Raw genomic sequence first — 72,089 nt, forward strand, 5'->3', positions numbered from 1 at the left:
TTGCTCACTATACACTCCCCATCTAAACACATATTCTGTTCCACAAAAACTAAAACGTTGTAAAAGAAAACTAAATCAAACAGAAATGCAACAGGACGTCACTGCAAATCCTCCAAAGAGAGTAAAAGAAACTAATACTTCATCAAGTACCACAAACAAAAAAGAATCAATTAGAGAAAGTAAACCAGGTACTTCTTTAAAGAAGGAAGACAAACTCCAAAAAAAGCAGTTAGATACAGAACTACCTGGACCATTTAAATTCTCAAATATAGTTGGTGTAAGTTGCTATGCAAATGTAGCAATGAATATTCTATTTCAATTACCACCAATTGTTGACAACATTTACTCACACAGTACAGACCCATTGTGTTTGCAAATGTTAGTACTTCACAGAAATGCAGCAAACAATCCTGACAACACATATAGTGTTTTTGGAATAAGATTGACAATTGGACTACTGTGTTGGAATGGTGATATTCACTATAAACTCACAGGAAGATCCACAAGAATTTCTAATGTACTTACTACAAGTACTGGAAAACAAAAACATACCTATAAATGAAATCTTTCAGATTTCATACATGTGGAAACATACATGCACTCTCTGCAACAATGTGACACAAGAAGAAATCCCCAATGAACGCTTCATATATATATCAATACCAAATTGTGAATCCCTTCCATTTCAGCAACTTGTACAAAATGCAAACCATGGTAGATTATGCTCTACCTGCAATTCAGATAATCGCTCCACGTTAGTAATACAAACACATAGTAAATACCTAATACTAATGCTTCTACGTTACAATGCAGATGGTACCAAAATCAACTGCAAGCTGACTGGATTCACACATGGTCAAATGTCGCTTGGTAAGAAAACCTTCACAACAATAGGTATAATCTACCACGTAGGAGCCACAACCAATTCAGGGCACTACACTGCATATATAAAAAAGAAATGTGGATGGTTTGAATGTAATGATAGTACCATTACTCTAAAGCAGAGATTACCAGCAAATCTTACAAACGCTTATTTGATGTTCTTAAAGCAAAATTTGATAAATAAACTGTATTTGAACCTTTAAGTAAATTTGTGTTACAACAATATAAACTGTTAGAATACTCCAAAAGCTATCTAAGTGCTCAAATATTCTACAACAACTAATCAGATAAATGAATACCACTAAATTAGACCAAAGAATACACAGTTAGAATATGCCAATTGGTATCTAACTGTCCCAAAATTATAAATTTGTGTTAAAATAATATAAACTGTTAGAATACTCCAAAAGCTATCTAACAGCTCAAAGATTCTACAACAACTAATCAGATAAATGAATACCACTAAATTAGGCCAAAAAATACACAGTTAGAATACGCCAATTGGTATCTAACTGCTCCAAAATTTTATAATATCAAAACAAATGAAGAATATGTTACTGCTCAAAAATACAACAAAGCAAAGTATAAAGCATTAGCCAGAAAAAACAAGTGAACACTGAAAACAAACAAACAAATAAACTGTAGCATAACAGAAAAAGGTTTTTTTTTTAATCCAACATGGATTTTTTTTTCTCCCACAGACCCAATGATTTTAGCAACAAATAGAGAAACTGAGCAAATTGCACAGTACTCTGATTTGTACTCTACTAAATATGAGGGTCGAAAAAAAATAAAAGTATATTGCTTATACAATGTAATAAGTCATTACAAAATACTAATACTAACATGCTATTTTCTTTTATCACAGAAATGAAGAAGAAAAACATGGACTCCCATTACTAGACCAAACAGTAAGTATACAATAATAAGGACAACCATAGCAGCATATCACATCCATAGTATCTAATACCTTTGTTCCTTATACATTTGTTTTTCACCCAAAGTTATAAGCAAATATGAATGTGATATGCTGCGGTGGTTGTTGCCAGGGCATACAATCTTGGGTGTATGGCCAAATGGCCATGCACCCAAGACTCTATGCCCTGGCAACAACCACCGCAGCATATCACATCCATAGAGTCAAACATTTCAACTATGATCTATGGGAAACTTTTAATGTCCGCGAACAATGTGAGTGTTCTTAGAACACTTTGAACTTGCCAGCGAACAATACGGACACCGTTTTCAGGACACCCCCTACGAACATTTCAGAACAACGCGATAGTTCTTAGAACACTTTCAACTTAACAACGAACAATATGGACAGCGTCCTAAGAACACCCCCTACGAACATTCCATGACACCGGGAGTGTTCTTAGAAGCATCTTCAGAACACCACCATCTTGTTTATTTGCGAACATTTCAGGACACCGCGAGTGTTCTTAGGACACATTCAACTTGACAGAGAACAATACGGACAGCGTCCTCAGGACACCCCCTACGAACACTCCCCGGACACCGGAAGTGTTCTTAGAAGCGTCTTCAGAACAGCACCATCTTGTTTATTTGCGAACATTTCATGACACCGCGAGGGTTCTTAGGACACATCAACTTGACAAAGAACAATACGGACAGCGTCCTCAGGACACCCCCTACGAGCACTCCCCGGACACCGCGAGTGTTCTTAGAAGCGTCTTCAGAACACCTCCATTTTGTTTATTTGCGAACATTTCAGGACACCGCAAGTGTTCTTAGGACACATTCAACTTGACAGAGAACAATACAGACAGCGTCCTCAGGACACCCCCTACGAACACTCCCCGGACACCGCGAGCGTTCTTAGAAGCGTCTTCAGAACACCACCATCTTGTTTATTTGCGAACATTTCAGTACACCGTGAGTGTTCTTAGGACACATTCAACTTGACAGAGAACAATACGGACAGCGTCCTCAGGACACCCCCTACGAACACTCCCCGGATACTGCGAGTGTTCTTAGAAGCGTCTTCAGAACACCCCCATTTTGTTTATTTGCGAACATTTCAGGACACCGCGAGTGTTCTTAGGACACATTCAACTTGACAGAGAACAATACGGACAGCGTCCTCAGGACACCCCCTACGAACACTTCCCGGACACCGGGAATGTTCTTAGAAGCGTCTTCAGAACACCCCCATTTTGTTTATTTGCGAACATTTCAGGACACCGCGCGTGTTCTTAGAACACATTCAACTTGACAGAGAACAATACGGACAGCATCCTCAGGACACCCCCTACGAACACTCCCCGGACACCGCAAGTGTTCTTAGAACAGTTTCACTTTGCTTGCGAACAAAACGGACACATATTGACTACTTAGAACACCCCCTAGTCAGTTTATTTAGATCATTTCAGAACACCTGTGATGGCCGCAAACAAATTGAACACAAAAAGAACGTCTAACACATAAAAAACACACCTTTCATACTATCTCATACACTCCCACCCTCCCCAAACACTCCTACACACCAACACACTCTACAAAATACACATTTTGAACAAAGTTTCACTGCGCTGTCCGGGGACGTCCGTGAATCCAAGATGGCGGGCGCTACCGAAAAATCTGACGCGCTTCACGCTCCACGCCGTCCAATCAGCGAACACTTTGCATGTCCGCGAACATTACGCAAGACGATTGGCCAATCAGGACACTTTCCGCGGAGCGAACAGGGAAGTGTGTCCGCAAACCCAACACAGATATCACTAATTTATTTTTACCTACTTTTTGGTCATTTTAAAAAAAACTACTGGACGAATTTTCACCAAATTTGCAAAAGCACGCTTTCGGGACCAAGCCGCTGCTCCTGGTCCAAATTTGGTGGAAATCCGTCCAGCGGTTTGGACTGTAGGCGCGAGCAAAATTTTTTTCCCCATTCACTCTATGGAGTGTGAGTATAATGTATACAAATATGAGCACATAGAGGGAAGGTAGAGTAATAAAAATAAAACTATAAGAAAGTGCTGATAACCATAATGATTATCTTCATGCACAGAAAGGATTGCTCTCTTTCAAGCCTGTATCTTCCGCTATGTATATGTTTCATATGATGTGACTGGACCCTAAGTCTACAAATATAGTACCTTTTCAATTTTTACTTCCTGACTGTTACTGAAGAAAACTATGTGGCTTCGATATGTCAGTAAAGGATAAAAAGGGAGAGTCAGCCATGTGATGTCATCAGTGATGTCCTGGGTGTTAGTGTTAGCAGTGCACGGTGGCCGAGTTATGGTTGCTTATGTTACCATAACTGCTGAATTTCGGGGGTTTTTCGGGTTTACTTTGAGCCATAACGTCCCTTTAACAAAGTTTTTTCACTGAATTTCATAGGTTTTTAGTAGCGCAACTTAACCATAACGTCCCTTTAACAAAGTTTTTTCACTGAATTTCATAGGTTTTTACTGCACAACTTAACCATAATATCCCTGACTTCATATTCATGTAACATAGAACATACTAACCCCCTCGTAGTGATTTTCATATCCGCGGACTACCACCATGTCCGCGGACACATCGAAAATCTGAGCGTGGTGAATGTAAATTTAAATAGTGTGCCCCATTTCCCCTTTGAAGTTGGCTCTGAAAAGAGCCGTTTTCTTTTTTTTTTTTTACAGATGCTTTACAGACACCTGTTATTTTGTATTTTTGTTCTTGTTTCTTTTCTTACTTTACTCCTAAAATCTTCACATAACCTTCTCCAAAGCAACCCTTACATTCCAAAATAGAAAGGCATTTCCCGTAAAAGATAAAGAAATGCCATCTTCTTTAAAATTAACAGCATTACTGGCATCAATATTCTCATTGTTACAGAAGAACATACCAGCTCTAAGCATGAAGGCACACATGCCTCGGTTGATGACACACCTAGCAATATTTTGCTGAGGACAAAAACTGAACTATTGTCCCATATTGCCCTAGGTAGTAATCCAGAAAAAAATACTTTTGCATTTGGAAGGATCTTCATTACTGCTTGAACCAAGCGTTCCAACTCAGCCAACAAAGTAGGGGCACTGACGTTGCCCAAATGGAAAGCACCATAGTGCAAAACTACCACATGTGGACTGTTCATCGTGGCCATATCCTCACAAACTTGTACAATTCCCTGTACATTGCAATCAGGCACACTGCTCCACACCGCTTCCACTCCTTTCACATCAAAGTTCTTTACAACATGCCTGAATTCAGCATACTGCTGTAAACCATGCACAAACATATCTCCGAGCACCAACACCCTGACTTTCTCCACTTCTGCCATCTTCACCACGCACAGTCTCTTTCAACACAAATCCACAACCTCGACATCTGATTGGCTTATCCGTACAGTCTTCTTTCCATGTTGGATTTCCTGGAAAAACCCGGATGCAGCACGCCCTGTCCACAAACAGCCGCGGTGTCCGCGGATGGCGTCCACTTTACTCTCTGTGCCATTCCCTCATTGCATACAGCTAAGCAATCACACAATACCAATAACGTCCTCAGAACAACCCCATTTTGTGAATTTTCGAACATTTCAGGACAATTATTATTTCATTATTCAACATATTAACATTACACATATTATACTTTCATCTTGTACTCTGCACACAATGCTATGTTTCTCCATTAGTAGCTCAGTATACTAGATAGAATCCCATAATACAATGCTATTTATATCAATGCATCGTTCAAAGCACTAATAACGGTATGATATTTATTGCAATATCCTTGACACTTTTTTCACAACATTATAATAAAAATCATCCCTAGTACACAAATTCCATGAAAAGTACATACACACGTGATGTCACCAGTGATTTCATCAATGACATTTGCGATGTCATCTTTAATGTCCTGGGTGTTAGTCTTAGCAGTGCACGGTGGTGGCGCCAGTTATTTTTCAAAGCTTACCATCACTTGCGATTTTCAGGGGTCTTTCGGCTGTACTTAGAACCATAACGTCCTTTAAACAAACTTTTTTTAACATCACGCAAACAATATACAAACATGGCGTGCAAAAACCAACTTCTACAGATGGCTTTACACAGAATGTTTCAAAGTAAGAATTTATGCTCGTTCACAGTGAAGGTCAGCTGCTTCCACAACTTCTACAGATGGCTTTCCACAGAACGTTGCAAAGTAAAAATGTATGCTCGTTCACAGTGAAGGTCAGCTGCTTCCATTTTTTTCTCGGGCCCCGGAGAGGCTCACGAAGCGGACTATAAGGTTGTATTGTGTTTTGACCTTGACAGACAGAGATTTTGATGAAAGACTTCTCTTGAAGGGGTGTTGCTAAAACGTAAGAGAAGATAAAGATGAAATTTCTGAAACGAAACCACTTTTATATATTATATCACTATGCGAAAGATTGTTGGCACACGCGGAGTCGTATTTTGGGACTGCACTACTCGTAGACAATGGAAATTGCAAATGTACTGTAAGTAACCCTTTAGATTATTTTATACCAAATATAATTACAATAGCGTAGCATTAAAGACCGCTCAAGTTGAACTTGTTTGTTGAAAATGGCATAATGTTTTCTACCGCTCACTATCACCGCCGAATTGATCCCCTGTCGTTTAGAGGGCTCTAAAAAAGGCAGACGACACAGGGTGGGTTAATAGAAATAATTTAACCGGTCTATAGGCGGTGAACCGCTCTACTCGCTGTGCCACTTCACTGTAGCCTGTCAAGTGGCACAGCGAGTACAGCGCTCGCTTTGACATCCGTGCACAGCTTGCTAACGCAAGTTTGAATCCCAGCAAGGCCAAACTCAGCCTTTCATCCTTCCGTTGTCGATAAATGAGCACCACACACCGTGGTTAATAATAAGCACCGCTTAGATACCTCACGGTTCTTAGCGCTATATGAATGGGAAAATATTATTATTTTATTATTAACATACTCTGTTGCACTATCTTCGATAGCAAATATTTTCACGCCCTAATAAATAAAATCATGATTTTTAATGAAGATCGGCTGGTGATACTAATTTATGTTTTTTAAAACAGGTATGTGGCTCCATTTTGCCTATGTCACGATTTACAGACTCCAGCGGATGGCGTCTTCAACTGCCAGGTGCAGGTCCAAATATGCAACTTCATGACCCTCACCATTTTATGGGACAATCGCCAAGGTCCAATATGCCCTTACGCAGTACTAGCGGCTACAAACAACATACCAACCAATAGGGTGGTCTAATGGCTCGTTGTTGGAGCAACCTTCCGATTATCAGAGCAACCATTTACTGCTTTTATCATAAACCAACAGCCTACCTACCGCAAAGGAACAACGCGTGGCTCCAAATAAACTTTTGCTGATCGACAGCAGAGACAATAGCAAATCGCTGAATATTCACTAATGTGAAATAAATGTACTTTACCAAATGTACAATCCTGCTGTTTACTTTTAAACCACAGTTTCATATTCCGAATTGTGGCGCACTGAGTTGTAAGCTGATCTAACACTCTCTGTACCGCAAAGGAACATCGCGTGTCTCAACATGAACTTTTGCGGATCGACAACAAAGACAAATGCAAATTGCTGAATATTCTCTAAACATTTGATGTCAAATAAATGTACTTTACAACATTTACAATCTTGCTGTTTGCTTTTAAATCACAGTTTCATATTCCGAATTGTGGCGCACTGTGTTGTGACATAATGTGTGTTGTCTTCCGGGTTCTGTGTAAAGTTGCGTAGTACTGGTGACGACTGGGCGCGTTTGATTACGCACCCTGTAACGTCACGGAGAGAGGCGGGGGATATGAATGCTTTGATAATATCAGGCTTAGGGGCGGGAGATATGATTTAGTGTCGCAAAAGCAAGTCAGCCAGGTCAATAGCGCCAGTCATAGGATTATCACATAATGTCGGCGCACACCAGCCGGATTTATCATTTCTTTAGTGGACAAAAAGTCAGTTGACGCCCATAGGAAATTGTACTATTAGCGAACAAAAGGAGTGCTCTTAAAACACTTTCACCCTGATAACGAACAATACAAACAACGTTCTCAGAACACCCTCATTTTGTGTAATTGCAACCATTTCGGGACACTGCGAGTGTTCTTAGAACACATTCAACTAGACAGATTACAATACGGACAGCTTCGAGAGGACACCCCCAGTTTGTGTATTTACAAACAATTAAGTACACCGCGAGTGATCATAGCTCATTTTTACCTTCCTTGCGAACAAAAATGACACATACTCCGTCCTCTAAACACCTCACCATTTAGTTTATTTACAAAATGTCAGAACAGCCGTGTTCTCCGTGGACAAATCGAATGCAACAAAAACGTCTAGCACATAAAAAAACAAAATATTGAACCTATCTCATACCGCCCCACCCTCCCCAAACACTCTTACACACCAAAACACGGCACTAAATACAATTTTTTATCCACGTTTCACTGCACTGTATGCTGTCGACTGCGAATACAAGATGGCGGGCGCCACAGAAAATCTGACGCGCTCCACGCCTCTCGCTGTCCAATCAGCGAACACGTCGCATGTCTGCGGACATGATGCAAGGCCCTGGGCCAATCGGGGTGCTGTCCGCGGAGCGAACAGGGAAGTCCGTCCGTGAAGCGAACACAGATATCACTAATTTTTTACACCAAATTTACAAAAGCACGCTTTTGGGGCCAGGCCGCCTCTCCTGCCGCAAATTTGGTGTAAATCCGTCCAGCGGTTCGGGCTGTAGCCGTGCGCAAAGTTTTTTCCCATTCAGTCTATGGGGAAAAAAAAGTTTTGGGACCCCCCCTATAACTGTTCCCCCCCTGGACGAATCCTCACCAAACTTTGCAAAAGAATTCAGAGTGACCCAATTACTTTTTTTGCAAAGTTTGGTGAGGATCCGTCCAGGGAGAGCGAAGTTATAAGCCACCCAAAAAGTGCTCTTCCTATGGAAACAGCAACTTAACCATAACTATATGGCCACTACCGTGGCCATGTAATATATATGTTAAGTATACATAAAGTAATGATTATTAATTTGCATATACAGCAAAGTGTCCACCATTAGTATCACTGTTTCAGTCATTTCCTCACATGGGAAATTTTCTTCAAGCCATTCCAAAGTACTGGACATTTCTGTGTAAAAAAAAAAGATATTACTTTTACTGTACCTAATACAGAAAGTTTAGAAATATATAAGAAAAATGAAGTTTACTTACGAGTTGCTGGTAAGTTTTGTTGTTACTGTTGTGTAGGTCTGCTGTTGCTTCTTGCTGTGCTGTTTCTGTGAAGTAATTCTGTTGGAGGCATATCTTTTTTGTTTTGGTATATTCCATTTTAGTACATATGCTATTTAAATGGACGGTTGATGTGTTACATATATAGGTTCCACTTCTTATTTATTATTACATATAATGTGTTTATGTGCTGCTTTTTGAACTTGTTCAGTGTTTATATGGCATGATAGAACAATTTAAGATACCCCCTGAGTTTTTCGGTAGTGTTGCTGTTGTCTGCGTCCATCCGCAGACAAACGGACAGTCCGCAGACATCAAATCACTACCAGGGGGTTCAGTATATTCTATGTTACATGTATATAAAGTTAGGGAATCCTAGTAAACATCTATCAAATTCACACTATGAATATGTATAGTCAGTAAAAAATCTTTGATAAAGGGACGTTATGGTTAAGTTGTGCTACTAAAAACCTATGAAATTCATTAAAGAAACGTTGTTAAAGGGACATTATGGTTAAGTTGCGCTACTAAAAACCTATGAAATTCAGCAAAAAAAACTTTGTTAAAGGGATGTTGTGGTTCCAAGTAAAACCGAAAAACCTGTGAAATTCGCTAGTTATGGTAAGCTAAGCAATCATAACTCGCTCCACCACTCTGCATTGCTAAGACTAACACCCAGGACATCAAAGATGACAACACAAATGTCATTGATGACATCACTGATGACATCACATGTCTGGCTCCTTCTTTTTTCCTTTAGTGATATATCTTAGCCAGTAATACTTAGGAACAAAAAAATCAAAAAGTACTATATTTATAGACTTATACTTCAAATATGTTCTTCCAGTAATTCATTTGGGTTTCACTCACAGCATATGAAACATATACATAGGGAGAATACACGCTTGAAAGATAGCAATGCTTTCTGTGTATGAAGACAATCAGTAAGGTTATCAACACTTTCTTATTGTTCTGCTGTTTTTTCTATTACTGTACTTTCTCTGGATATGCTCATATGTATATATGGTATGCATCTCAAGGACCTGGAGGTGAAGCACTGGGCGTATACGTTCCAGGACCCTCATCTGGTCGTTGGTAAGGAGGAACCCGCACCCCTCTGCATCCGCTGCCTCCAAGAGGCGCCGGGCCTTCCTGAGGGTCCTGGACCTGAAGTCCTCCCAGCGCTTCCGGACGTGTCGTATGTCATGGGCTGCCACCCCCTCCACGTTGATGGCAGCCACAAAGTTCTTCCAGATCCTCTTCCGTCCATCATTGTCGGCGCATGGTCTTCATAATGCACCAAGACTTGCTCCACCAGGATACCAACTTCTGCGGTGCTGAAGCTGGTAGCCCTCTGCTTCTCTGGCTGGGGGTTGCCAGTGGTCCCCATGGAGTATGCCCCGACATGGCAACACCCGAGGGAGGTATGGGTGGGCAACTGTGACCTGGTGCTGCGCTGTGGAGCAATGGAACTTCAGTCGGGAGTCTTCTGTTCCAGCAGGGGTGATCACAGCAACTGGACCCCTGCAGATGGCTGACGTACAGGCACCAAATGGGAGGGCACATGGCCAGCAGGCCAGGCAGGCAGGGAGCAGCAGATGGCAGGTGGGAGTCTGATTGCAGGTGTCCTTATTCGCACGTGCTTTTGGCACTCCACCAAGAGTGATAAACAACAGCCACACCCAAGACTCACGGCGAGTGCTGGTAATAGGGACTTCCACTACCTCATCCTCTTCATCCTCCTCATCCTCCTCCTCTACATCCTCACGCCTGTTCCCCTCTGCAGGCCCTTGGGGAGGTGGTGGTGGTGGAGGGGTGGGGGTGGTGCTGAGGCAGAAGTAGCACCAGCTGGAACAGCAGCAACCATGGATGCCATCAGGTTTGATGTCGCAGTCGCAGCAAGAGCAGCAAAGGCAGCTTAAGCAGGTCAATTTTCAATAGTAGAAAGACATAATCAAGTTGAGCTCTGGGGTGTGGCCTTTTATAGGGGTGCAGTTGCTCACTCTGTGGACAGAAGCACTGTCCGTGGACAGATCGAACACCCAAAAAAGGCTAAAAAAGTTCCAAAAAGTATGTTGAATGCCAGGGACATTGTCTGGGACATGTGCAATGGTGAATGTTTTTACTGTAAAATACTTTGGATTGTCCAAAAAAGTACTTTTAAAATGTCCGGCAACCCGGACAGTGTCCGCAAATCAGGACACACACTCAGCGGGGGCGCGGTCACATGATGACATTGCAAACATGTCACGAATGGGACGGGTGTCTGCAGGACACCAAATGTGCAGGAACAGTTGTGCCTATGTGCGCGGGTGTTCTACGGACAGTGTTCGGGTACTCAAACTAATTAAAAGTGTGACACACGTGAGATGGACAGTTACGGACAGGCACAATGTTTGTAGGACCTATGGGTGTGATGTGCATGTGCGTAGCTGTTCTACGGACAGTACGGACAGGTATAGTGTCCTAGGGACACCTCAATTTTGGTTAATTGTGGACATTCGGGACACCAAGTGTGTGCTAAGAACAGTTCCATCTTGCTTGTGGACATTACGGATAGGTATAGTTTCCTTAGGACACCTCCATTTTGTTTAATTGTGGACATTCCAGACACAGAGTGTGTTCTAAAAACAGTTACATCTTGCTTGCGGACAGTACGGACAGGTATAGTGACCTTAGGACACCCCCATTTTGGTTAATTGCGGACATATCGGACACCCGCGCTGTCCGCGGACACCCCAACTGCTTTTAAAAAAATAATAAGACACAAAGGACTAAATTAAAACATACATAATATTTTTTTATTATATAGAGATATAAAATGTATGAAAGATAGGGGGAAGCAGAAACTGACGCAAACACAAGGCAATTAGGGGTTTGGAGAGGATGGATCGGAGGGGATGAAGGGATGGAAGTCTTATCAAAACATTTTTCTAGGTACTGAAGGTTTGTGGATGGTGGACTGGGACATGGAGAGGGGGAACAGGTGCATGTGGGACAGTGATATTAAATTTCTTCTTTTATGTGGTCCTCCACAAATTGTTTTGAAAGATTGAAATTTTCCATAAGCATATCCTTTTTTTGTTCCATGTGCTGCAGAGTATTTTCGAATGTCTCTTTTGTTATTTTATTTTCAATGTTTGTATGGTGTTTTAAAGAAAATATATATATGTTAAGTACACATAAAGTAATGATTATTGATTTGCATATATAGTGACGTGTCTACCATTAGTATCACTGCCTTCAGTCATTTCCTCACATGGGAAATTTTCTTAAAGCCATTCCAAAGTATTGGACATTTCTGTGTAAAAAAAAAGATATTACTTTTACTGTACCTAATACAGAAAGTTTAGAAATATATAAGAAAAATGAAGTTTACTTACTAGTTGCTGGTAAGTTTTGTTGTTACTGTTGTGTAGGTCTGCTGTTGCTTCTTGCTGTGCTGTTTCTGTGAGGTAATTATATTGGAGTCATATCTTTTTTGTTTTGGTATATTCCATTTGAGTACATATGCTATTTAAATGGATGATTGATGTGTTAGATATATAGCTTCCACTTCTAATTTATTATTACATATGATGTGTTTATGTACTGCTTTTTGAACTTGTTCAGTGTTTATATGGCATGATAGAACAATTTAAGATACCCCCTGAGTTTTTCGGTAGTGTTGATGTTGTCCGCGTCCGTCCGCTGACAAACGGACATTCCGCGGACACCAAATCACTAGCAGGGGGTTCAGTATATTCTATGTTACATGTATATAAAGTAAGGGAATCCTAGTAAACATCTATCAAATTCACACTATGAATATGTATAGTCAGTAAAAAATCTTTGATAAAGGAACGTTATGGTTAAGTTGCGCTACTAAAAACCTATGAAATTCATTAAAAAAAACTTTGCTAAAGGGACTTTATGGTTTCAAGTAAAACCGAAAAACCTGTGAAATTTGCTAGTTATGGTAAGCTATGCAACCATAACTCGCTCCACCGCTGTGCATTGCTAAGACTAACACCCAGGACATCAAAGATGACAACACAAATGTCATTGATGACATCACTGATGATATCACATGTCTGTGCTCCTTCTTTTTTCCTTTAGTGATATATCTTAGCCAGTAATACTTAGGAACAAAAAAATCAAAAAGTACTATATTTATAGACTTATACTTCAAATATGTTCTTCCAGTAATTCATTTGGGTTTCACTCACAGCATATGAAACATACATAGGGAGAATACACGCTTGAAAGATAGCAATGCTTTCTGTGTATGAAGACAATCAGTAAGGTTATCAACACTTTCTTATTGTTCTGCTGTTTTTTTATTACTGTACTTTCTCTGGATATGCTCATATTTATATATGGTATTCCTCTGAAGGACCTGAATGTGAAGCGCTGGGCGTATACGTTCCAGGACCCTCATCTGGTCGTTGGTAAGGTGGACCGGCACCCCTCTGCATCCGCTGCCTAGAAGAGGTGCCGGGCCTTCCAGAGGGTCCTGGACCTGAAGTCCTCCCAGCGCTTCCGGACGTGTCGTATGTCACGGGCTGCCACCCCCTCCACATTGATGGCAGCCACAAAGTTCTTCCAGATCCTCTTCCGTCCATCATTGTCGGCGTGTGGTCTTCATAATGCACCAAGACTTGCTCCACCAGGATACCAACTTCTGCGGCACAGAAGCTGGTAGCCCTCTGCATCTCTGGCTGGGGGTTGCCAGTGGTCTCAGATGGTGTTTGCCCCGACATAGCAACCCCTGAGGCAGGTTTGGGTGGCCAACTGGGTCCTGGTGCTGGGCTGTAGAGCAATGGAACTTCAGTCGGGAGTCTTCTGTTCCAGCAGGGGTAGTCACAGCAACTGGACCCCCTGCAGATGGCTGACGTACAGGCACCAAATGGCAGGGCACGTGGCCAGCAGGCCAGGCAGACAGGCAGCAGCAGATGGCAGGTGGGAGTCTGCTCGGGGCTCTGGGGGGCAGGAGCGTGGTCTTCTGTGTGTTGTCACGTGGCCAGCTTGATACTGAGTGATTTGGCACATGAAAAAACAGCATGTCAGCGTGTAATTCGAGGAAAGGCCCTTAGCGCGTAAGCGCGTCTGTGACGTAACGTGCGCGCTGCATTTCCCTGGCATGGGTTGAAGGTCCCACGTGGGTTTCGATCGCTCTGTACGTGCTTTTCGTGGAAAGAAGTGCGTGTGTTTTCCAGACGTTGGGGTTCACACGCGATTACTTCACAGTGGCTACAGTGTGACTACAGTGTGTACTTCTTCTTTTGGCCTGGGTGTTGGCTATGTGTTCTTCTTCTACACGCAAGGCAGACGGTGAGATGCACATGCTATTTTTCTTACTGCGGGTGTCCGTGTTAGTCGCCTACCCCTATTTTTCAAGCATACTAGCCTGCATGTTGATCACATATGCATTGTTTGTGTTCCTGGCTGCCACAGCGTACTGCGTGTGTTTTTTTACACGCATGTGGGCTACAGGGGTCGCGTATCGCTTTTTCTTGCTTTTTTGGGACCTGAGCATTGCGTTACACATCATTTCTCCTAGGGGACCACAGAATGGGACATTCATCGTAGCTGTATATATGTGTTTGCATGCACTTTTGTAATGCGCAGGAACGCTACCGCCTGGCTTTGTGTGGAGGCCTGTGCATGTCTTTGGCCATGCATGGATTTCCCCTATTCAATTCCATGAATACATGTAGTTCGCGTGCGTGTAGGCGTTCCGTGTATTTCCCTGCAGTACTTCTGCAGTTACGCATTCTTTTTCATGCGTTGTTCCCCGTTCCGCGTGTTCCGCCCCTGTTCCCTCCCCTTTTTGGTGTGTGCGCTGACTTTGTGCACGTCGCACACAGCGTTCTGGATGTTGCAATGATGTGTGCGCCCATGTGCACCACGCGCAGATTTGGCGCACATCCCAGGGAAAACACACGCAGGGCCTCCCAGGAATCGCACACGTGCATGTGCGCTTGCTTTTTCATGCTTGCTCCAGCTTGTGCCACGATTTTCGGCACACATTTGTTCCATGAATCGGCCCCCGTATCTTTATAAAACTGAACCGTTGCTTCATGTGCAAAATCTACATTAAAGTAATAATTTCATGTCTTTCCACATATAATAAACAGTAAAATTAAACACAGTGTTTCTGCCTTCATAAATCACAGACCAAAATTGTTTTGTGTGAATAAAATTAATGTCATGGACCCCCATTGAGTATCCTTTCTCGTGAAAGGATTTAGGCCAATATATTCAGTCTGCAGATGTTATTCCCCACATATTCTACAACCTTGTTCCTGCATTTTGGTGTTTCCCCACATACCCCTGTTCGCCAGCATGGGGAGAAGATTAAGGCTTAGTAGAAGGCTAAACCTCATTACCTTCGTGTTTTGCAGGTTAATGATATAGGAGCATGCAGTGTCAGGTTGGAACGCATGCACAGAATATAATTTGCAGCTGAACTCACTGGCAAGGTAGGTAGTTCACATATCCCTATCCCGGATCATTGCCTTTTGTTTTTATTTGAGAGAATTTTGTGGCTAGGTTGTCATTTGACATAAGTGCCCAACCTATATCCTGCAAGAAGTGGTCAATCTCACTGTGCCATATCTTCAAGGCAGGAAAGGTGCACAAATTGCCATTTTAATCACAGAAATAAGAATTCATGGAATCAGAATTACCTGCGTTAACCTTATTTTAAGATAAAAATTGCATGCTGCAATCATTTTCCTGGTAGTCAAGGAGATCAAGCCTAACTCAATGCATATTGCTTCCACTGGTACCAAGTGAGGCAGACCCAGTGCACTCCTCCAAAAGTTCCCTTCCAATTGCTTCAAGCAATCAATCCATTTAGCAGAGAAAATTTCAAGACCAGAATCATACAGGTGTTAGATAAATTCAGTAGGCCCTCTACAGATTACCCACCAGATTCGGAAATAAAATACATGGTTGCCTTAAACTTTGTGGCAGTCTTACTGACTATATTTTTAGATATAGGGCCTCTTTACGGGTCCGTCGGTAACTCCACCGGACCCGAAGAAATTACTGGCACCTGACTTCCCAGTGCCACCGGCTATACAAGTCTGGCAGCCGGGAAGTCAGGCACCATTCATTTTGTTAATTCCCATTCCCATAGAGTCGGATAGGATGGGAGTGGGGACACAGAAGCACCGTTAACGGTGCCGGTGCTTCCGTGACGGCTTTGCCTACCATGACTTCTGTTCCCAGCAGGGTTAGACCTGTCGGGCACAGTGGCTCCAGCAGGTAAACCCGTAGTTTGCCGATCTGGCAGCAAGGGTGCCAGTGAGCTTACCGTCACTCATATTTCCGGACCGGCAAACTCAGCATGAGGCCCATAGGCTCCTTATTTAGGTTATTTGTGATGAGCATACCAAGATATAGGCAGCTTTCCACTTCTTCTAGAGCGTTATTATCAATTGTCCATCTAAATGTATTTATGGTTTTATGGTTCAATTTAATCGTCACGCCTTTAGACTTGGACAAATTAATAACCAAACCATGCTGTTCAGAATAAGTTTGATTTCTGCTTGATAGATACCACACATGGCTATTCTAAACCAGTCATCATTCTATAAATATTTGAAACATGGCCACGTGATATCAATGTGCACCTTTTTTACTTTTACAGTTGCCATTCAAAAGGCCTTGTTTTCATCCTTAGTGTATGAACTTATGTATAGTATGTATAGGATTCTTATAACACAAACTTAGATAATGAGCAAGATGTAGTGTGTGAAATCAGACGTGTTTCACTCTTACTCTAAGCCGAACTTCAATCAATTTGTTTTTATTGTATTTAAAGCACTTGATAAAGTGTGACCCTTGCCCTAAAGTGCTAATGGTTCACCGAAGCAAATATATTGTACCTAAAATTAGCTTTAAGTGCAAAATAAATGCCTAGACAAAGACATGATACAAGTAATGGATTTGGTTAAATGTTCTAAGTATTCTTTTAACCTTGAGAACTGTAGTTCTTAAGGAAAATATAATAATATAAAAAGGGGAGCCCAAAGAACTCCCCGCAGCATTGCACGAAGTGTGCTATGTGCTGCAAAATTAAATTACAGATGCTTAAAAAGTATGGAGGAAAGCAAGACTCTGTAAAAAAAAAAAACTAAATCAAAGCGGAATGAACAAGGGTTCCAAGAGTCAGAGCAAAAAGAATGAATAAGGGGGAAAAAGGCTCCCCTCATTCAGTAGACTAGGAAAAAGGCCCAAGAGATCACAGATAGAGGGGATTTTGCATACAAATGAAAAATCAACCTAACACATTCAAGCACACATTCAAAACAAGCATGCATTCGAGACACACTTTTCTAAGGTATTTTATGCAGACAAAAGGCACTGGCAGGTGAGGTGGGAGTAATACCAAGTAGCTCAGGCACACCCAGGATGGCTTAGAAAACATGGGGCGCACCAGCACCATTGATCTACATGGCTGCTAGACAACCTGTAGCAAGCACGTCACTCACACCGTTGCACTTGCCAAATCAGGGCTCATGTTCACAGCAGCTGATTTGGAGATGACAAGGGGGGGTGAGCCTGCCACTGATGATGGACCCGGAGGTTGACTGCTCCTCCTCCCCAGCATGGCTCTGGCACTGGAAACAAGAGCATATTTCTGAGCTCAATTATCTAGTGGGCAAATGCATGAAATTCTCACTATAGAAGACATACAAGTTCTTTTGAAACCTGACTCAGCAAACACATTCCGAATCAACAAAGGTGTCTATAAACAATAAAATGATACAGCTCATAGGAAAATATGAAATACAAAATAAAAACGACTAATTTTCGTGACAGATTCTGGTGACATTGTGATAACGGGGTTCTTTATTGTTTGTCCTGTAACGGAAGCAGTGATTGACTGCTGACAGTATGGGCTTGATATCTTGGTGGACTTAAATTGGCAGGTAAGAGGGTATCACATGAGAAGATTTTTCTGGGACATACAAAAGAAATTCCGTTTTTAAGGTGTTCAGTTTAAGACTGGCTTAGAGTATCCATTTCGCTGCTATGAATGGATCATTCTCGATGCGGGGGAGATCGGAGGTCAATGATACTTGGAGGTATATTTGCGCATCTTTGGCATGCTGATGATTGGAGATTCCTGCCGCATCCACCGTAGCCCCATGTACAGATTGAAAAGTACAAAAGAGAGGATGGAAGCCTGCAACACTCCACACTGTAGAGTTATTTGGGAGGATCTGGTGGTATCCATTCGGTCAGATTGAGATCAGTAGTTAGTACAAGTCAAAATTCAAGAAGATGCACAAAGGAAGCGTGTATCTGAAAATAAGTTTTTTGAAAATATGTGTATTTATTTACAATTCAGTTGGATATGTCTTATGTGGCAGTGTCCCAAAGAAGTTACTCTGAGTAACAACCTTAAAACTCAAGATGGTTTTTCATTTCACAAAGAAGTTATGATGAGTAACTCTGCTGCAGTTTGAGTATAAGTCATGTAGCATGTTAACCAGTGTTGTCAGGAAAATATATTTCATATGTTCTTTAATACAAAAAGTAGTTATTACGGAAATATTTGTTAAAAAATCCTAACATTAACATCATCAGGGCTCCTGTGATGATCCGGGAATATTCTTGTAAGGAATCCTTTAGCTTGTGGACTGGAGCGCCGAGAACGTGGGGACATTATCCATAAAATCCATGGGTCCTGATGAATGATTTTCCTTTGAGTGGCAGAGACGACGTGGGCTGCATTCTACTGCTGGCATATTGCTAAGCGTATCCCCTCAAATGTGGGCTGGATCGCTGCATGACCATGCTCCTGAATGACCCTGCCAAGCGTGTCAGCTTCTCGCGACCTCTGGGGCCCTGCATGTAGAGACAGCTGTTGCTGGGTCTTAGCCTCCCACCCCACCCGGGAGGCACAGGGACAGCAGAGCAGATCCAGACCTGGCAGCTCTGATACATGGGAGGAGAAAGGCTGCAACCAGAGGGATTGGCCCTGTGGTTCTGCCGTGATCTGAGCTGCGCTGTAAATGGTGTAGCACCAGAAAACCTACTTGTGAAGTCGTAGAGAGTGCTGGTGGCGTGTGCTGCACAGAAACCACTGTGGTTAGAGATACAGAGAATATCCTCTCCCCTGGACTGTGCAACCCCTTCCCATATCTGGTACAGTGTCCCATCTCCTGAGAAATGGAGCTGCTCTCCAATGCATATACGATCCCAGCTGTCCCTCATTGCACACATACTGCCACGGTTGAGGCAGCATTAACTGAGGAGAACTTGTAGCTTTGCCATATGCAGCACAGTCTACATGCAAAGAGAGGCATATGGCGCTTGCCTTGACAGTGAGGAAATTATAGTGCAATGCAGTAACTTGTCTTACTCCCTGGACTATTTGAACTCTTCCCTGGCTCAAGATCCCAGGTATTTGAAGATGTGGTGAGCTGTGCACTGTTCTTTAGGGCTGACTGTGCGTTCTAGCTCAGCAAGGAGATTCCCATTGACAGAAATGACAGGCGCCTTCGCAAATGGAAGCATTTGCGAAGGCACCTGTATTGACACCCAATCTGAATGGAGCAAAAGATGCCCCACCGGCATTACAGCAACTAAACCTCACCCTGGATGCTTTTAAGGACAGTATGGACAGGTTGGGACAGAAGATCAAATCCCTGACCCACAAAGTTGACACTTCCTGCAGACAATTGGAAAAACTCTTCGGATGGGTCATGGAGGTGGAAAACCGCATGGGGGCAGCTGAGGATCACATCACCAAACTACAAACAGATGGCATGCTACTACAAATGGCACTTAACAAGGTAACGGCCAAGAATGAGGACCTCAAGGGGTGCTCCTGCCGAAATAATATTAGAATAATTGGGGTGCCTAAATCCATGGCCATCAACAAGATGGAATCTTTCCCCAAACAGCTGCTCCTTGAACTGCTCAGCAGACCTGACATATCACCAATGTTTCTAGTGGAGCGCACCCACAGGTTGCTCGGGCCAAGGCCCCCCCGGAACACCTGAACACCCCATCAACACCTGCATTTTCAATTACAGAGACACCATCCTAAGGCTTGCTTGAGACCATGGGGAATTGAAGTTCGGATTCTCTGTCATATGCATCTTTCTGGATTTCAGCCCACAGGTGCAGGACTCCAGGCAGCTGTTTTTAATATGTCAAGGCCACGATGCGCAAGCATGACATTAAGTGTGCCATGCTGTACCCCAACAGAAGAATACATGAGGGTAAAACATCCCTTTTCACAGACCTGAAAGCAGCATCACACTTTGTTGCTGATCTTGTTGGCAGGGGCAGGAGGAGGCCCGAGAGTACACCGCCATCAATGAGTTAGGAGGGCTTTGTAGCCCAACCTGAAATGCTCATCCTTACTGCCACTAGATGAAATATATCGGCACCTGGAACACTATGTACATTCCAAGGAACTCCTTCAGATGTGATAGTGCCTGTGAACATTTGTAAGGGGTCATTTGCCAAGTGTCACCCCTTCTCTGGTCCTCCGGGCTTGAAGACTCTGCGGAGCTCTGTAGCTAGTGGTTAAATGGGCTAATCCACAATTTGGTTGGTGGTGGTCTGTGGCTGACCCCATGATTGATGTGGCACCCCGCTCCATGGACTTAGCGAACCTACATTGTCTTCCTCTGTTCCATCTAAAGGGAGTGACTGTGCTAGTCCAACAGCACCCCGGCAACTGCTTTACTTCTGGTTATTTACGTATAGGTTGTTGGGGATGAAGGACTGGGGATGGCATCAGCCAGTACATTATAGTTCATTTCTGCCGTGGGAGGATAGTGGGTTGGCTGTTGGGGAGAGTTTTCAGCTGTTCACATTCTATACCCCAGACAAAGTATGGTTATGAGGTGGGAATTACAAGTCTGGTTCCCCATCCATCACACTAAGGTCCTAATATCCGTACACAGAAGCCAACTCTATTCATGCTATTTCTTCAATATTACATGTACTGCAATTTTTGTATATCTACTATGTATGTAACCTAAGCCTAAGTATTCTTGCAACTGCTGCGCCCAGCTACCCCTGGGTTTGGAGCGCATTATCAAATAATAAACTAAACTATAAACTAAACATACCAATCCTACCTATATTACTTGAGAGAAAAAGGGGGTTTAACCTGGATACCTCACATTTGTTTTTGGAAGAAGAAATAGATTTTCCACGCAGTTTCCTCGCGTTTTGTGCTTGGTGAAAACAAGTTTTTGTTTTATTTTCTCATGTTGTTTTGACTTTTTTATAAAATAAAAATCTTCTTATAAATACAGTGTGGGCTCGTATGTCCCAATTGAGGTCAGCCGACACATGTTTCGACCCGTAACAAAAACTTGTTTTCACCAAGCACAAAACGCAAGTAAACTGCGTGGAAAATCTATTTCTTCTTCCAAAAACAAATAAGAGGTATCCAGGTTAAACCCTCTTTTTTCTCTCTACTAAACAAATGAGGTGTGGGCTTCACCTCAACACAAACCTGTGACGTTGCCCTCCCTATTTTCTAGATACAAGCATATTAAAATAGAGCTCAGCAAGGTTGGTTCCACTTCAAGGGCCCCTCTACTGTTTTACCTATATTACTTATCACACCATCAGACATCAATCACTATAGGGGCCCCCTACGATAGGATTGCTCTAATGTAACATGAGAGGTCTTCAGAATCATAAAAATGTAGGCAAGTGGTGCATTGCAACAACAGACACCGGATAAACAAACGGATGCTTCAGGAGACACACCTATGGGCAGGCATGTGGGTTCCTGCAGCACAGGGGTAGGGGACACATCGCCATGGGGCGTCTTTTTCTTTGCATACCCAGGGGATCGTTATATACATTCTTCCCTCTGATAAGCTGCAAAAGGAAATAGCAGATGCACAAGACCATTTCTTTCTCTTAGCCGGGGAGATTGTGGGATGCAAAATAATTCTCATTAATATATATGCCCTGAATCTTGATACCCCTGAGTTTTTCAAGACATGTGCAAGCCACCTTGAGACGCTTGAGGGTTATGAGATTGTCTGTGCTGGAGACTTTAACCTGCCAATAACCCTAGATTTAGACAGGGCGTGCACTGCTCAGCAGGCTCTTCCCAAGTCAGTTACACAGTGGGGGAAAAATGAGAGGAGCTTCAGTTTTTCGGATGTGTAGAGATTGGCGCACCCTGTTGACAGGGAATTCACATTCCATTCCAAGTGTATGGGTCATCTTCCCGCATTGGCTATTTGTAGGCGACACCTGCCTTTCTGCACGGTCACTTTCGTTGTGATATACTGCCCAGAATTCTTTCTGACCACTCTCTGGTGCTGTTAACATTCCCATGGACTTCACGTGGCACACTAAGGTATCATTTGCCCTTTAAAGTGAAGACTATCCAAGACCCTATAAACTACATGAAATAGCACAGGAAAGAAGTCAATACTTTGAATGTAATATATCATCCGTTGATTTTCAACCAGTCTGGGAAGCGTTCAAGGTGTTTATAAGGGGCAGATACATGACCAAAGAGTTTGGAATTCTGAGTGCCATGTGGGCATCTCTCTCCTGTCTTGAGCAAGAAATAAAAGGTATGCAGGTAATACTAGATTAAAAAAGTGGATAAGGCATTGCATAAGACTGACCAAACAGGAATTTGCAGACACGGCTGCTCGGAAATCCCACCTACTAGATGACCCATATAGTGCCAGGTAATATGGAGAGCGGGTTATTCTGGGGAGATCGCTGGCTAGAGCCATATGCCAGGAGAAGGGACACAGGGATATTGTGGAGGTACAAGAGGACAATTTTAGATCAAATCGGGCACAGCAAGGGGATTAACGACACATTTTCAAGTTTCTATAACCAGCTGTACTCAGCGCAAAGTACAGCGTCCCCATAAGCCATTGCTGACTTTTTTTGATTGAGTGGCACTGGGATGGATTGATGAGACCATCGGTTCGTATCTTAAACTCCCAATCACTGCGGAGGAAATGCATGCTTGCCTAAAAGTGCTCTCCTCTGGCAATGCTCGGGGTGGCGATGGGTTGGCTGGTGAATTTCATTAAGAGTTTGCTACAGAGGTTATGCCTTACTTAATCCACCTATACTCATGCTCACTCGAGAGGGGGCTACTTTTGGTACGGATTCTGTTGAATTGTTCCTCCTATCACACGTTGTCCTTAATAAACTGCCTGACACCTCGGGTGTGGTGCTTTTAGTGTTCAGGTTAGGAAGACAGGAGGAATGATGATTGAGGTGACTGCATGACCGGATTCCAGGCGGTAGCTTTGGCAGTATCTCCAAAGGAATACTGGGCCTATAGATTTTCTGGTGCAACAGATGCAGAGTGCCATATATTGCACTCACCAGATGACTGCTAGCCCTTGTTAAAAACTGCTTCAAGGAGCATTGAACATGTAGAACAGGATAAGCTGCTAAAGAAAAGAAAACGTCGCATTTATTTCCCATAGCATAAATGTCCATATCCTCTGAGGGTTTAATACAGAGCCAAATGTAGTCCTATTGAAAGGGATTAGTCATGACTGACAGCAATTACAAACAATATGCTGACCGCCATGCCATGCATTTTTCATTGTACCTTCCAAACTAATTGCTAAACTCATTTTGTTTTGACAGTTTTAAACAGATCAGAGATAGAACTTAAGAAAAAAAAATGATGAAAAGTGTGTTTTCATTGATCTGTTTGAGCATCTTCGTCCTCCGCTATAGGCAGCGGAGGAATTGAAACCGACATCTAGATCCCCAGTTAATTCTTTACTTAAGACGTGTGAAGTGATGAAGGCAAGAGACCCAACTTACCAATCTAACCTTTTCCAACCTGCTCTGTATTACACTTCACTGCTTCTCAACAGCACAGCGATCAAAGCAAAAGCAGCAACACAGAATCACGTCTTTAAATCCCAGCCCTTGCCCGTGTATTCCCGGTGTGGAAAAATGATGTGTCGAATTGGGAGACATGAGTGATGGAGACTGGGCAGAATTTGAAATGTAATTCTGCTGATGACATTATTGATTTTGCTAGATACATTCTAAGGCAAAGGCATTTCACAGAAAGAGGAACAAAGGTCTGTGAGCATCTCAAAGAAGCCTCCTGACACAGCTGCACTTTTTTAAAACATTTTAAATGTTAATAGTGACAGATCATAGCAGAATGTGAGCCAATTTGCTGAATGCAGTTGATACAAGAAACAGGTAGACCAAGGCGGGTATGCATGGCCTTAAATTCCATCACATTGGACCGATGCAAATGCTCTTTGTCAGGAAGCATATACAGTTATAGCGAAGTGGCATGTTTAATTACGAATCATGCAAAGGATTTAAAAAAATACATTCTTCATTTGCAGAGATCTCGCATAATGTATATTCTTTAAAAGACATAAGCCTTGCTCGGTTGGTAGCTTTTTAATCCAAAATTATTCCAAGGGTACTGATTAATTTGTATAAATCACTTTTGAAATCTGTTTATTTTTTTTTACAAAGATATCCTTATTATGATAATGCCGAACATGAAGCTCGCTGAGGAGTAAAAGGCGCTGCTGTTTTCCGCTGTAAGCAAAGTGAGTCATACCTGGAAGAAGCTCCTGGTTCCACTCTGATTTGCATCAGTCTGCCGGCAGGAGCCATCAGCAGTTGAAGCGAGCGAGGACCTGCTTCCCATTGTAATTCAACCCAGCTGATTGACTAGACATGTGACAAGCGTCAAGTGACGCATCCAAGCCACGCCCACAGGAAGAGGACCATAAAACCAGTACCTCGCAACCCTCGCGGCATGATGCCTGCTGAGGAGTAAAGGGCGCTGCTGTTTTCCACTGTAAGCAAAGTGAGTCATACCTGGAAGAAGCTCTTGGTCCTGGTCTGATTCGCATCAGTCTTCCGGCAGGAGCTGTCAGCAGTTGAAGCGAGCGAGGACCCGCCTCCCATTGTAATTCAACCCAGCTGATTGACTAGAGACGTGACACGCGTCAAGTGACCCATCCAAGCCACGCCCACAGGAAGAGGTCCATAAAACCAGTACCTCTCCGCCCTCGTGGCGTGAAGCCCGCTGAGGAGTAAAGGGCGCTGCTGTTTTCCGCTGTAAGCAAAGTGAGTCATACCTGTAAAAAGCTCCTGGTCCTGCTCTGATTCGCATCAGTCTGCAGGCAGGAGCCGTCAGCAGTTGAAGTGAGCAAGGACCCGCTTCCCATTGTAATTCAACCCAGCTGATTGACTAGACACGTGACACGTGTCAATTGACCCATCCAAGCCATGCCCACAGGAAGAGGACCATAAAACCAGTACCACGCTGCCCTTGCGGCGTGAAGCCCACTGAGGAGTAAAGGGCACTGATGTTTTCCGCTGTTTACGGCTGGACACGGCAAGGACCTTACACCTCACCCCTCCAACAACCATCAAGGATCTACAGTTGCTGCAACCCCTCCAGAGATGTCGAACTAGACCAGGAGATCTGGACTTGTCTCCAGACCCTTTGCCCGAGGAAGAGACCTTGAGCCACCTACGCAGTGGCTAATTAATGAAAGAGAAGACGGGCCCCCCAGCTCCAACAGAACTGGGCTTAGCCCGCTCTCAACAGGGAACTCCAACTCCTGCTGAAAGTATGGTGCCTCGTCCATCGGCCAACTTTGCCCGGAAATCGCAAGGAAAAGAAACATTAAACCTATACTTAACTGATGGACATGTCTTGCTGCCGCCCACGACGGACTCGCAGGGCCGAACAAGGGAGGCACCAGCCTCAGCTCCGCCCAGTCTGGGCACCAGAACGGGACCTAGGCAAATTTTGCGCTTGGACCACATAGCTCCCCCAAACCCGCTCGAGGATTTCAAACCGCAGGAAGATAAGGTAGGGGGAACATGCAGAACAACTGCAAACCCTGGAAATGGCAACACCCACAACCCCTCGCTCGAGTCTGCCCACAACGCCCACGAAGCTGAAACATTAATGTTCCCAGTAGCAAAGCCAAACAGCCCACTGCAGTCTGGGCATCCCGCCTTAAAAAATTCCATCTGGAAAACTGACACCCCGACCTTAGCGACAGATGAACAAAACCTCAATTTTTCATGGCACCTTACCAGGGAACAAACCCGAAGTAAAGAACAGGACCCCCCCCCTTAAGTTCTGAGCCTGAGGGACCCAAAACACCCTCAACTCCATCAACCAAGTCAAAGAAAACTGTGATTGAGTTGCATCCAGTCATGGCAATGGCGGACTTAACTTCGCCCTTACAAGACCCGAACAATTTGATAACATTAATTGTACACCTAATACTCATCCGAAAAGAACAAGATACTTCAATGACAAACCCTATTCTACAGGTAGAAGCCCCGGCGCACAAAATCAAACCTCACTCCTGTAGTGAACATAGCCAAATCAACTACCACCTGCTTAAAAAAACGAACAGAGGCCCAAAGACTGGGAGGGATTTCAAAAGGTAGAGAAAAGCAAAATCTTTACCGCCCAAGATCCTGTGCCAACACATGAAACTGAGCAAAGCTACAGAGGACCTGGGACACCCCCCCCCCCTCATAGCGCAAATAAATAACAAAGAGGCCCTCTAGCCCTCGTGATGGGCAAAACTTGATCAAGACACTAGGAAAAATATTAGGACCTCTTGACAACTTCTTTTACAAAGCAGAGGACAACGTCTTTATACAAGCTATCGGACGCAGACATTCTTGAAGGTGCAAAGGTCCCCCCAATGAAGCTACCCATCCATCTTAACTGAGAGCAGGATTAAAATCACAAAACCCTACCTCAACTCGATAACACAAAACGGATAAACTCTTCGACCCCAGTTAGATGGCATTTTGGGCAACCCCAGAGACCGGTTTACATCATCAAGGCCGATATGATTCACAACCCTCTCCCACCCAAACCAGACGATTTGTCCAGTCAACAGGGGAGAGACTCCAATTCACCAATACAAAAAAGCTAAAATAAGGAGGAAAGGAAGAAAGCACAATAAACTAACTCTAAGGATTCCATAACCTACAGCCCCACATACCAAATTCAAAACACAAACTTAGCAAAACAAGGCATGAATAACTACACCAACAACACTCTATCAAAAGCAAGAGAGAATGATATAGTCAAATTAGACCGTCACGATAGGATCATAACGGACTCTCAGGAAAGACCTGACGACAAGCCAAAAGACACCACTACATCATCTCTACATCTTTCGACCACACCTCTGAAAAACAAAAGAGTGAGTGGAATCCAGCACCCAGTCTCTAAAGAATCCTAAAAAAACCTGATCTACTGGGGGTTATGTCTATGGTCACGATAGCACTGGCTCCCTTTGGTAAATTATATGAATCGATTAACGACACTCTCAAGGATCATATCACAAAGGTAGCCTACATGGAAAACCAAACTATCCTACTTGGAAGGCTATTTAATGTCACTCGAAGCCTATAAACACAACACAAGAGACTGTGGGACACAAACTTTTGAGGAAAACAGAAAAACGGCCGCGGCTGCATCTCAGACAGACAATCCACTCAACATCAACAACACGAGATCCCAGGAGGAAGAAATAGCAATCCCTGCTAGCCCCACCGTGGTTGTAGACTTAACCCAAGAAAACATAACTAAACGGAAAAGCCCAAGAAAATCTGTCCAAAAACTGAGAAATCAGCACAGACAACAAAGTCTGCACAACCGACTGCGGTGCGGAACCAGTCCAAAGGGCCACAAGACGTAACATCTAATAAAGACAACAGCCGGAAAGGAGGCGAAAAAGCCATGGGCGCCAGACTACCACATCTCCCATCACCGCACCCAACTCCGGTTTTGAAACTATTCAAAGAGGTAATTCAGAGCAAGTCTAATGAGGGGCAGAAAGCTCTCCCACCGACTAAACAACAGACAATTCAATGGCAGAAAAAAACAAACAGCACCGTGCGATACCCCAATACACAAATACAAGGAGGCCCAAGATCCATTCAAAAGTTAACAAAAATAAATGAAGTACCGGAAGAAAGTTCTACGCGACCGCACCCACAAGGAGAAAAGGACTTTTCCCCCAATTGACAAAGAAGGGTCGGTCTCTGACCTATTGGACATCAGTCAATATTCCATGGAATCGGCTGAAAATGATGAACAACACAAAAATGAGGAAAAGAAAGAGGCTGAGACAACTCAAAAAGCCCACATCGGAAAACCCATTGAAAAAACCTGAATTTGAATCTCCTCCTTTTGACTATCGAGGACAAGCTTAAAAGAACAAAGGGATTCAAAAAACCTGAAGGACTCGAGGGAAAATACAGAGGGCAAACCACAAGAGACCCATGTGGCATAACAAAACCTACCACACTTCCACACTGGAAATTAAAGACTGGAAAACACTGAAACAAAATGCAAACGGGATCTTGCACACAAAGAACTACAAATCATCTAACTTTAGAAAACGTTCACTCAACTGCTGCAGCTAAAGAGAAGAGTTTAAACAATAACTGGAACAGACATTGAACAAGCCACAGTAGAGATACCAAAAGTTCGCAAATGACCAGTACCTCAGGACAACAAACTCTCGCTCCTTCAAACTAGAAACAGTCCTAGCAGAAAGGGACAACGTCATACTCAATATGAAAACAATAATGAAGCTTTTAACCCATATCCAGACACTGAAGCCTATCAGTTCGGACAATCTCGATATAATTGAATTTGTGGACAACAACCACATGGACAGTGTCTACCTCCATATTTCCTCACTGAGGGTGAGATGAATGATGTCTGCAGCAACAGACAAATTAGGAACAATGGGCTATGACCTTAGCCCGATGTCGAACCCTAAATTCAACCTGGAATGTGAGACAGAGTGCAAGTCCCGGAGCCAAGCAAGTCAACACAACTCTAGAAGTGGAAGAGAACAACACCACACCCACAAAATAAGGGTAAACATGCATAACCAATGTGAGCAAGCATGTACAACACTCCGACACTCACTCAATAAGGAGCAAAACAACAGAGACAATGATAATAACCACCGCTCGGCACAATGTTATGACAGAGACATTGAAACTAACCACTTCAGATCCTCAAAAGAATACCCATCTCTCAGAGGAAAGGAACATGAAATCAAAAACACCAGCACCCCAAGGGAACACTCACCACTGAGAAGAAAGGAGTACAATCAACCTTCTAGAATGGAACAGACACGACAACAGAGATCCGCCAAGAACAATTACAATAGAGACATTGAAACTAATGACTCTAGAACCTCAAAAGAATACCCATCTCTCAGAAGAAAGGAACATGAAACCAAAATCAGCAGACCTCCAAGGGACCACTCGTCCCTGAGAAGAAAGGAGTACAATCAACTTACTAGAATGGAACAGACATGACAACAGAGATCCCCTGAGAAAAATATAGAATCTAAACACAGTATACTGATAAGGATGACGAACGGCTCCCCTGAGGGCCCCTCCCAAACTGGAACATTACCATCACTCAAGATCAACAGAAACTAAGAACTACAGAAACTAGTGAGATCAACTTGAGCAGTTAAAAAAAAACAAGCTCAAATCATGGGCTTGGATCCCGGAAGCTTTATCAAACACGGATTGATCCTAGCCACGAAAAATCAGATCAGGAAATGACCAAATCGGTTTAACGAAGCCTACAGATCCATCACTGCCTAGTACGGTCAACCTGGGATCCTGGAACACTCGAGGGTTCGTACACCTGACGCAACAAGATGATGTAAACCTTGGAGCATTTCATCTACTATGCCTTCAAGAGACATGACTTTTAGATCCACCTATCTTAGACGGTTTTGAAGTCACTACCTCGCCTGCAATAAAATATCCTAAAGGCAGACCATCTGCAGGCCTACTCATGGCCATACGCTCAAGCAGTGGCTTTCAGCTGGACTCAGTCCTGAGGAAAGACACTTTCATCTTAGCCCTGACGATCTCAGGAAACCAGACAAAAAGCACGGGAAGAAGGGAGGAAGAAGCTTTCCTGCTGCAAATTAACAGCTACTGGACCCCCAAAGCACAGCCAGATAAGATCTTTTTGAGAGAAATAGAACAAACCATCAATGAAGCCACTGCAAAGCATAACACATCTCAAATCCTGATCTGTGGCGACCTGATTGCAAGCTGCCAAAACTTAAGAAGTGGAACGAGACAGGAGACTCTGTGCGAAGAAACAACTGGCTCTCACAGCACAAAAAATCCATCCAAGGCAGACAGAAGAGGCACACTATGGACCACCTGATGGGCTCAAGAGACCTACACAACCTTCACATCACAAGAACTAAAGAGAATTTAAACATTCCGACATGGGAACAGGAAGGTATGAAAGAGAATATTGATCACATCTACGCCTCCAGAAACCTCCTTGCAACAACCACTAATTTCGAGGTCAGGCGCACTACAAACAGTGACCACAACATCCTTGCCCTAGACTTGGCTGTACCAACAAAAAAAACAAGTCAACACATGGAGCACCAGATTGAACTTGAGACACAGGGTGCAAGGCTAAAATTTACCAGCATGGCAATAACACAAATAACTGCCCAATACCATAAAATAGAATGTGACACAACAACCAAACCAGACTTAGCAAAAATAGACTATTTCCTGCAACTTCAACCATTTCAACAAACAGGGCGGAAGGGAAATCACAATATCTACATAACAGGAACTAGACACTGGTGGAAAGACGCAAAATCATGAGACAAAAAGAAAAGAATTGCAAAAATACGACCAACTGAAGAAAACAAGACTATTGCAAAAGAGGCAACCAAATCTTACAACTCCTGGATGAGACACAATAGACAAGCTTTATACCAGGAAGATTCTGAGACCATGCTTAGAACACTATGTGGAAAGAAAACAAAGGACTTCTGGTCTTTAATTGACCTAGCAGGAAAAGCCAGCCAAGACGCTCTCCTAAACAACATAGGAGAACAGAGATGGATAGAACACTTCTCGGAACTATTCAAACAACCTGCAAGCGAAACCATACCTCACACCTCTCTACTCAACACAAAATGGAACCTGGATTACGAGCCAACGACTATAGAAGAAAAAATCAGGAACCTAAAACCCTCCCGAGCTCCTGGCCCAGACGGGATAACCAACCAAGACCTAAAAAAGAACACTCAACTATGGGCCCCATTGATATCGGACATTTTTGATACCTGTGTCAGAACTCAGTCGATTCCACCCTCCTGGAAAACAGCACATGTAGTACCCATTTACAAGAAGAATGAAAAAGACAACCCGGAGAACTACCATCCTATAGCACTACTAGACGTGCTGGGAAAACTGTTTGGATATCTCCTCTTGACAGAATTCCACTCATGGGCAAGATCTTCTGGACGCATGGACCCATTCCAGTCGGGATTTTTGAAAAACGCAGGAACTCAGGTCAACATCTTTGTGATAAGCATCATGAAGTCAAGAATTTTGAATGGCGGACCAAGACTATATTTAGCATTTGTGGATCTAAGCCAAGCATTTGATTGAGTGAACAGGGACAAACTATGGGACAAGTTATCTAGGTGGACTTGCCCAGACTCAATCTTAAACCCAATCAAGAGTCTTTACACTAACACATCTATGCGAGTGTGCCTGAACGGCGTGGGCCAACTATCGAAGGAAATAACAACCTCGCGAGGCATCAAACCGGGCTTCCCGCTGGCACCTGCACTATATAAAGCCTATACGGGAGACATCGGAGATCACAAAACCACAATAAGAGCATTTCCACCCAAGCTTGGCAATAGGAAAATCAGCTGCTTACTCTATGCAGACGACATCATCCTGCTTGCCAGACAGCCATTGACCTCCAACGCAGACTTGACCTACACAAGAGAAAACGATCTGGAGATCAACGTCACTAAAATGAAAATTATGATCATGGAGAAACCCTGGAAACATAATGAAACCGGACAATGGCTTATCAAGGGGAAGAGAGTTGAAAAAGTAACATCTTTCACGTACTTGGGAATAACTGTGAACTGTAAACCGAAAGAAACAGCCATCCAGGAGACACTCTGGGCAAAAACAAAATGTTTGACCTCGCAAACAAAGATAATCGACAGAAAATATGGCCGCTTCTCCCTTCTACGTGCCATTAATTTTTACAAAGCAAAAGCTATGCCGGCTATCGCCTATGGTACAGAAGCGATGCTGGCGATCCCACCTTCTTGAACCTACCTTCATCCACGCCAATGGCCTCAGTGAGGAGAGAACTGAGCCTAGTATCATTAAAATCAATGGTGTTGCTAAACAGATTGATGCTTTTTCACAAAACTCAAACTTGCAACCTCAAACTGTTTGAAATAATCTGCAACAAAATGAAAAAAGAATCCAACGAGATGCTGAATGGGTGGATGCGGAGACACAGGGACCTGCTCGAAACGATCCGAAGTTCGGACAAAGAACTCGAAGAAAACCCAGACAAAGTGAAATCCCGACAAAAAACTTGGGATTGGATACAAACTCTGGAGGAGGCCGGAAAAAACAAATTAACTCTCCACCTTCCAGTGAACATCCAAAAGGTCAACATGACAGTAGAATACCTGGTTAAAATTCCAAACAAAGCTACCAGAGCAACTTTCCTAAGAGCCAGACAAAATTTGCTAAAAACAAATAAGATACTAGCAATAAGAGGAAACTCCCCCACAAACTCGTGCCATTTCTGCAAATGAGTAGACACAGTGGAAACAATAAGACATTGGGCCTCATTACGAGGTTGGAGGTAGCCATGGTGCTATTAGCGCCATGGCTGCCTCCAAACTCGTTCCGACTCCACCCTGGTGAATTGAGCAATTACCGGTCCATTCCAAGGTTGGCGGGGCCGGTAATTCCCCATTCACCAGGGCCCTCCCCATTCCCATTTCAGCCCCCATAGGGGGCAAATTGCGGTACCTTTATTAGCTCCAGAGTCCCGTTGCGGGTCCTGTCCTTAATGCCTGGAAAAGACAGGCGTTAAGGGAGGACCCGCAAAGGGAACTCGTAGTAGCGCGGTAAGGGATTACCAGCACCGGTGCCCTTACCGGTGTCGGTAATCCCTTACCGCCCGCCTCGTAATCAGGCCCATTTACTACTGTCATGTAAAGGCACAACCTCAAACAGACAGATCCACATGGGCCATTTATTCAAAGACGTTTAAACCCTTGACGAAACACACTGGTGGAACCACTTGATGAGCGGTAAATCAACAAAACTAGTAATTGCAGTTGTGGGCTTTTTCTAAAGCCTTGGACTCGAGTCTTGGCCACTGAGTCCAACCACAACGAAAAGATAACATAAACTGGAAGAAATTGGTTTATCCAATTAAGACAAGAAAAAAAATAATACAAAAATTAATGCCGAGCATTGTTTATTTCTCTTATGAAAGTTCTTGTAAAGAGATTAGCTATACAACATTAAACGATAATAGAAACTTTCAAAGCAAGTTTGGCGCATTTGGCATTTTCAGAGAGAGCTCAGATTTATTGAAACATGGAAGGTTTCCTCACCATCTCTCTAGACCAAATGACTTTTGCAATATATAGCATGCCACAACCAATGACTGGGAAATGTACAGGATTGCACAAATGATGGCATGTTTTTCTTGGGGGAACAAATACAGAGGCATGTTTTTCTTGGGGGAACAAATACAGATGCAATGGGTTTTCGTGCGTTTGTTTTTTTTTTTTAGATTGTTTTCCATAGTAAGAGAGACTGCAGTTTTAAATATGAGTATGAAACCCACTAATAGTAAGGGCCGGCTATCAAATTATTTGCCCACGGCTGGGAAGGAATCAATTTGAATGGAAGCCTGCACCAACAAATCTGCCAAACCTCCTGTCACCATTGATATTGAATTAAAAACTTTTTATTACAATGCAGGCAGTTAGAAAACTAAAGACTGGAAGAATAAGACCCGATTCTTACTAGTCTTTTTCTGAGTCATTTTCTCGGGGGCAGCTGGGAGACCTGTGGAACGTGAAGGGTAACAAAGTACTGTAGTTGATGGCATGTCGGGAGCGGCCTCATTGATTGATTTTGTAGTTGCGGGGGCGGAGCCAGACTCAACATTTTGGAGGATCTGGATGTTAGCTTTGAAAGTTAGTTATGAGTTGGGCCGTTACCACCATGCCCTTCTTCCTCCATCCCAGTACTTACCTTTGAGTCCCCGCCTCCTATTCAGGAACCTTCTTCCAAGCTTTCTTCTCATAAGCCCTGCCCCTCCTGCAAGCAATAATCTCTCTACTACCCATGACTGGTCAGTTTGTTCATTTCCTGATGGTGTGTGTACACTGCACACATGATCCATGCTTCCATTTCTTGTGGGGCACTGAGGGGCAATGGCTGGTTCCTTTACTGTCAGACCTCAATGAAATCTAATTCATCCTGATTTCTTGGTGAACAATGGAAGGGCATGTTCCATAAAGGAGCCCAGATCCTCTTCCAACAGTCAGACGTCCTGAAAACGACAGTTGGCTTGTGGGAGGCAGATCGACTTGCTTTTTCAAGATTTGGGACCAACTGGCCTACAAGATAAAGTTGTCCTCCCTCCCTCAGGAATCACGCAAAGCTCTGATTCTATTTCCAAAGAACAATGTAAAGAGGAAAGCCATGACATGAGCCATTCGGTAGCTGTTTCAAAAGATGTGATATACTCATTGTAGAGGAGGCAAAGATAGCAAGTTCAGGATCATCATAGTGCTCAAAGATTTGAGTTTGTCTCCCCGATCATTCAAGATAGAGGCTCCTCACAGAATCACCCATGGTATTCTGAAGTGGGTTTGACTGACGTCGGTGTATCTAAAGGACACTAATTACCACCTTCCGATTCTCCAGAAACATCAACAATCAACAATCAACAAAAAAGGTTTATGGTGGTACACAACCACTTCCAGTTCTTGTTCTGCCGTTTGGCCTGAAATCAGACTCCACAGAGTGTTTATGAAGCTGCTGGTCCCTCTGGTGGCAAGCCACCATTGGGATTGTTTACAGGTGTAACCCAACTTGGCGATGGGCTAATCAGGGCTCCGGACTGAGTGGGGATACTCAGAGATCCTCAAAGTGTCTGTTACCATCTTCCCTGGCACAAAGCGCATTCCAACTTGGGAAGGACATACCTCATCGTAAAAAATTGATTACATCTTTGCTTCAACGAACCTTCTGATGACCATCTCATCGTTTACAATCATCAAAACTAGGGCAAGTGACCATAATCTATTATGCATAACTTGGCCAGTCTCCTCATTTGAAAAGGCGATGTTCAAACCGAACATGGAAGTAAATCTGAAAGGCAATCGCCTATCACTGAGTCTAAAAAACATCAACACTCTAACAAGCAAATATGCTCAGTTAGGGACTCAGGGAGTTGCTTGGAATCTACCTGACTATGGTGCCGTACTAAACACCTTTAAAAAACAAAGTCAGAACTGTGCAACATCTATCGAAAAACCAGTCCACAATTACGCTCAGGTTCTGGTTGCTAGAAGACACATACTGAGGATACTCCAGAGAGCTTTTACAAGAGACAGCTCTGAGGTCAACAAACAAGCCCTGATCCTGGAGAAGACGAAATATAAGTCATGGCTAAAAGATCACCGCCTCTCCTTGTATCAAAGAGACTAGGAGGAAATGCTAAGGCTTGTGTGTGTTAAAAATCCCTGAAAATGTTGGGCCCTGATTAACTCAACAGAAAGAACCACTACAGATTCTCTAATCAACGGCATCAGAGAAGACACCTGGATAACTCATTTTAAAAAGCTTTTCCACAATCCAATTGCTCCACCAACCATCATACAGAACCACAGTACGCAGCCCTGGGTGGAGCTCCACGACCAGGAAGACATTGTGGATATCCTAAAAAAACAAACTCAAAGGCCCCGGGCCTGGATGGCCTGACAAACATGCACCTAAAACAACATCCTGAAGCATGGGCAGGCTTTATTAGCTAAGTTTTCCGACGATCAACAGCAGCGAAGGTACTACCGAAATCTTGGACCACCGCTGTAGTAGTGCCGATCTACAAGAGAGGAAAGAGAGACGACCCAACAAACTTTTGTCCAATTGCTCTCCTAAATGTGATTGGCAAAGTCTACAGATCACTGCCCCTCCATCACTTTCAAATCTGGGCAAGTGGGGCACCTTGCAACGACCCGTTCCAAGCTGGCTTCAAGAAAAACGTGGGGACCAACATAAATATCTTAGCATTGAGTGTCCTAAAAAGCAAGTCTTGTGCGGGGGGGGGCAGAACATACATGGCCTTTATCAACTTAAGTCAAGCATTTGACCAAGTCGATAGAACAAGGCTTTGGAACAAGCTGAGAAAGTGGAATTGCCCAGCGGCCTTATTACATCCACTCATCGCCCCCCACACGGCCACTAGTATACAAGTCAGGCTTGATCATCAAGGGACCCTATCTGAAGAGATCACGACAAACCGTGGGGTTAAGCACGGGTGCCCACTGGCCCCGGCGCTCTTCTTGAGCTTCATAGGTGATTACAAGGACACAGAGCATTTGGTCAGGGCTTTTCCACCACACCTTGGAAATACAAACATTTCAAGAATCCTGTATGCAGACGATGTAATCCTGGTTAACCAAACAGCTATAGGGCTAAAGCGCCAACTTAACAACTTTGCCAACTATATCTCTGAAAACTGCCTTGAAATCAATAAGTCCAAAACTAAAATCCTATTCCTTGGAAAGGGGAAAGAAAAAAAGTGACATCTTTTTTTGGAACCTAGTAGGTGAAAGGATTGAGAAGGTCGCTGAGTTTAAATACTTAGGCATAATGATCGACAACTCCACTCATGAAGATGCCATGCAAAAACAGCTGCTGGTTAAAGTTAAGAGCCTAACTTCACAGGCAAAAGCGATAGACAGGAAGTATGGTCACTTTTCTCTAACACCCACAGTGGACTTTGTCAAAGTTAAGGTCATCCCCGCACTGGTTTATGGTGCTGAAGCCATGCCAGGGATACCTAAAAAAACTTGGCTTAAGCTAGAAAGTCATTTCTGGAGGGAAGTATTGTATCTTCCCAGCACCACGCCAATGGTTCTAATGAGAAGAGAACTGAGCCAGCTCTCACTATCATCAATCGTGGCGAGAAACAGTATGATGCTGTTCAGGAAGATGCTGCTGGAAAACCGCCCAAAACTGCTTGATGCAGTAAACAACGAGGTTGAGGGAGGCTGATGTTTGGTCATAAACCAGTGGTATGAAGATCAAGAAACAAAATTGAAATTGATATTGTGCTCCAAAAAAGAGCTTATGGAAAATCCCATGAAAATTAATAAAAAGTTAAACGAACTAGACTGGGCTAGCACCTGCGATAAAGCTGCATCATACAAGCTGGTTGCACATTTACCGCCCATGCACTACAAACTCCACGTCCTTCAACCATTTGTCGAAAAATACCCAAACCGGAAGATGAGGAGTACCTTCCTAAGAGCTTACCTCAACTTGATCCATTCAAATGAAATTCTGATGATACGCGGCTTGGCACTCTCTAACAAATGTAGATTTTGTAAAGACCCATCTGCAGTTGAAACACTGAGGCACCTCCTCTTAATATGCACAGGAGTCGAATCCATCATAAAACCATACCTGAAGTCAGTTCTAGCTGTAGCGCATACTACCGACGAAGACCTTTGGTGGTCAAGACTAATCGGCGGTGGGCGAACCACTTAGGTAACTGCCACACTGCCACAGTGAAAATTTTGGATTCAATTCTTACAATATCAGATAAAGAATACATAGATTAAATGGAAGGGACACGATAGACAGCAAAATTCAAATATTTTAAAAACCTTCAGGTTAAATAAAGAAAAATAAAAAGTGTCTGTTAATTCCTGATCCGGTGGGGATTATTGTTAAACAACTCCAAGTCACATCTGATTCCTTCCCAGACTCTCCGGTTCACTAGGGCCCAGTTCTGTACCAAAGAAGGGAAGGATAAACTTCCTTTGGACAGGGTCCTTCAGCTTCAGGACTGTTATTCAAACTCCTCAACAGGGGCTGGGTGATGGCATGGGAATTGTGCACACTGCAGGGACACATGGCTTCATGTTATTGTAGTCCTTTGTGCAAGACTCCATCTGAACCCATTGATAGTCTACCGTCACTCATTTTGGCACCAGGTGGTACAGTTCTATGACTGCCACATCACAATTACCAATTGTTTGAGGAGAGATCTCCAGTGGTGGTTCTCTCTGTCTCACCTTCACAGGGGTGTAACCTCATTTATATACAGTCAGATCACCCTTACCACAAATGCCAGCAGGTGCAGTTGGGGTATGACTCTGCAGGGCAGGGGTAATCAGGACAGGTGGTCTTAGGAATAGCTGAGGCACTCCTTCAACTGCAAGAAACTAGCTGTCATTAGCAGAGCCCTGATAGTCTTCGAGACCATGTTATAGAACCAGGAGATGGTGCTAAGGACAGACAGTACCACATCCCTGTTATACATAAATTGTGAGGGCGGTACAAGTCATTGGGCAAGCTGGCAAGGCAGATTGGGTTTCTGGGTGGATGCCATCTGTCTTCCCTGGAGGCAGTCCACACAAGAGGCATAGAGAATTCGACTGCATACCATCCATGCAGCATGTTTCCGGTGGCCTATGAAGAAAGGTGTTTGGAGAAACCTGCAGAAGGTTTGGGAGTCCAGTCATATATATGTTTGTGTCCCCTCACACATTCCTGACTCATCCAATGGGTGGTTTGAAAGTTGAGAGGAGTGGATTGTAGAATGTAGTACTATCAGGACAAGCAGCAAGGGTGGTGCAGGGGGCCTTCTAGAATTACATCTTATGACCTTCACCGGGTGAACTTTGTAGGCTAGTGCGGTTGAAAAGACTTACCAGCTTTAAACTGTAGTATTCGATTCCTCCATGAGGGGGCCTGAAAAGAGCGCAATGGGCAGCCATTAAAGCCTTTTCAGAATATTGGTTGCCTACTCTGGGTGGAGGAGGCGGGGGAGGGGTGGTTGGGAGTTGGTTTACGAAGAAGTTCATCTAGACCTGTATATTTGACTGGTGAACCTCCTCGGGATTTACCGTTAGTTCTGGACCTGCTAAAAAAGGTATTACTCACTTTACTCGCAGGCCAAATGCTGAATGCTGTTTCCTCGCAATTTTCTTTACTGAAAAATGTAGATGGGGTTTGGGTAATGTGGAGGCAGGCTGTGGGGGGAGGTGCAGAGGGTCTCCCCCACAGTTTTGCAGTAAACAGAATTCAAGGAAACAGGATTCGAGGAAATGGGGTGCAAGTAAATGTCAGAGATACCTACAAAAAGGTTCCCTTTGGCCCAGTAGAGCCTGTTGAGTAAAAACGGTAATGCTAAAAACTATATTTCTGGTTGCTGTCACTTCAGCTAGAAGGTTGGGCAAGATGGGACCCACATTTCTGAAAGTGCTGACGTACTTATACTAAGCTGTAACCCTTCGTTTATCCCAAAGGTAACCTCAAGTTTTCACAGTTCCCAAGAAATAGTGTCACAGACATTCTTTCAGGATCCCAGCTCTCTTGAAGAGGCTGCCTGGGACTGTCTGGGTGGTAAAGGGGCTGTTCTTGAATGCCTAATCCTCAAACAGTCCCTCAAAAACACAATGTATTAGCAACGTTTGCAGTTAGGAGTGTGGGATAAAATGCCTCCAGTAGGTGGATCAGAACCACCATTCTTATGGTCTATGAGATAGTGGACCTGCAGCGCAGGGACCCTATTCACGGTAGATCTGCAAGGGAGAAAAGGGAGGGGGTAGCACCCATGTGGGCCAACATACAATGTGTATCAATGCTGGGCATCTGCAGGGCATCTACATGGGCCAGTTCCAATATGTTTATTCAGCACTTTAAGTAGAATGTAGATGATCCGAGGTCTGCCTCATTTGGTATGGGGTTGCTGCAGTCTGGGGCTCGCTGAATCTATCTTCATTGTTCCTTTGAAACTCAACAAAGTGGTGGTGGTTGGCTACGCATTCTATTGGCATGTCCAGGGTGTTTGTCATAGGCCTCTTCCCCATTAGCTAAGCTTTGGTCATTCTCAAAGGTAAGTATTGGGATGAGGAAGAGCGAAGTGGAGGTAATGCTTAGATTACTTCTAGTCCTACACTTGCTCCTCCCAGGATGGGCGTCCATCCACTCGATCCCCACTGAGGGAAAGTTCACATGATTTGGCTTGATATTATAACACTGATTATTCCTGGGTAGCAGGGAGGTTATTCCTCCCAAGGCGGCCAGGTAATCAGAAGAAAGCTTGGAAGAAGGGTTCCTGAAAGGGATCCCTCAAATTTAAGTACTCGATGAGGAAGATTAGGTCTAGTAGTAATAAAGATTACCAGTAATTTATGCGATATTTAACCCATGACATTATTGACTTCACATATCACCTTTGCCCCCTGCCCCAGAACTCTCCTCCCTCTGAGCCAGGAGGATGGGAAGCAATTTCAACTTCCTTTGACCCATCAGGTGCATCTTTCACCCCTATTCAGTGGCTATTTAATGTCACAAAAATGCTAATCTTTGGAAGTGAGGGCCATCAAAAACCTGAGCTCAGCAGTGAACCCATTGGCTTCATCATAGGGGGTCTATTTATATTACTTGAACAGGCTTTTGTCCTCTGCCAGTGTTTACAGCTGCTGCCGCCATCACATTAATGTAAGTAAATAAACCTGCTGAGAGGAGAGAAATTTGACAGGCTGTTTCTAGCCTGGCACCAGACTGGCCGTCAAAGCAGAGTGATGCCTCTGCCTCAAAGTGGGAGGGCTTATGCAGGCGACCCCCATGCATAGTTGAGGTGGAGTTTGGAACATTTCATACGCCTGGAGGTTCTTTCCCATCGTCTTCCATTCCTAGACTGCGTTGAAGCTAGCGAGAGACGCTGAGAGGCAGCAAGGGCCGGATCCGGGGGCCAGTGGCGATACTTGTTATCGTTTGGGGCCGTTATTACGGCTATGTCCCGTACCCTACAGTACAGGGCTCCTGTCAGTGGAGCGAGGTGAGGGCCACGCTTGATTGCAGACCCTGGGGGTGTGCCCGGAAGAAGCTTTAGCTGGGATTCTGAGAGCCTGAACCATTACCGCCCTAGGAATTCGATATCTGTGCATGTTTCTTTCTTCCTCCCTACTCAAAGGGGCTGAGTGTATTCGTCCTGCTCAGTATCAGAGTAGGATTGTAAGTGTGCGTGCCCAGTAACATCGCTACTGGTGTGCACAGGTCATACATAACCTGTGTGATACTGGTACTGGCAATATTGGTGGGTACGCATTGCCACCTAAAATAGGTGTAACAAGTGGCGTCGCTAGGGGGAGGCCTGGGGGGCTGGGCCTTGTATCCCCCTACCTTAGACGAGCAGTGACCATGTTCTCCCCCTACTTTTGTCTGTGCCTCGCCTACTTTTGTCTTTGGCCCCCTCTGTGCCCCTCCTACATTTGATTCCTGGCGACGGCACTGGGTGTAACACCTTACACTGCTGCTCGAGTGAACTTTGAACAGTAGGGAAAGTTTACGGTAATCAGGCGCGTGGTTTGCAGCTTGTCTGCATGCTCTTCTATTTGATGATTTGAAACGTTTTTTGTAAGGAGCTAAACCCCTTTGGTGGAGTATAAAATCTGGGAGTGGGTGCATAGCAAGTGTAAGAAAAGCACAATTTAGCTGTTATGCAGCTTATTGGCTCCATCCTAGTCTTCAAATTTAAGTGAGTCTGCCCTATCCATTGGTTTGAACAATTCTTTCTGGAATTGAAATCTGCAAAAACAGGGCCATACGCCTTCAGGAGTAAAATAGGGTACCAAAATAAAAGGAACCGCAGTCAACAATTGATAATAACAACTTCTTGTTGAATTTATGTCTGAATTTGCAGAGCGAGTTGTTTGGCGCTCCAACTACTGAAAACATTACTACAGATCCTAATGCGTATGATAAAATCATAGGAACAAATGTGTTGGCTTCACCTGACTTAGAACAAATTGCAGCTCAATTAGAGGAGTCTTCAAGTGATCTTGACACCTCGGTTTGCTGTAAAAAGTCTATGGCTACTGCTGAGGATTCCCCCTCAAACTCGGATGCTATTGCAGTGACAGTGATGGCATTTTTGGGCTTTGGTCAACCCTGGCAAAATATAGTAGAACTAAAAAAAAAAAACACAGTAGCCAGGCTAGTTGGTATTATCCTTGCAAATGACTGTGACAACATCAACGGCAATTTGGACTTTTCTGAAATGTAGGGGGAATTATTTTCATCGCCTTCCCCAGGCCCTCATCGTTTATCATCTGTGGTATTGGTCACTGAAGCAAGAGGACAGTATTTGTGAGTCTGCTGATACACCAACCCATGGAGACACAGGAAACACATTTTTGAGTATGTCAACAGAAGAACACCATGCAGAATCAAGGTGTGGTGAACGGAAAAGAAGACGCAGCTAACATTATAAAAAGCAGAGGCAATAATACAGACTAATTAAAGATTGATAATAGACCTATTGCCAACAAAGGAAATGTAAGGAAGAATGCAGGAGCAATGGCTGAGATCAGCAAGGAGAATATAATATGTTTTTCTGCTGAGAAGCAATATACTTTGGCTGAAATAGACAATAAATGATTGGGGGCCATTGAGGGCAATAATGGAGAACGGTTACGCCAGGGTCCTTTGGACAAATGACTTCAATGACTGAGATAGGGGCAGGTAAAATAAAAGAACGAGGAGTTCAAAGGCCTATGCCGAAGAAATCGATTGAGAATTGTATACCTGTAAGATCCCCCTTCCTGATGACTCCAGATTATGGTAGTGAGTGTCCTGCCATACAAATCACAGGATGTTATAGAGAAATGTAATTGGCTATGTCATAGTACAGAGAGATTAAGGGCCTCATCAGGAGTCTGGCAGTATCCCATCGTTAATACCGCACAGCAGAATTAGCGTTACCATCGTGTCTTGCAGTGCAACTAGCAGAGGATCATAGCATGTCCTGAATGCGCACACCACATCGACAGTAACGCAAATACCATCCAGCGAAATTAGCACCAAAACAGGGCACTATGCCCACAAAGCTGTGAAACCTAGCGCAATTACCGTTACCACTGGACAGTAGACGGCGCTAATAGTGCCAGCGCAATTAGCAGCTGTAGAAAGAGCATCATCGCCGGAACGATAAGCATGGTGGTGGCCATCTTTAAAAACAGAATACACCATGAATCACCCACTTCCAGCGGCCATCTGGCCTTAAAACCCACTGGGATCCTCTCACAGGAGAGGACCCGAGGGGAGGTGCCTGGAAACAGGCTCAGGAAGCCTAAATTCAGTGACGGGGATCTACAAGTCCTCACTGATGAGGTGGTGGGACATTGTGATGAGCTATACAGGAGCATGCAGAGGAAAACATCGGGGCAGCGCAAGACTGCAATCTGGCAGGCAATATGCCAGAAGCTCATGGCTGTTGCCATGGTTCCCGGGATGCTGATGACTGCTACAAGCGGTGGAATGACCTAAGGGTCAGAGTGCAGTGTCTCCTCTCCCAACACACGCAGGAGGCCATTGCCACAGGAGGCAGCACCACAGAACTCCTTGCCATATCATTGTGGGAGGAAAAGACAAGCAGCATCCTTGATATGGTGGTCATTGAGGGATTCGGCAGAGAGGAGGCGAGTGGCAGCAGCCAAAAGACTGGAGGTGAGTCATCCCCCATGCACATTGCAAATGACCAACCAAATAAAGTGTCCCTTAGCATAAAATGTGCCAACGGACAGGGATACATGTCAGCAGGCCCAGCAGCTGGCTGGTGAAGTCAGGGTGACCTGATGGGGTGCTAAATCAGCCCCCCTCCACAGCAGCTTATCGGGAGGCAACCCTGAGCTAGTTTGCAGTGTGTTAGGTATGGCAAGCGGCCTATGCAAGTGCAATGCACCCCACTGCCCTGCTGGCCATCTCGGTGCCAGCAGGAGTGTAGCGTGTGAGTATCCACAACACTGCACAGTCATCACACCAACATATGCTCGGCTCTGTCAGGCAGCCACATGCTGGTATGGCTTACGAGCTGCATGGCAGTGTTGAAGTCCCTGCACCTACATTGGTGCAGCAAGCCCAATGCAAAACCAAACAGAGGACCACTGCTGGCTGCACAGCAGCCTCCCATTGAGCCATAGCAGTTCCTTGAACGATACACCTAAACCCTGTCCCACCAGGCGTTTGTCGATGTCAAGGAGGGGCTTTCAAGACATGAGCACTTACCTCATCCCATGAACTGCTAAACCAAAGGCTAGGCCTGGATGCCAGCACATGACCATGAGATATGCCACAATTCCTGCTCCCACCTGCAAGGCGAAAAACCTCGGGGTCATCTTCGACTCCACATTCTCCTTCTCTCCTCACATCTCTGATGCCTCTAAGAAGTCACACTACCAGCTGCACCTCCTCAGAGGCATTCTTCCTTTCCTCTCCTTCCCCCAGAAGCTCACTGTCTCCAGAGCTCTGGTTCTGTCTAGGCTGGACTATTGCAACAGCCTTTTTCTAAGTCTGCCTGCTTCTACTCTCTGCCTTCTGCAACTTATCCAGAACAGGACTGCAAGACTTGTCCTTGGCCTCAAGCCCAGGGATCGTATCTCTCCAGGACTGAAATCTCTGCATTGGCTTCCAGTAGCTGTGAGGATTAAGTTCAAAACCCTTTGCATCATCCACAAGGCCTTCTGGGCTACATTGCCAGCAGGTACGGGTCTCCTTGTTTTTTCAGTCCCAGTTCACTGCATAGCCCCCAGCCCATTCCCCAGCCCACACTTAGCCACAATATATTGTAGAGGCTGGATACCATAGAGAGTTGGCAAATCAAAATGGAGAATATTACCAATACCCACTCTCTCCACCACCAGGCCATATAGGACTGCATGAAGGGTGTTGCACACAGGATTGTACAGAGAATCGAGCACAACTGGGTGCAGGCGGCTGATAGAACTGCTGCACTGACAGTGTACGGCCAGCGTGTGAGGGAGCTGACAGAGGGTATCTCTGCCTTTGCGGAAGCCATGCAGCAGAGAATGGAACTCACTCTGAAACATATTTGAGGGCCAGGGTCTACTCCCTCCATTTCTGCGACACCTAGAAAAGTGTCATTACCAACCACCCCAAGGCACCAGACTGAACGTAATCTGTACCTTATGTCATTTGGGGCAGCCCTGAGGGGGAAGAGGCCAACCAAGCAAGTGCCTCTGTCCTAGTTGTTTCCCATAGTGGGCGTGTTGGGGTGGTGGTGTGGATGGGGGCTGGGAGGATAGAGTGTTGGGGTAGTGTTGTGAGGTGGGGAGGGAGAATAGTGTGTTTGGGTGGTGTTGTGGGGTGGCATGAGGGAGATAGTGTGTTGGGATGGTTTTGTGGGGTGTGGGGATTGATTGTGCAATACAACATTAAACCATTGTTCAACTGAATCAATGCAAGGACATTCCTTATTGTGTCCATGTGTCTAATCATAAATGTGTGAATCTGCACAGTGGTGCATGGTACCTGCCATTTCAGAACATTAGAAAAGATAGTCCATCAGTTCCTGGTGAACCACTCGTCCACCTCTGATGTCATCTAAGCAAATGCATACAGATGCCTCTGCCACAGGCACTGTGTCCTAATCCTCTGGGGTGGCATGTCCACATCAGTGGGTAGAGGAAAATTCCCCTGGAGTCATATACTGTGCACTATGACACATACCAAATTGTAGCAGATCCTTACAGGGTGTTCCTACTAATCAATTTTGGGCAAGTATTGATTCTGAAGAATCGCTGGTTAAAACTGCTGCCTCTTATCAGATATGGCAAGCTGTACTCATACGATTAAAATAAACTGAGTTTGAATAAAAGGTCAGCATGATGTAGTGATATATGAAATGCGTTATAAGTGTAACATGTAAAAGGATGCATTTCTTGGAAATGTGGTTTTATGATGTGTTGGGTTTTATGATGAATTGCAAAATGTTGGTTCTTTTAGGTGATATAATGTGTTGGATGTTTGTATATCTTTTTACAGATTAAATAGGAGGTCTAAGTAAGGGAATATGTTTATTTTAAGAATTATGTTATTTAATGTTGACGTGTAAAAGGTTTATCAATGCTTCTCGAAGCAAGGTCCAGGCTTAATAAATGCCATAATAATAATAATAATAATAATAATAATAATAATAATAATAATAATAATAATAATAATAATAATAATAAACCTTTATACACAATAGTAATAAAAAGGACTGTACTCCCCTCCCCCTGAATATGGTTTCACAGATTCTCATTTCAAAATTGTGGGATTGGGCATCACATGAACTCCCAATTCTACCCACTGGAGCAATGTCTGCTCAGTAATGCAGTTGTCCACTAGACAGAAATATCTAGGCACATGCAGGAAATATTTATGTCTTTAATATGACTACATTTGATCATTACAACGTAGACATTTTTACTATACTCCAAAGTGCCAAAGATATTCATTCATATACTGGCCTCGTCATGGATTTAACACTCCCTATACACAGTTATATCCTACAATTCTAACAATTCTAGGACAAGAAAACAAACAGGGTTTAATGGATGAAACTCAATTGTATTCAAACAAAATGGAACTAAACCGGGTATTCTGGCCTTTTACAGTGGACTACACCACGGTCAAATATATGGATATGAGAACGTCCATATACAAATAGTTTAGGCTTGGCACAAATACCAAATCTTAGGAACATTTCAGCAAGATATTAGTTAATACATTGGTCTTTGCATTAAGTGGCTATCACCAAATTAATGCCTCCCTGATATACGGTCCAGCCTCACAATTCTGGGACAAGACATCGTGCTGTGAATTATGGCCAAAATTAATTAAATCAAAATTGAATCAAAGGGGTCTCCTTGCTTTAAGCCACCACAATCAAATATATGGCTAGAAGAACTTAGTTATAAAATTAGAGGAGGCTTGCCTGCAACATTATCCCTACGAGCTGGCACACACACATACAGAATCACTTCTTAAATCAATTACATATTTTTGTAATATTTATCTTCATATTTTTGTAATATTTATCTTCAATAATACCATTGTAGCTTATCGGACAGAATATTAAAAAACATTCTCTTCAATTCAAACGTTGCGCTCCACTTCATGCATTGTAACAACATATTCAAACACTTTCACTGACATTGTTATAACCACATCTAAATGTATGACCACCTTCAGCGTACATGGAGGGTTGTGAGTTTCTTGCATATATGCATGCAATTTATATGCATGATAAAATGAATTGCATCAGAATTCTGTAAGCTTGGGGTTGAAAAGCAATGCTATCAATTTTAGAAAGCGCAGGAAGTCAGTCCATCCATCCACTGAAGATAAGACAATAGTATTGTGGTTTTCTAATAAAAGGATGAGTACCCCTCAAACTTCACTTTGCCAATATGGTCTCAATGATGTGAAGCCCTTTCCTTAGTGAGAAACATCAAGAGAGAGAAGAAAGTGTGTTAATATTGGGATTATTTTTCCATGGGTATAGAATTAGGACAGCTTTCACTTGACATTTGTTTAAAAATATCTATTTCTTTCACATACCACACACTGTCAAGCAATTCTTCATTAGGCTTTGGTGTGGGACACCTTCAAATCACAGCCCGATGTTGACTATATCTGAAAACCACAAGGACTCTTCTTATTTCAACTATATTTTACCACATGCTGCATTGTCAGTGCTGGAAAATACTTCAATTTTTACACAGTACACAAAGCATAGAAAATGCATTCTTGTGCTCTTTATTTAAATGTAATATCCCTCAGCTTTAAATCGATGAAAACAGGATGCAGCTCGCACTAGTAAACTACAATATAATATTCTCGTGTCATGAATAATAATATGCCAGACCCTGTGCTCTCTGTGCATAAAATGCCATGTTTTCTACATGCAGTCAAATCGCATTATGCTTTAAATATAATAAGAAGTACCTTTGCATTTCACAAAAGAATTAACCCGAAAGTGGAAATGTCCTCCGTAATTCCTACACACTAGTGGTATTAAGTAGGGCAATGATTCCAGGGGGTTCATCTATTACATTTGGGGATTTTCCCTATCACTTTCAATAATTTTTTGATGGCACAAACCCAGCAGAGACCCTCAGCTCTTCCCTTGGAATTCTCGGCTAGAAGGTCTCTCCTGGTTCCCTCCTCTGTTTTCATGAAATCAGGTCTGCCTTAAGATTAAGTTAGTTCAGAGTTCCTCAAGGACAAGAACTGCTCATCTCCAGATATCATCCCATTTCATATCACAGCCATTTGGAGCAGGTTTTTGTTCCCTGCAGCTTTTAATTCCAAAGCCAATCGTATTCCCTGTGTGCTCCTGTTTTTTTAAAATGTCAATATTGCAACAATTATTTCACATAGCATCATTGGTCAAATGTTCCTGTTGACTTGCCTTATATCAGGCACTCCTATAGAATGCACACCTCCAATATTAATTGGTTGATTATAATGTCTGTACATGTAAAAAAAAAGGTGAGGGACCAATCTGCTGTTAATATTTTAAAATGTAAAATGCATTGTTAGCTATATTTTCCTCATAGCAACATGCCACATTGATGAAATATTGATTTCTGTAATTCACTGACCCATCTACACATCTGGATATTTGGCATGAAAGTGTAGCATACTTATTCATAAAGTTATCATTGTTAGTATGTGTATTAATTATTAGAATGATTAGAACGTGTATACCATACAAATTCAGTGTCACGTGAAAGAGGACTATCTCAGACTTAAAAAACAGTGTTCATCTTGTTTGTAACTGGTATGGTTGTAATTGCATGAGTAAAATCTTGCAATATGTGCTTTTAAATTAATGAAAATCTTACATGTCTAGGCCTGCCATCAGAAAATAATGAACACAGGTTTGAAAACACTGTTATTTGTATATCCATTAGGTTAACCACCTGGTTGGTTTCTTGCCTTAAGTGTTGATAATGGTGGCCCATTAAGTGCAGTATGATCTGTTTGAAGCTCACATTAGGAGAACAGAGTGGGTTGTCATGGGGGAGGGGGGCTATCTGATTCCTATCATGTCATTAAATGGAATTGCAATGGCCTGGGCTTCTAATTAACTATGTGGACCTGTTCATGTGGTGTTTTGCTATGGGAATGTAATGGGTTGCTCTGTTGTGAAAAAAGAGCCTTCCTACACAGTGCAGAAATGTCATATTACAGCCAGATTTAAATGCCACCTTCGGTTAGGGAACAGTTATACCTATTATTCTGTTAACTGTAAAATCCAAAAAGGGATATAACATTGTCACAGCCACATTTTGAAACCATTGATTTCTTACAAACGTTACTGTAATGTATCCAATTTAAAGTGTACCACATTCCTATAAACATTGTACAGTAATCTGTTATGTTATGTTACTTGGCATTTATATAGTGCTCTATATATCATAGTTATGACCTCAAAGCGCTAGTAGGTAGAACGCCCTCGGGAACCGTAGTTCTGGTCTGTAGCGAGCGAGAGTGTTGTAGGTTGCATGGGTGCACCAGATATGTGTGCAGCTGATGTAATTGCTGGATGGTAGCTACACCCTAGCGTTAGGTGTGGTGCTGAAGATATGAGATGGATGTGTGCAGTCTGGTGGGTGGACACCCAGACTGGGTTCTGGTTGCGTTAGGCCTGAAGGATGCATATGTGAGCGACTAGGCCGAAATGTGTTCGGCTAGCTGTGTTTTATTAGGGTGATCAGGTGTTCATGGGGTCATATTCGTATGTGACCAGCTAGGCCGATTTGATCAAGGGTATAGCTGTGTTCTAGTTGTATGATGGTGTACAGTAGAGAGTATAAGCGTAGTGATGTGATATGATGGTTATCTTTAAAGCGCCCAAGACCAGGCACGTGAACACGATGGCAGCGAACACAGCGACACATGGACACATAGACAGGGGGCTGGGTTTATAGCGACAGGATATATAGCAACAGCATGGGGAGCAGGAAAGCAGGGCACACAGTGATACACGTGTGGGGCATGATAACATTTACATTCGCATTTCTATCTAGATGCGATTCAGGCCGATGTTCACAACTCATCTCAAGTGTGGGACACGCTAACATTCGCACTTCCATCTAGAACCGACTCAGGCTACGATGGGCATTCCATCCAGAAGCGACTCAGGCCAACATTTGCGATTTCATTTAGGCATTGCAGACACCAACATTCACAACTCCATTCAACTGTGTGACATGCCGACATTCACAGTTCCATCCAGGTGTGGTACATGCTGGGACTTGCTAACATTCACGTCTAGCCTGATGTGACTCAGGCTAATGCTTGTGATTTCATCTAAGTGTGAATGAAGTGCAATGGATCAAGCACCTGGGAGGGTAGACATCAGATCAGATACAGCCTAAGTCCAGAGTAGTGGAAGCATGAGTCAGAAAGATCATTTCAGTATTGATCTTGATGACATAATATATAATGAATGTTTAATCTGTCTGGGTCTGCGGCAGGCTAATATGCACAATTCTGACCGAGTGCAGCACTGCCAACATTCACAACCCCTCCGGGGTCGGCCTCAGGCTAATGTTCCCAATTCTAACCAAGTGTGGCATTGCCACCATTCACATTCCGTCCGAGCCCCACACAGGCTAATGTTCACCGTTCTAACTAATTGCAGTATTGCTAACATTCACAATCTAATATGGGTCTGGGCAGGCTAATATTTGCAATTCTAAGTACGGCATTGCTAACATTCACAATTCTGTCTGGGTCAGGCGCAGGCTAATGTTCACAATTCAAACTAAGTCCGCCATTGCTAACATTCAAAATCTAATATGGGTCTGGGCAAGCTAATGTGCACAATTCTAACTAAGTACGGCATTGCTAGCATTCACAATCTAATATGGGTCTGGGCAGGTTAATGTTCACAATTCTAACTAAGTGTGGCATTGCTAACATTCACAAATCTTTCTGCGTCAGGCACAAGCTAATGTTCACAATTCTAACTAACTGCAGCATTGCTAACATTCACAATCTAATATGGGTCTGGGCAAGCTAATGTGCACAATTCTAACTAAGTACGGCATTGCTAACATTCACAATCTAATATGGGTCTGGGCAGGTTAATGTTCACAATTCTAACTAAGTACGGCATTGCTAACATTCACAATCTAATATGGGTCTGGGCAGGTTAATGTTCACAATTCTAACTAAGTGTGGCATTGCTAACATTCACAAATCTTTCTGCGTCAGGCACAAGCTAATGTTCACAATTCTAACTAACTGCAGCATTGCTAACATTCACAATCTAATATGGGTCTGGGCAAGCTAATGTGCACAATTCTAACTAAGTACGGCATTGCTAACATTCACAATCTAATATGGTCCTGGGCAGGTTAATATTCACAATTCTAACTAAGTGCGGCAGTGCTAACATTCACAATCTAATATGGGTCTGGGCAGGTTAATGTTCACAATTCTAACTAAGTGAGGCATTGCTAACATTCACAATTCTGAGTTAAGGTAATGTTGAGTGGTAGGGCTTTCTGGAGTAGAGTAATTGTTCTATTCCCCACCCATGCCACACTTACTTTTGGTTGCTGCTGGTTGACAGCTGGTCACTGGCTTCCCCTGCGGACACCTGCTGACACTTTCTGGAGCTGCCTCTGTTGGAGCCTCCCTTTGCCTTGGGGCCCTTAGATGTGGAGGCAGCCGGGCAGGGGGCTGCCATGGGGAGGTCAGTTATGACCTTGGAGGGGAAGCTATCATGAGCGGTGGGCGGGATGGGAGGCAGGAGGGAGCAGGAGAGACACAGGGAGAATTGCGGGAGTGGGTGGGGGCATGGAGAGTTTTTTTTTAAACCAAATGTCCCTGAATTTCCCAAGGGCATGCTACTCACCTGCATGCTGGATTTCAGAAAATAGGCAGGGAATTCCTCAGTAGAGTAGGGATAGTGAGGCATTTGGATATATTTTCTTTAACAAAAAAAAAGGCATATTTTGAAAGATCTTCAAACAGTTGTCCCCCTCGTATTACTGACCCCTCACAGAGGACTGAAGGAGGGATAGCGACAGAGATGGCAAGGGGAAGGGGAGGGTGAAGGACTAGGTGGGCAGAGGGAGGGATAGCGACAGAGATGGCCAAGAGGAAGGGGAGGGTGAAGGACTAGGTGGGCAGAGGGAGAAATAGAAACAGAGATGACAAGGGAAAGGGGTGGGTGAAGGATAAGGAGGGCAGAGGGAGGGATAGCGACAGAGATGGCCAAGAGGATGGGGAGGGTGAAGGACTACAAGGGCAGAAGGAGTGATAGCAACAGAGATTACAAGTGGAAGATGTGCATGAAGGACTAGGAGGGCAGAAGGAGGGATAGCAACAGAGATGACAGGGGGAAGGGGTGGGTGAAGGATAAGGAGGGCAGAGGGAGGGATAGCGACAGAGAAGGCCAAGAGGAAGGGGAGGGTGAAGGACTAGGAGGGCAAAGGGAGGGATAGTGACAGAGATGTACAAAGGGATGGGGTGGGTGAAGGATTAGGAGGGTAGAAGGAGGGATTGTGGCAGAGATGGATAAGGGGAAGGGGTGGGTGAAGGATTAGAAGAGCAGAAGGAGGGATAGCAACAGAGATGAACAGGTGGAGGGGGAAGGACTAGGAGGGCATATGAAGGGATCCTGACAGAGATAACAAGGGTAAGGGGTTGGTGAAGGACTAGGAGAGCAGAAGGAGGGATAGCGCCAGAGCTGACAAGGGGAAGGGGTGGGTGAAGGATAAGGAGGGTAGAAGGAGGGATAGCGACAAAGATGGCCAAGGGGAAGGGGAGGGTGAAGGACTAGGAGGTCAGAAGGAGGGATAACAACAGAGATGTATGAAGGGAAGGGGTGGGTAAAGGATTAGAAGGGCTTTAGGAGGGATACCAACAGAAATGACAGGGGAAGGAGTGGGTGAAGGCTAAGGACGGTAGAAGGATGGATAGTGATAGAGATGGCTAAGGGAAGGGGAAGGTGAAGGACTAGGAGGGCAGAATGTGGGATAGTGACAGGTTGGCAAGAGGAAGGGGTGGGTGAAGAACTAGAAGGGCAAAAGGAGGGATAGCAACAGCAATGAACAGGGGAGGGTGAAGGAGCAGGAGGGCAAAAGGAGGGATAACGACAGAGATGAACAGGGGAGGGTGAAGGACTAGGAGGGCATAAGGAGGGATAGCGACAGAGATGACAAGGGGAAGGAGTGGGTGAAGGATAAGGAGGGTAGAAGGAGGGTTAGCTGCAGAGATGCACACGGGGAAGGGGTGGGTGAAGGATTAGGAGGGCAGAAGGAGGAATAGCGACATACATTATTGTATAAAAATACACTGTTTTGATGTGCCTATTTCACTTGCCGTACATAAAATACATTTGCCTCATTACACGTGCGCCATTCTGGATAAAATGTTGGTAATTCCAGCTCTGGCATTTTACTTGACCAGCACTTCACTGGTGGGGGTGGCGGATTTACCGGCAGGCCTGACCCTCCAGTAGATCAGCTTCCTACCTGCAAATATTTGCCGGAATCACAAGCACCGGTACTACCAGTGCTGGTAATTCAGGCAATCCCATCCCATAGAGTCCTATAGGACTTCATGGCAATGGGAACTTACCGGCACTCCGCTGCTTGTAATATCCTGGTAATACCGGGATATCGGGAGGCAGAGACTGTAAGGCAGGTTTGCGCTATCCCGCGCAAATTACCAGCGAGATACCGGCAAACCTATAATGGGGGCTATTGTCATATTAAAGGAGCACTTTATATATAGTGATGGTTCATTTAGATTCTTTTGAGGCTACAGAAGTAAAACTGCATAGGCACTCCATTCCAAACATTGTGATACCCTATAAAATTACATAATGGTTCACTTGACATTTATAACTTTCAAATAAGTGCCTCAGAAACACAAGCCACATTCTCTTTCTTCCTTAGATACATTCATGACACACATTTGCCTTGATATCTTTGGATGTGCAGTTCCATGACTTGTACGAAATGAAGCAGCATCTGTTGAGATATAATGCTGCTCTCGATCTCACCAATAATTCAGGTTTTTATATTGCTATCAATCACATGGTTCCAGAGGGGCAGGCACAGTTCACAATTAATAAAGAATGTGCTCTTCTACTGGAGCTTTAAAAATGTCCGCTCTGAATTCAAAACTGTTCAAAACCCAGTCTTCAGGCCAGTTCACGTGAGTGTTCCTGGTATGTTTGAAACTCTGTGCCATTTGTGTGGTGCTTTTTCTCAGGGGAGCAGGTACATCCTTGTTGCGATAGCTGCTGAAAAGAGCAAGTTATGAATTAAGTAATGCATTATTCTGGTGCCTCTCCACTTTAAATTGAAGCAGTCTCCATTTGTCGGTGAACATCTTGCAATATGTAACGTATGTTTCTTAGTTGCATCTGGAAAATATATAGTCATTCAAACGAGATGCCACTACTGGAACAGCAGTATGTAAGAGACATGCTGTTATTTAAATCTCACATGCATATTGCAATGATCAACAGAACAAGCCTTCTAATATATGTATTCTGAAATCTGGCTTTGAAACTAGCATTTTGTTCACCCTCTGCTCAAACAGCCTTCTGCCAACCCCTCCGCCTGGCTAACTATTGACCTATCTCCATTACCCCTTTCCTGGGCAAAAACTCTAACTGCTATTCAGACATGGTGTGCTGCTAACAATCTCTGCCTTAATGACAATCTCTCTCAATCTCTCATGGCATTGTGGACCTTGCCAAGAAGGCCCACATCAACTTCACCTCCTTAGAGGCATTCTCCCTTTTCTAACCTTCCCCCAGAAACTCATTGTCTCCAGAGGTCTGGTCCACTCTAGCTGGACTACTGCGACAGTATCTTCCACAATCTGCCAGAATCCTCCCTTTCCCCCCTTCAACTAATCCAGAATAGGACTGTGACACTTATCCTTGGTCTCACACCCAGGGACCGCATCTCTCTAGCCCTAAAATCCCTCCACTAGCTCCCGGTTGTTGTGAGGATCAGGTTCAAGACCCTATGCATCATCCACAAGGCTTTCTGGGACCTCCGACTCACTCCCTCCAACTCTCTCTCCTTAAATACCTCCCTGCTAGAGCGCTTTGGTCTGCTAGCTCCAACTCTCTGCAGTTCAGACGCTTTTCCAAGGAGAGAGTGAGGGTAGATCTCTCTCTTTCGCAGGAGCCTCCCTCTGGAATGGCCTCGTTGGCCCCCTCCGACTTGAGCCGGATCTCCTTAAGTTCCAGAAACTTTTCAAGACCCTCCTTTTATCTTCTTCCTTCCCTCTCCCTTGCTAATGTCCCCCTCTGCCACATTTTTGACTGGCTGCCTGGTGACTTCTGATTCTTACAGGACACCAGGCCCTCTTTGCCAGTCTACCCAAGCACTTCATTCTGCCCTGACCCCCCAAACCTGCACTTGCCCTGCCGGGCTCCCTGCCCCTGAACTAACCTGGCATGGCCTACATCCCAACGGAGCCTGATCCTGCCCCTCCCTCGCACTTCTTGGTACTGCACTGGCATGATCCAAATGACATAAAGCCTACTAGGACTGTTTTTTGTTATTTTTCATCCCAGATTCCTTCCCCTCTTTTGTCTTGTGGCACCTTGAGCCACCATTTGCTATATAGGCGCATTATTTCATTTATTTTATTTGCGTCATTTGTAGAGCGTGCTAAGCTATAGGGCAACAAGGCGCTGGATCATACATTTAAGACATGCATAGTAAAAGAGGTACAGTAAGGCAACAGTAGAAACATCGGGCCTCATTACAAGGTTGGAGGTAGCCTTGCTGGTTTTACCGGCAAGGCTACCTCCATACCAGCATGAAAATCCGGCACCCGCGAATGGGCAATTAGCGGGCTATTCTGGTCCCGCCGGACCCTGTAATTGCCCTTTTGCGGGTGCCGGTGCCGGTATATCCTCATTCCCATTTCAGCCCAATAGGGCTGAATGGGAATGAGGATGCCTGTAGCACAGGCACCGTTCATAACGGTGCCGGTGCTACATGATTGCTGTGCTCGCGGGTGTCTTCCATTCCGCCAGGGCAGACCTGGCGGAATGAAAGGCATCCGCCAGCACAACGCAGTGTTTGCCAATCCGGTAACAATGGTACCGGCAGCATACTGGTACCGTTGTTACCAAACTGACAACCTCAGAATGAGGCCCACTGTCATTGGAGCATGAGAACACAATAACAGTAGGTTTGTGGAAAACAGCAGAGTCTTAAATTGTTTTCTAAACACCCAGTACGATTGTTCAGCTCAGAGTATAGGGGGTAGTGTGTTCCAAGTCTTAACCGCTGTAACTGGGAAGCTATATCCCCCGGCTCTCATCTGCCTAAAACATGGGGTGGTAAGTTGATGAGTGTATGTGAGTGCCTGGGTCTGGTCAAGGTCTTTTTTATAAAGTTATGAGAGAGATAACTGGGGGCTTTGTTGGCAAGGCATTTTTGAATGATGGCTAAGGTTTTCAAGGTGATATGCTCACAAATAGGTAACCAGTGCAGCTTTTTCCTTCCTTCAGAGATGTGGTTGCACTTTGGGATGTTAAAGGTGGCTCTGAGAGCATTGTATTGAATGATTTGCAATTTATCCAACTTGCACTGTGATTTCATCCAGCTGAATCTTCAGATCCAGCAGGGCAGTTTCTGTGCCAAACCCCAGGCAGAAGCCATATTGGTGGGAGCCCAGGAGGTTATGACATTTTAAGTATTCCTGGATCTGTAGATAGGCTTCCCGGTCAATAATTTTCAGAAGGAACAGAACCATCCTAATGAGTCCAAGTTCATTTTTTTGGTAGGGGGAGGACCCAAGCACCCTTGAGGGTGGATGGGACTGGGCATGAGGTGAAGGAGGCATTGATTAGGGAGGCAATGAAGGGTGCTAAAGGATCCGCACAGTCCTTGATAACGGAGGCTGGGCAGATAGCTCAGTGGCATCGGGGGGGCTTGAGACTGTTGACAATTTTTATAGCCTCAAACTCTGAGATGGTTTGAAAGCTGAATTGATGTATGTTTCATGAGTGGGCATGGGGAACAGTGGGCAAGTAAAGGCCTTTGCCCAGCAATATATGCCTGTTGAGAATCTTTTGCTGGAATATTTATATTTTCTGTAGCATGGCGTCTTGTATATTAGTACACCAAAGTGGTGTATTTTATGCAGGTGGAAGGGGGAGGGGAGAGTGTGTCCAGCTCCCACAATATGGCGAAGAGCTCCTTAGAGCTAGAGTTTGCTTTTTCTATTCTAGAGTTATTGGAGGCTTTCTATTCACAAAGTATCGCTAACTTGTAGTTCCTGGCTGCTTGCATGAAGTTGCCTTTGTGTGGCTTAGTGGGGGAGTGCCCAGATGTTTTTTCAGTCTGGTGTTTCAGAAGGTGGAGGGCTCTAAGGTCCAAGGAGAGTCATCCATTGTTGTGGGAGATAGCTTTGTCATTCTGCTGGATAAGTGGGGCCAGGAAGTTGACAGCATGTTTAACAGCAAGGTTATAATGGTAGACTAAGGTGGCTGGGTCATTGCTTAACAAGTGTGTATGGTTTCAGTCATCCAGCAAGGGGAGGACAGAGGTTTTGATGATGTTTTTAATGCTCTGTGTAGCTGCAGGTGGTAGAGAGGAAGCTACATGAGGGTGGTGGGCAGGCAGAGGAAGAGTGAATGCAATGATTTGGTCAGTCCATGGACAATGCTGGTTACTACATATGCCAATGTTGCAGTTCAGATCAGACATCCAGTTGAGAATTCTGACTTTGGAATGCATAGGATTGTTGACCTTCTTTATGAAGCCTAAAGCTTTGAGGAAGCTGGAGACAGCATTATGGTCAGAGTGTCCGTTAAAACAAAGGTTGAAATATCCCATGATGAAAGATTTGGATGAGGGTTTGTAGGAGGATAGGAGGTGCAAGTAATCCTGCTCGAAGGAATGGGTGGTTCCAGGTGAGTGGTAGAATACATGAATGGAGACTGTGGAGGTGTGGGAGAGGTTGAGTTTGGTTGTGAGGCTTACTCCAGAGGTGAGGGCAGTATTTTTGATTTCTCTGATATGAAGTTATGTTTTGGCTGTAAGGGCAACACCCCCGCCTCTTGTGTTCACCGTCTTTATGGTAGATGGAGTACATCAGAGGTATGACTAGTGGAAGGCAGGGGCCTGAAGCATCATGGAGCCAAGTTTATGTGATAGCTAGCAGGTCCAGTTTATTTTAGGTAATAAGGTCAGCAATATCAAGGGTGTGCACAGAGATTGATGTTGCCTTTACTAGGGCACATTTGAGTAAGGGTGTTGTAGGGGTGGTTGTGTGTTTGAGGGTGAGAGTTTGCAATGGTGTGGATTCAATGTTTAGAGGCGTGTTTAAACGCACCTAGGTCGGGACACCACCTGGGCCGGGACACAGCGCAGAGCCTGGTGTGTGCTTTGATTGTTAGTTAAGTGGTCTAGCGGTGGATCAAGCAGTGGCGTGGCAATTTGGTCAATACACATGTGAGACTGGCTATCATCAGAAGAGTCTTGAGTGTGGGACAGTAACTCTGTGGATGAGTTGAAGCCTCTGGAGTCAGAGGTATTGGTACTGTTGGAGGGACTGGGAGGCCTGCAAGCTGGGCTGCTCTAGGAGGACAAGTGTCCCATGTCTAGTCATGGATATCAGGAGAGGAGAGAGACATTTGGGTATGGGAGCTAGTATAAGAAGTGGTGAAACTGCATGGGGAAATTACCGGTATCTTGAGGTGGTCCAATAAAAGGGTGGAGCAGGGGAAGTGTAGGGGGAGTCAGCCACAGAGTGAAGCTCTTTATGATCACCCAAGTGTGGTCGTGGTGGACTGGAGGTGGTGCGTTCATGTGCTATAGATCTGGTGGGAAAATGAAGGTGGAGATGTAGTTGGCGAGTGCGTGTCATGAGCTGTGTATCTTTTTAGACCCAGGCATCGTCCCGCTCGGCCTGCAGTTGAGATGTACGTAGTGTTTGTCGTAGAGTGCAAGTGCGCATTGGCTGGGCGAGTACACACAGCAAGGTGCTTCAATCTGTTCCTAGCCTATTGTGGGTGAGGCCTAGCATCACGTGTTCTATGAGAAGAGCTCGAAGTGGCGATTGAGTGGTGGGAGAGTGTTTGGTGGACAAGGCACACCCTGGGCAGCAATATCTTGCATATACCTGCAGGGAATGCACAAGAGTCGCAGGGCAGCATATGGTGTTTGGGTGTTTTTTTAGACTTTCATTGCGGTTGGTAGGGTGAGAGGGAGCCGGATACAGTTTGTTTTCTGGGCTGATAATGGTGATGAAGATGATCAACTGGGTACAGGGGGTATGATAACTGGGGCCAAGGGGAGGATAGGTAGTGCGTAGAATTCATCAGCATGGAAAGGCCAAATTGGGGGTAGGAATGTTGAAGGTGGTTTAGAATTGTGCGAAGGTGGGAGTTTGGGTGTAGTAAGTACAATTACATGCTTTTTTGAGTAAGGCAGGACACTACTTACAGAATTTAGTGTCAGTGTGCCTTCCTATGGTGGACAGGGCCAGACAGGATTCAGAAGCCCTAACATGGTGCCTTTACATGGGACTGGCTTCGCTGACGGCTCCCCTGGATCGGGCCTGACAAAGTGGGCATTATAAATAATAAATAGATAAATACATATTGCCTCGCCCCATTGACCATTCAAGGAACTCCATATTGATTATATCAATATGGTTAATCAATGCAACACATACAGGTATGCACTAGTGGAAGTGTGCCCTTACTCCCGCTGGACAAAGGCCGGAACATGCCACAGCCAAGTTGTTAGTGAAGGAGGTGTTCCCAGATGGGGGGGTATATGTGAGTTCTTGAGGTCCGATAATGGGCCCCAATTTGTAAAGGAGATTTTAGTAGAGGTTACACGACTGTTAGGAATAAGGCATAAACTAAGCACTGCCTACCACCTACAATCAAATGGGGTGGTGAAAAGGATGAACTGTTTAATAAAACTGAAGTTAGCTAAACATTTTCATACTCTTAAAAGGAGCTGGCTATACTTTCTACCCTTGGCCTTTTTCAGTTTACGTAATCAGCCTGGTAATGACCACCATCTTACACCCCACAGGGTAGTGATAGGAGGGGGAATGCATGCCCCAGCTGTGCCCCCACAATCAGTGCCTGATGTACAAAAGAGTTCAGATTTGTTAGGAGAAGAATTCAATGTATATCCTAAGAATATGTTAACATGTGGAAAGTTCATTTCTTCATAGATAGAAATCAAAGCACAGCAACAGGCCCCAACTGATCAGCACAACATTGTAACAAAAGAACCTCTTCAACTACAACCCAGAGACTAAGTCTATGCCAGACAGCACATGTGGAAATGGAATGACACCAAATTCACTGTTCCCCGTGAGGTAGAAAAGGTAACAGCAACTGCAGCCAAGCTAAAAGATAATCGCTTGCTGGGTCCAACTAACCAATCTAAGCAAGGACACACGCACAACACCACAACATTGAGGATCAACAGACATTGGAACTCAAACAAAGGAGCAACAGCAAAAGTTGAGTATTCGTTTTGAACTGTAGAACAAGTGCAAGACGAGAAAGAAACCCTTCGGGCACAACAGAGCAAGTGCAGCAATCAATAGAAAAAAAAGCTAAAGAAACTAATCACGACCAGAAACAAAAAAGACATAACCAAGGAGAAACCTCTCCCTCTACTACTCCCCACACTCAAAGCGGCCACTGACTCCTGTAATGACCTTACCGCCCTAGATGACATATATAACTGCCGCATGCTGACAGCAATAGATTCTATGGCCCCCATCAAACTGAGGAAGGCCAAACCACGAGCATACCTGAACTCCTGGTTCACCCCACAGCTAAGAGTACTCCGCAAAACCAAACACGGTGCTGAAAACCATTGGAAAAGCCACCCTTCTGACGCGCACAAAGGGGGCTTCTTCCTGGCCTCGCTCACCTACAAAGCAGCCATTATAGAGGCAAAAAAAGAATCCCTTAATAATCGCATCTTGCATGCTGACTCCAACTCTAAGGAACTATTTAAGATCCTCAAAGAGGTCAAAACCCCTGTTACCCCCCTGACACCTGCATTAAAGACAGCAAATGGTGTGCTAACATTCAGGCAGCGTTACTGAACAAAGTCACCATGCTTCAATCTAAAATCTCAGCCAAACAAGACAGCCTGAAACTGGACAATCACCATCCTACCGTAACAGGGGCCCTCTCCCCTGACCTGTCCAACTGTAAACGCTTTGCCTTCTCTCCGCTTACCACTGCGGAGGTAGAAAATATCATCCTATGGATCAAACCGTCCAATTGCAAGGGCGATCCTTGCTCGGCCCCAATTATTAAGGAATCTGCCCACGATTTAGCCCCATTTATCACATCCTTCATTAACACGTCCTTTAAAACAGGAACCGTTCCCGATAACCTTAAGGATGCATGGGTGATCCCCTTGCTTAAAAAACCATCCCTCGACCCTAGCATACCTACTAACTACCGACCCATTACGACTGTCCCCTTCCTGCTACAAATTCCTGACTGTGCAGCATAGCTGCAAATCCAAGAACACCTGGAATCCAACAATCTTCTAGGTCTTAGACAATCTGGTTTCTGCCCGAGACACAGAACAGAGACCATTCTACTAGACCTAAAAACCCAAATTGAAGTGCTAAAGGACAACGGCAAACTTGCCTTGTTACTTCTACTCAATCTTTCTGCGGCCTTCGATCTGGTCAATCACCAAATCTTATGCAATGCAAACATCTCCACTCGGCCGCCCATTTCTCACCATCAGCTACGGCCTGGATCAAATCATTCCTGAGTAATAGATCCATGCAGGTCTTCTCTCAATCAGCAGCTGCAGATCCCTCCCCTGTTCACTGCGGCATCCCCCAGGGCTCTTGTGTGTCGCCAACGCTCTACAATGTTTTTACAAAACCACTTTTTGATGTGCTTGACTATCTGGGTGTCTCCTACACGGATTACGCCGACGACACCCAGATACTCATTCCCCTCAATGGAGACTACTTGGCTGACACTAAGGCCCTGAACGATGTCTATCTGGTCATCTAAGCTTGGATGGCACAACATCAGTTATGCCTTAACGATGATAAGACCGAGATCCTCATCTTGGGCACTACGCAACGCCTCAGTAAACTTGAGCCATCCTACAAATCGTTCATCATCGAAGGCAACACCATCCAAGTTTCGAAAGACACCAAAACTCTAGGCGTCTATCTTGACGCCACCCTATCCCTATCCCGACAAACTAATGCAGTCAGATCCTCCTCAGCATACACCTGCAAACTCATTGCAGCTTGCAGGCCTTTTCTGACCACCACTAACACAGTCACACTGGCCAGAACTCTCATCATGGCCAAAATTGACTGTGGGAGCGCTCTTTACCTCGGAACTGGCCAAGAGAATCTGAACAAATTTACAAATCACCCAGAATAACACCATTAGAGCAGCCCTTAACATCCCGCGAAACCACCACATCTATGAATCTAGATCCAACCTACACTGGCTACCGGTCAAACAGAGAATTTCACTGAAAGTCTTAGGCCTTACCCACAAATGCCTAGCCAACCAAGCCCCTCCGTATCTCTGCAGCTGGCTATCCCGCGACGCGCCCACCAGCCCGCAAAGAACGGCCCAGACCCACTGTCTAACCATTCCTAGGTTCAAACTACAAAAGCGGGTGGATCTAGCTTCCCCGTCCTAACGCCCAAGCTCTGGAATGCCCTCACCATCAGATCTGAAGAATGCTTTAGTGCCTTCAAATCTAAAACCAAATCCTGGCTCCTCAGCCAGCCTTGAATTCTGGACCTCTCATGTTCTTGGTAGCCTGCCCCAGGAAACATCTGCCCTAATCTACATTCTGTAAATTTGTATATTGCTGTATGCCCTGAACACACATCCTGTAAATATGTATATTGCTGTATACTTGAATACTGTGCACTGCTTATATTTTGAATAGATGTATGTTTATGTAACCTTGTCTAAGTTGCGCCCTGATGCCTCCGGGCCTGAAGGTGCACGTTACAAATAAAATACAAATACAAATACAAATACAAAGGAACCACACCTCGTTTGGCGCACAGAGTAAAACACTAGAAAGACCTTTACAAAAAGATATGGCGAAACAACTCGACCAGAACCAAGTAAAATTAAAAGTGGATTACCGGGTTTGAGTTTGAGGCTAGCACCAGAGCCTCTAATGGTACTGTGGTTATTTACACAGTCCGCGGTAGAATAAAAATGGTAGGTACCACTGCCACCAGCCAAATCTTAGAGAAAGGGGAACATACTAATGTTCCATGAGAATCAGACAAAAGGGGATAACTTTTAACCCCTCCAGTACTCTATTGGAAGATAGGGTATACTGGGCCTATACCTTTAAAAAGACTGGTAAAGTCAATGGCAACTTTACATGTTCTGGGAGACAGTAGTCAGTCCCAGAAAATTGAGTTTAAAGTGGGAAATCTGAAAAAGACAACCCTGTGTCACTGCACTGAAGGTGCTGGGTGACACACAGTAAAAATATGATGCGTATAGGGTGGGTGAAACTCCATAGCCCATGAGCAAAAAATGTACAACACACAGCAAAACACAGGTAAGAGTGGGAAAAAAAGGTTTACACTCTTACCAGGTAAAAAGATTAAACCCTAGAAATCCAGCAAAGTTGCTGAGGGACTCAAAAGGTAAGGGGAATTAGCCATCCATGGAGAATTCTCCCTAACAACCGCCAACAGTTATAGGGCACATGAACTCACCAAGAGTGCAAAAGAAAAAAATGCTTGGGATATTTTTCAGAGGAAGCCGATGAAGCCTTGAAGAAGGTGCCCATGCAGTATCGCCTAATTTCAAAAACAGAGGTAGTCGGTACCTCATTGTTGGCTCCCAGGATACAGACCGCTACCAATTCCAAATGGCTCCAAATTAGCTGCTGGAATCTGATGGATCTTTCTAACGCTACCAAAAATGGACTCAAAGCAATACATGAAGAGCTTTGTGCACTCGGGCTTGTGTCATTCCAGAACCGGATGCTGCTCAACCTACTTACAGCAATGGACAGTGGATCCCTAACCCTTGCCATCAAACAAGTTACAAAGTTGACAATGCACATGGAGAAAGCACAAGGGAATATCAAGAATGGCAACTGTTTAATGGTTCTAAGATCATGGATGCCTCAGTGGCTAATCAATTTGTGTCATGAAATGTTTCCTATTCTTGTTCTTTTAAAAATATTTTGGTGTACCCCATGATAATAAAAGTACCCTTCTTGCAGTTATGACAGGTAGTGCCACTCTTTGTTGGAAAGAGGAACGCTGCCAAACAGATGAGCAACCACAGGTAAGGGAAACACATAGGTACCCAATTAACAAACATTATTGCCCAGAAAATGCCCTTTGGTTATCAACCCCTGATTCAGACAAATACCTTCAGTGCTATATAAATATCAAATCAGACTGGCCAACCAGCTACTTAAGGTACACCCCATGGGACTATGCCATATGTGGTTGGGATTTAAGACATATACAAAAAATATGGATACCCAGGAACATTTGTGACTGGCAACAAGAAGAAGAAGAATATGAGAGGGAGTTTAGAGAAAGATACACACAAAAGGGATTTTCTTGTGAATGCCCAACAAAGAAGGAGAAGCTATGCTTTAGTAAATCATAGCATATTAACCCAAGAGCTGGACATACCCCTGCCATTGTGAAAACAGCCGCATTTGACACTAGTTAGGGAAATATGAAAAATATCAACAATAAAAATGAACAACAGTAACCCTTTACCCTAACACTGAGCACCCACTACATGTAGTCCTGGAAATCAAGTTAGCCACCTCGCAAGGATAAAAATAATTACCCCCCATCAGAAAATATCAGTCAAACCTTTGCAAGGAAGCATACACACATCTCAGCTGTAACTTTCCAGGACACATAGTTAAATGCTGCACAGTGAGTTATTTACTTATTTTGTTATTTCTATAGCATGCCTAGCCCAAAGGGATCTGATTGGCTAAGACAAAGGGGGCGACCCAGTTCCCAAAGTTGAGATGCAGTAGTGAGGTTGTGATAGAGCAACCAGGAAAACGCCAACCCCAGTGCTGAAAGGACAGAACACTGCATACTGATTGGTCAAAATGTACAGCTCTAGTTGAGTTGCCAAGCAAGCATTTGAAAGACATATAACAAATTGTGTTCCTGTTCAATATGTCAAAATCTAATACAATGAAGGTCATGCACCTGTACAAGCAGAGCAATAACTCACAGAAGAGATGTCTGGTAAGAAAGAGTAAATAAGGCACAACACTGCCCTCTGCAGGATAAACCACACCAATAAGGCTCCATTTAAGGAAGACGTCATGCAGAATGCCTTTACACATGAAGTAGGATTGATTAGGAAAAATTGACTAGTGTCCCAGAAACTCACACATAACCATCACTGCATGTTCATAATAGAAAAAAAGATACCTTCATGAAGTCACAAATGATATAAGATACACACACACATAAGCAGGTCAACACATATACATATCCTTGTCACAATAAGAGACTGAAATTCGCAAGCAGCTAAGTGCCATCGTAAAAGGTCAAAGGCAAGGTAGATGAGATCATGAGAAAAGGAAGCCAAGCAAGTAATATTTCCAATGACGAGTTGCAAAGTGTACCAGAGAAAATGGTTCACAATGATAAGAATGGTGAGATGGTGCCCAACCACTAGGGTCCATGGAAGAGGATGTCAGGTTACAATCTCAATGCCACACTGTCACGCCTCACATAGGGATTGGTCGACATGTACGTAATCATTCACTCCACTCATACTTCTTGTGAAGCAACCTTGCAAATTGTATTTAACTGATAAATGTTTAAAAGAGAGCCATCCAATTAGAAAGCTTACGCTTTTGGATACCACCAGTGAACTGTTCGCAAGCTGTGTGTTAAAACGTCTACTAGCACTGATGAACAAAAATGAACTGCTACACCCTCTGCAAACGGGTTTTCGAGTAGGGGCCAGTAATCTAAACTTGCGAGTGGTTGATAGTCTAATTAACTGTGCAAAAGGAAAATCCAACCCACCATTGTATTTAGCTTACGTGGATTTTAAATCTGCGTTCAATTTAGTCAACCGCTCACGCCTGTGAAAAGTACAAAAATGGGGATGCCCAGCTTGGTTACTTGAAATTTTGAAAGCCCTTCACGATAAAATCATGGCCAGAATTAGACTTGGCAATTGAATCCATCTATTGGATGACATCGGTATAAATAGAGGTGTAAAACAGGGGTACATGCTGGCCCCCCTTCTTTTTAATGTATACCTTGCTGATCTCATTTGACGCTTAGAAACTTTAGGTACTTGGTTCCCGAAGATTGGTCAAGACTGTATCACAGCAATTTATTTTTATTTTTTTATTTTTTTATTGCAATTTAGTTTAATAAAAGAAATTTAACTTTTTATTACACACTTCGTTCTCATCTTATCTGTTCAACCTTCACGATTGCTACAACTCACGTCGATTAAATTTGGCTGTTTCACGTTAAATTTCTACCACTATGGCGTCCATGAAATTAATTACAGCACAAGTTAGTCTCGTGTTGGTGCTTGAGATTAAATAGCACCACCATTCCTCCATATTTGCATTTTGTGGAGCGAAATTTTGCAGGTGTAGCTATCGCTGTGAGGAGATCTCTACACATTCTGTTAATAAATGTTTCACAGATTCTACCACCTTCTTGCAATGACGACATTGATCGTTATTGTTTTTTTGGTCACGCTTCAACATCAGCATCTCTTTCATTTTATACAAGTTAAAATGTAGTCTCATAAACTTATTGCGGTGGTACTGTGATGGAAATGTACTTAGATATTTTGGAAGTACATCGATTTCATGCATAGCTGTCCCAAAATGCATAGTTTAGGCTAATTTGATGCGTTTCTCAATGTTTAATATCCAACCCCAAAGTCAGATTCTTTTTTTGGCAATTTGTGGTGCTTTCAATAATAAGTCTGCTGACAGGTCGGCTTCACTCATAATTTTTAGTAATTTTGTTTCCCATTTACTTAGTAGATCACCTTCTTGTTGCTTGTGTCTCGACCTGAGTATTTTGTAAGGTTGAGAGGCTGGTTTGAGCCATGGCTTGCACAGAGCGGAAATGGCTTTCCATAGAACTGTGCCATATAGTGACTTGATATATAGTTTGTGACGTATCACAGTTATTGAGATATTCTGTGGGGGTTTTAGCACCTTCCGCCAAAACTTTCCTTCGAGTTTATACCAGGTTTCAACACTAATATTACAACCGGCTTCGCTGATGAATGATATTGCAGGCACTACTTTCTGAAGATAAAAAGACAAGGCGGGTCTGATCGTAAATTTACCATATGCGGCATGCAGTTTAGCCCCTTGTAAGGCAAACATCTGCATCCGCGTCTTTAGATCTTGAGTCCAAGCCCATTCTCGTACTGATGTATTAAATAATACTCCCAAGTAGCGTATGCTATTTGTTGATTCCAATGCTTCTTTGTTGATCCACCATGTAAAGTTTTTATCTCGCCTATTGTTTTTTGCCCCAAACAACATTATCTTCAATTTCTTTGTATTTATTTTTAAATCGTTTTTCTCGAAATATCCTTGTAAGCCTGCAAGTAGTCTTTGTAGCCCAATGTGCGTCGAGTCTAAAAGTACCATGTCGTCAGCTTATATTATGTAACTCAACTGCTGTCTGTTCACTTCCGGAGGGAAGGACCTTGGTTGGCTTAAGGATTTTGGTAAATCGGAGGTGAATAGTTTATGCAATAATGCTGCTAGTGGGCAGCCCTGTTTCACCCCCCACAAGGTCTGAATTTCATCGGATAAATCGCCTTGTGCATTTAACCTCACCTGGATTGAGGTGTTTGTATGTAATGCCATCAAAGGTGAGAGAAAATCATTTGTGCATCCCCATGCTTTAAGTTTGGACCATAACAACTGCTGGTTGATGGTGTGAAAAGCCTGTTTCAGGTCAACGAAGGTGAGGAATAATTTCTTTCCTCCCTTCAAGGATTCAAGTTTGACTATGTTGAGGAGGATCAGGTTTAACTACACTCCCACTCCCACTCCCTTGGTAAAGCCAGTTTGCCGCTCATCTAACACAGCTGCTTTATCAGCCCACTATGTGAGTTTCATCTGAAGGAATGATGCAAAAACCTTCCCAATTGTGTAAAGAAAGGCAATGGAATTATAGTTCGTAGGATCGTCACGATTGCCCCTCTTGAATATTGGCACCACAATTGCTTTTCATCAAGAGTCAGGTAATACCTGTGTCTCAGCGACTCTTTCAAATAGGGCTTTGATAAATGTTGCCCATAGGGATTTGTTTGATTTGAGCATCACATTTGATATTCCGTCGGGGCCCTTAGCTCTTGAATTATTTAGGTTTTGGATGGCCCTTTCAATATCTTCGTGTAGTTCAACAACACTCCAGGTTGTCTTTATTGTTATATGTGATGTTACTCCGAAGCAGCTCAGGGCTTCAAACACAGTAGAGAAATGTTCGACCCATTTTGTGCCGTTTAATCCATTTGACGTATCATAGGCTTGTTTTAATGTTCCTGTGTTAATAATTTCCCTTATGTGACAGCTATCTTTTAATGTCATATGGCAACATCCCTTCAGCACGCTCTTGGTCGCAGATTGCGTTGAATGATTTCAACCAATTTTGATAGCGGAGGTGCCGATTTTTCATTAAGGTGGCCTGGCAACCATTTTGGGATCTTTTCAAGACCTTAAGATCATTTTGGAGAGCCTTCTTTGCTTCACTTACTCCTGCGCTGTAGGGACATTTGTTCGCTCTGATTTCTCTGTTATTTCCTTTATTTATCTCTTTGAACTGCTTCAAGAAGCCAGCATAGTTGACAGTTGCCACAAAGTTTTCTGCTGAAACAAATTTCGCTGTCATCATGTCCAGCTGACTTGAAGTTATCCAAATCCTGTTAGCACTATTATTTGTTGTCAAACTGCCACTATATCTTTCTGGTGGAACACTGCCAAATTAGGATGAGCACAGCATGATCACTTCTGTTTGTCTTTTTTGTTGCAATTTTATGATTTTGCTCAATAGATTTCTGGAGGTCCAAATAAAATCTAGTGTTTTCTTGCTGGAGCCTCTATGCCATGTGTGGGCGGCCAGGATATCTCCACTGATACAACCATTTAGCATAGAGCAATCTCTCAGTGCTAACTCGGTGGCCCACAGTTCAGCTCTGTTAAGTGATGGAACGTGACAATTTATTTCATTTTCTTTACATCGTTCTTTTGAGTCATCAAACCATGAAAAGTTTAAGTCTCCACACACTAGAATTGCAGGGTCGTCAAATGTTAATAGACAATCGTCGATTAAAGATGTTACTGTTCAGATGAATCTTGATTGAGAAATCATTGCCGGGTTCCAATATGTGTTGATAACCAGCAGCTGATGCTGTTCTAATCCGTCTTTTGAGATGTGCTGTAATGTAGTTGCTTGCACAAACAAATTTGGGTTTGTGGTATTTAATACTTTCCAGTTATTATTGTGTTTTATCAAAGTGATTAGACCAGAGAACAGTCGACCAAGTGTATTTTTCCCTGCTGCATTCATGAGGACTGAATATCCATCACATAATGACATCTCACGGATCTAAGTTTCTTGGAGACAAATTATGAAATGTTGATCTAAATGAAGCCATTCGTCATGCAACAGGTGGGTGAAGCCTCTAGTGTTCCATGATATCAGCTGGTAGGACGAGGTATCAATAATGAATTTATGGTAATGGCGGTTCTTTGGTGAATGTTGCAGGTTCCATGAACTACCTTGAGGTTTTCTTAATTGTTTCTCCTTTGATGCTGTTGATGAATTTGATTTGAGATGTTTCCACAAATCTTTCCTTCTTCATTCATTTTTTGTTTGCGTATCTTGAGAAGATTGTGCCATAACCTGAGCTGCACTGTTCTCTTGAGGTGACTGCAAATCAAATCCAAAGAACAACAGATCTTCTTTGGCATCAATTAGGGATTTCACTATGGGTCTCAATTTGATGTGCAAGGTCACCCAATCAGATCGATCTTCGGACATATATTCTATGATGGCTATGTCATCTGATCTTATTGTGCGCAGTGCAGGTATACTATGAAGCGGTTTTATTGTGTTTATTCCGTTTAAAGGTACATCATTTTCTTCTTTTATGATGTTTTCAAGTTGGATTTTCTCACCCAATTGAGATTGCCATTTGCAAGAGATTTCAGATTCATAGTCGAGTCGTTGCGTGATGTTTTGGGTAAATGTTTCTAATGCTATCAGCTTGTTGTTTGCAGATGCTAGGAGAGCAACCTGATCGCACAATGAATCAGGAAGAGACTCATAAAGCTTCATGAATGGTAAGAGAGCAATGGATGTAGCTGCTAGTGCATTGTTGTGAATTTGGATTCCCGCCACTGTTGAAAGGTTTCCTTTGTTACTTGAATCAGTGTCCGCTTCGACAGCTTTCTTGAGTGTATGTGGACTTGGTAAGAACTTATCTTTTTCTGGCACTGTCATGCTTGTATTTATTCCAGCGCTCCTGTCTTCGAAATTTCTGATGGCTTGCAAATCTGTGATTCTATTTATTGGAAACACCGGTGGCACTTTTCCGTGAGGAGTACTTGTATTTTGTGAAAGGTGAATATCAGAAAATATTTTTGATCTGTTCTCTTTTTCATCTCTTTTTTTATATTTTTGAGTGTAGCTAGCCTTTAGGCGTTCTTGCACCAGGAGAAAGTCAGCTTTTAGCCGTTCTGTGAGACGCACTTCTTGAGCTGCAAAGTCTACAGCCGACGTAGATGCAGATGATCAGTTTCTGCTTGGCGTAGGCATGGCCATTGCAAACAAGTTTACTTGGCCCTCAATATTTTCTCAAGGGGCCTTCATGACATCTACATCCTTTTTCACATCTAAGGGTGAGATCGTCGATTGATTTAGATCTAATAAGACGTTGACCGTGTTTACCGGCATCGTCTTCTGACTTTCTTCCTTTTCAGCACATTCAGTGACATTTAATTGTTGCAAAACTTTGTCCAATGCAGAAACGGTTTGTACCGATGACTGAGATGGAGATCGAACAGGTCGAATTGATAAATTTAAAATGGGGACTGGAAATGAAAAAACGGCAGGTTTGCATGTCGAGAAAACCTTTCTGTTTCCGACATTCCGCGCTTGGGAGTCATCAGCATTTTTCAGTTCGCCGTCCCGCGTTGGAGTATCTGCCCCCATGTTGGCTTCCTTTGGTAATCGCATAGCTAACAGATCAGAGTCAGTTATCTCAAAAGGGACTTCGTAGAATGAGTTGGACGCATCTACATAAACCGATGGTGAGGGGTATGTTAGGTCATCGCGTGTGTCACTTGAATCAGTAGTAGATGGGACATGCTGGATGATTACAATGTTCGTTGCAAAGCTACTTCCCTCATTTCTCACATTTACCTCGAGTCTCTCAGTTCTTGAGTTCACATTTTTCAGTGCTATTGCCGCTAAACATGGTGTTTGACAGCAGGCGTTTCTGACACCATTAAAGGGGTCACTCTGCTTTGAGGATAATACACTTACCTCTAATTAAGGTTAATTCTCCTGCTTTCGGCGGTGTTTTAGGGATTTGCCTCGCGTTTGAGGACCTTGGGGGTTCATGTTCATGCTCGCCGCCATTGTGGAACGCTTCATCGTCTTGGAGCATCCTTGGATGTAATTTGCAGACTGAACTTACCGCCAAACTCTGCGCTGCGCTCCGCGCTCAGGTTCAGCTTTTAAAGGCAGTCCTTGTGCTTAAAGGCACAGCACCAGCACCAGGAGTCAAAACAGTCTCTGCAGCTCCTCAGTAAAGATGCACAAACTAGTAGTGTTCTGGGCAGACTGAACTCACCGCTGAACTCACCACTGAGGTCCGCATTCGGGTGCAGCTTTTAACGGCAGTCCTTGTGCTTAAAGGCACAGCACGAGCACCAGGAGTCAAAACAGTTGCTGCAGCTCCTCAGAAAAGATGCACAAATGAGTAGAGTTCTGGCAAGACTGAACTCACCA

Source organism: Ambystoma mexicanum, chromosome 10, assembly GCF_040938575.1.
Source record: "Ambystoma mexicanum isolate Mex_15411 chromosome 10, UKY_AmexF1_1, whole genome shotgun sequence".
Lineage (NCBI taxonomy): Eukaryota > Metazoa > Chordata > Amphibia > Caudata > Ambystomatidae > Ambystoma > Ambystoma mexicanum.